The sequence below is a fragment of the Beta vulgaris genome, chromosome 5 (genome assembly GCF_026745355.1).
Source record: "Beta vulgaris subsp. vulgaris cultivar EL10 chromosome 5, EL10.2, whole genome shotgun sequence".
Classification (NCBI taxonomy): Eukaryota; Viridiplantae; Streptophyta; class Magnoliopsida; order Caryophyllales; family Amaranthaceae; genus Beta; species Beta vulgaris.
The window spans coordinates 27,171,260-27,243,348 of record NC_079206.1 but is presented as its reverse complement, the minus strand read 5'-3'; the positions used below and the strand labels follow the sequence as shown (position 1 = coordinate 27,243,348).

The 72,089-nt window shown below is 36.9% G+C and overlaps 3 protein-coding genes across 3 annotated transcripts in view; all 3 read left to right on the top strand.

The window, feature by feature from the left end:
• LOC104893413 (binding partner of ACD11 1) overlaps positions 1 to 7,229 on the top strand; it is a 7,956-nt gene extending 727 nt beyond the window's left edge. Inside the window, exons 4-8 of the mRNA XM_010679518.4 lie at positions 1,973 to 2,041; positions 2,125 to 2,190; positions 5,611 to 5,939; positions 6,450 to 6,573; positions 6,750 to 7,229. Coding sequence (XP_010677820.1) covers positions 1,973 to 2,041; positions 2,125 to 2,190; positions 5,611 to 5,939; positions 6,450 to 6,573; positions 6,750 to 6,767 — 606 coding nt within the window. The 3' untranslated portion in view covers positions 6,768 to 7,229. The remainder of the gene's footprint in view (positions 1 to 1,972; positions 2,042 to 2,124; positions 2,191 to 5,610; positions 5,940 to 6,449; positions 6,574 to 6,749) is intronic.
• A 28,903-nt stretch (positions 7,230 to 36,132) lies between these two features.
• Positions 36,133 to 37,248, top strand: LOC104893448 (uncharacterized). The gene is made up of 3 exons (XM_010679555.1): positions 36,133 to 36,451; positions 36,612 to 36,697; positions 36,799 to 37,248. Exons 1-3 carry the CDS (start codon positions 36,133 to 36,135, stop codon positions 37,246 to 37,248), a joined length of 855 nt encoding a protein of 284 aa, XP_010677857.1.
• Positions 37,249 to 38,021: 773 nt separating this feature from the next.
• On the top strand, positions 38,022 to 50,824 carry LOC104893414 (hypothetical protein). Its single transcript, XM_010679519.3, has 11 exons — positions 38,022 to 38,316; positions 39,451 to 40,119; positions 40,456 to 40,633; positions 40,705 to 40,933; positions 44,439 to 44,578; positions 44,762 to 45,051; positions 45,132 to 45,344; positions 45,452 to 45,943; positions 47,399 to 48,058; positions 48,523 to 49,038; positions 50,029 to 50,824. Exons 2-11 carry the CDS (start codon positions 39,838 to 39,840, stop codon positions 50,248 to 50,250), a joined length of 3,222 nt encoding a protein of 1,073 aa, XP_010677821.1. The 5' UTR covers positions 38,022 to 38,316; positions 39,451 to 39,837; the 3' UTR covers positions 50,251 to 50,824.
• Positions 50,825 to 72,089: the final 21,265 nt, after the last annotated feature.

The following is a 72,089-nucleotide window of genomic DNA, read 5'->3' as shown; positions in this document are numbered from 1 at the left end:
TATTGACTCAAGTGTTATAGCTGAGAGGATTTTAGCCTTTAATTATTGATGATTCTAACGCTCAACTTCTGGCCTCGTTTGGTTGGATGGAAAACTTTTTCAATGAAAATTGACATTTCGTTGAAATTCGTTACACATCCTTCCTTTGGGGTGATGACTGATGAGACTTGAGAGGGAAACGGAAGGATGGGAATGAAAGGGAGAAAGGGAGAAAGGGATGAGGAATCAGGAAGGTGAAAAATAGTGAGGAAAGTGTGGGATTCCTTCCTTTATTTTCCAACATTTGGAAAACTCCTTACCACCCTTTACCAATAAAACAAAGGAAGATGGAAAAATTGCTTTTTTGGGAATATATTTTCTGAGAAACCAAACACTGTCCTAGTTTGAATGGGCATATCGAAATTCAGCTCAATGCATTTAACTAGTAAATCTTGAAGAATAATAGGATAGTCGTTTCGTCAGGCAACCCTCGAGGAGTTTGATAGAGAGAAAATACTATGAAAGTAATAGTTCCAAACTTCCGATGGCATCTTCTGTCTATCTCTCTCAAGAGGGCTGCTAACTTTGTAGTCGCCCAAACATTTCCCTTTTCTTGTTTTTTTCCTCTTATTATTATGGGGTCAATTCTTTATTGTGTCCTTGATCTAATAAAAGTGAGTGTTATAGAAACTCATCTCTTTGTTAAGTATGGAATTCTGACTGCTAACGTTAAAGAAACTTAGAAGAAGAGTAATGATGTCCACTTATTGATTTCCATGTGCTATCTCATCACATATATAAAATCACGTATCTTTAGCCTTATGGGGTGTGTAATGTGGTGTAGATTCCTGAAATAGTATTTGGTCATGAAGTAGCAAGCTACGTTTTAAACACATGGGCATCTTGGAATTGGAAAAAGGTTAAATTCTGGGAAATATTTGGGTGAATGTGACTGGAGCTGTTAGTTAGAGAGGTTGTGGCATATTAGCTCGAACCCTGTGGATGATATAACTGCGGGGACTGGTGATGTGGAATACTTGACAATAATAGATTTTGAGGCAAAATATATTTGTTTGCTGATTGCCTAGTATGAACCATCTGGCACACCATACTCAAGTCTAACTGTTGTAGTGGGATTGGGGGAGTTTGGTATTTGTTTTATCGTTGTTGTATAAGAAAGTTTAATGCAAGCATAGGACTTGGTTAAAGGCTTCAAACTCTCACATTTGACATTTTAGATAGTAATACGTTTGCCAAAGAAGAGCTCATATGTCAGGCACTGAGTACTAGAGCCTTTTTATCTCCTGTAAACTAAAACAAGGCTCAAATGGCCCAGATTGTTGTTCACACACACCCTCTATGCTCTCACTCAGTATGGATTACTGGTTGTGGACATCAGGTGTAACAGTCATTCACTTTTTCATTAGTAATGTTGAAAATCAAAGTATGTAGATTAAATAGAAATGGAGGTAGTGATTCGATACATGAAATCAAGATTATGTATAAATCTTTTGCTATATATTGTACTTGATGTTATATATAATACTTTTCCATAAATTATACTAATTACTTTTTCGTTTCCTTAATTGATTATTTTCTTAAGAATAAGAATTTTCCCTACAAATATTCTCTAATAGTAATTTCGTACAAAATTAGTTACCTACTCATTTATATAATATAGCACGCATAGGTGGCCCTCTCTATGCTCCCAGAGAAAAGTTTCTTATATATATAGAGAGAGACATATGGAAGTAAAACTTAACCACTAAGTCCAAACAAACCATAAAGCTACTTGATCAATGCTTTTTCGAACTTTACTTTCTAATTGTCACACTTTCTAATATTTTGCATCAGAATGTAACCATAATTTAAAAGAAGCCAAATGCATGTACTTCCTTGTAGATACATTCCATGCTATTGATCTCGCCACTGTTTATGCTTGAACATTAATATTGTTCATAACTTGGCTTGTCTTATTTTTCTGCCTGTGCAGGGAGCAACTTTAGTCGACCGCATTGTGACTATATCTCTTGCTGAAAATTATGTTGTAAAATCTGAGACGGTAATTTCACTCATCTTATTCTGAACCTGTGCAACTCTCATGATTGTATCTTCGTCATTCATGATTGATTGTTAAACCTTCAGGAAGTAAGAATAGTCGAAAATGCGGTGAGCACACCTGAGGCTGAAGATTCTTCCACGAATGTTGAGGTAAGTTAAGGACCCTAAAAAAAACGGGTCTGGGAAAATTTTAATTTGATAGTCACTGTCAATGTGCACATCACCGAATCCACACTTCCCGATCCTTAGCTTTTATTTGATGTACATTGCAAAATCCCTTTAACTGACATCAAAACACCAACCTCTTAACATTTTCCTTTTGCACTTACTTTTATGTTGCTCGTGATTTCCTCAATTACATCTTAGTATGTACTACTCTCGACCAGACCAGACCAGACCAAACCAAAAAGAATAAGATCCTATCTGAACCCAATCCGACTGATGTGTTTGCCAGGTCTACAATCAGGGTGATCTATTGCCTCATTATCCTCCATGCTGATTATAACTGAAACATCATAAATGAAACGAAACACACAAATAAAAAATGAAACACAATAAAATTGAAACCTCCATGGTGAAAAAAATCCTAATTCAAATAAACATCCTAACTAATATGAAGAGAAATAGAGATAGGATTTCTATACATAAAATCGAATTTCAATATTAAAAAAATGGGTTGCCTGGGAGTCGAACTCGAAACCAATCGAATGGAGTAGATAATTTCCTTGTCAAAAAAGAAAAAACAAAAAACCCCTCCCTAAACCATGCTTGTATTTTTCATTGCACACGGCTTTCCCTATGTATACATTTCAAATTCAGTTCCCTTCTTAAGGGAGGACTCTAACAAAGTTGAATACTCAATGGATTGAAACCTTATTGCATAAGCATAAACATGCATAGTACATAAACAACAAAGCTAAAAAAAGGTATTGAATTTGAAACTAGCATATGTTCTCACTTGTTGAATAAAAAATCAGTAACCTAGCAGGAGATAAAAATTTGTGTTAGGATATATAATAGAACATTTAACAAAATTAGTGGTGTTAGTTAAAAACCCAAATGGAATCAATATTAAACCCAAATTGTTATCACAAATCAACCAACATCAAAACCCAATTTAGCCGGAGCAATCGTAAGCCAACCAACATCAAAACCCAATTCAGCAGGAGCAAGTGCGTAAAATTCCCCATAAAAACCCAAATGAAATCATCATGAGACTAACAACACCAACCTCTCTTGTTTTTACCAGCGTCTGTCTTTTGTTCTTCGTTTTGTTTCTCAACAAAGGTAATTCTTAACTTTTTCTCTCTGTTTAACTTCCGTGCTTCTTCCAGTAGGGTTCTCGTTTCTGCCCCTCCTTTTCCCCTCCTCTTCCTTCTTGATGAGCATTAGCAACGTCTCCAATTACCTCCTCTTGATGAGCATTATCAGCAACAACATCATCCATTATCTCATCATCAAGAGAGCCAATTTCCAGGATGTTCTCTTGATGAGAGTTAGCATCATCATCATCATCATCTTCTCATCAAGAGAGACAACTTTCGGATGCTCTCCTCTTAATAAGAAGTAGCACCAGCATCATTCATATTCTTCTCATCTTCGTGGATGTTAGAGTTATCACTTAATTTCTCAAGAAGATTTCAGCTACTATGAGCCTTCAAATCAATTTTTAAGAAATCAATGAATTGTTTTGGGCTAAAAGGAACTCATATACCATCCAACTTGCTTGTTCAATTGCATGTCGAAATTTGAAAATCCAAGGTGGACATGGAAATCAAAAAAAAATTTACACTAGCTAGAGCATTTACCTCCACACAAGTTAGCTATTTGAGAATATCAACAACATCTGTATCTACTCTCGACCAAGTGCCTCAAACACCTCCAAATCTTGAACATACTTGAAGTTTTTCATTTTGCATCTTTTGTCCGCAAAACGAGTAAGAAGGCTTCGACAAGAAAGTAACAAAGAAACTTTCGAATAGTTTCCGTACTTTCATCATCCTCCATTGGCATATGCACTAGAATATATAATTCTATTGATATGAATTTTTTTTTTCATCCTCTTCTTTTTCCTTCCTTTTCTTGTCCCCTTCGTTTTCTCTCTTCTTTTTCTCATTCTTAGAAGGAAGATATTGTTGAAATTTTAGAAACATTGTCTTGGCCTTTCCGGCTTTCTCAATTAATAATAGCTTCACTTCCTTAATATCGGTTCCCTCATCCATAATTCCAAACACTTTCGCCACTTCATTGACACAAAACTTAATGATGACATCTCCGACGACAAACTTGTTTTATGTTGTATTGAATCTTTTACAGAAACAACAATCTAGGACTAACGAGTCTTCCAAATATTTATTTATCTTCTGCAATAAGATTATGAACTTCAAGAAAGTGAATAATTTTGATTTCTTTATTTCTTATCCTATTGGAGGGACAAGTCACATAAAAAACCCTGCCCATAGTTAAAGAAATCTATAAACCGTTTTGACATACAATAATGATATTGTAGCGAGTATGAGGGTGACAATTGACACGTCGTTTTCCACTCGCTTTTATCCCCCCTCAAAGAAAAAAAACCCCAAACAAACAACAAATATAAACCGTTTCTTTGCCATATATCACCCTCATACTCGCTACAAAAATAACCCCCTTTTTATTCAATAATAAGTAAACACATAAATTCACTACTGCCAGTGTCAAATTCAATACCTTATCTTAGCTTTGTTGTTTCTGTACTATGCGGGTTACTATGCAAGATTCGTTAGGATGTCATTTAATTTAGGATGTAGTTTTTACCATGGAGGTTGCAATTGCTTAGGATGTTATTGTGTTTCATTTTTTGCTCTTGTGTTTCCCTTCATTTTTGATGTTTCAGTTGTAAAGTTGGATGGCAATGAGGCAAGAGATCACCCTAACTATAGACCTAGCAAACGGGTCAATCGAGTTGGGCTCGGAATGGGTCTTTTCGGTTTGAGTCTGGTGGGTTTCGGGTCAATTTGAAATGAAGATTTTGGACTTATCGATTTATTTGCTTTTGTTCTCTTGGCCATTAGGAATTAATGATTGTCACTTTCCTATTTAGACTCACTCGTGTCAGATCCTTGATACATGGGTATGGACCCGTGATTTTTTTTTTTTGACCACAAAGATGGAAATATATCATAAAATACCCGAGTTTGACAGTTGGTCATGTTCCCATGTCAGATATGAGCACCCAAGTATGAGTTACAGAGATTATCATAGGACCGTTCGTAATAATGCGTTCCACGGCTAATGTAGCAAACATCATGACCAAAGACCACACCCTTAATCTTTATTAATGATATATGCTGATTACTTTCTCTATACTGATGTATGGGGTTATGGGCTAAAAGTGTATCTGCTGTTGCAACAGAATGAGAATTCATCTATGAGTACCATAGATTTTCAAGGACCGTGTGTAATAATGTGTCTCACAGCTTAGCAAACATTTTGACCAAAGAGCATGTCCTTAATGCTTATCGTTGATATGTGCTGATTACTTTCTCTATACTGTTGTATGGGTTTAACTTGAATTTGCTATGGTAACAGGCTGGATCTGGTGGCAAAGCATATGTAAATAAAGCTCAAGAAGTTGTTTCCAATATGTTAGCTAAAGGTTCTGCCATTCGACAAGATGCTGTGAACAAGGCTAAAGCATTTGATGAGAAGCATCGTTTGACAGCTAATGCATCTGCGAAGGTCAGTTCCTTCGACAAAAGAGTTGGAATCACTGAGAAGCTCACAGTTGGGATTTCAGTTGTTAATGAGAAAGTAAAGTCTGTGGACCAAAGGCTTCAGGTCTCCGATAAAACAATGGCAGCCCTATTTGCAGCGGAGAGGAAATTAAATGATACAGGATCAGCTGTCAAGTCAAGCCGGTATCAGACCCTAATCCCTTTCATTGTGATTCCTTTATAACAGAATCTCTCACCAGTTGATTGCCTGGGGGGTTAGGGTGGTAAGGGAGAGAACCACTGGGGGATAAATGTTGCTTGTAGTCTCTCATATTATCTGGCTAATTGGCTAGAAATTTTATAGGGTAGGCATAGTATCTTGTAGTAAGATGTTTATTAGAGATTGCTGCCTCAAATTCAGATGCAACAATGACATCCAGATTTAATCTTCCTGTAAGCCTGGGTCAGGGAGGTCCAAATCTGTATAACAAAATTTCCACTGGACAACATTCTCTTCAAAGAACTAATTAATATAGGGCATAGTGAAACCTCTGTGACCTCCCCCCCCCCCCCCCTTAGAGTTAATTTCGTTAGCTGTTGGGTTCCCAATTTTCTAGTGTAAAAACAAGGTCATGTAGTATGGAGTGTAATGTGACAATATTTTAATGATATCCATGAATTGGTTTGGTGAAAGTTTGTATTGGCTCTGTACAGGTATGTTACTGCCGGAGCAGCATGGTTTAATGGTGCTTTTAGCAAAGTTGCGAAGGCTGGTCATGTTGCTGGATCGAAAACTAGACAGAAGTTCCATACCGCAGTGTCAAATCTTACTGCAAAGGTGCGTTCTTTAGACTACTTCCTTTTCTCAACTTATAATCAAGTTTGCTTCTATTTGGTACTTCTATAACTCCCAAATTATCAAATGTGGATGTTAATATGTCAGAATATCCCTTCCCTTGGCTCTATAAACTCTTAGTTAACTTGAGTTTGTATTGAAACTATTATCAATTACAGGACCCAATAGCTGCATAATCAGAAATCTTGAGCTAACTTCAAGTGAACAATCAAGTTGGTTCTCAATTCTCATAATGCATGGTTATCCTCAACCCAATAGATCTTTAAGCAAATTCAGGAGTGAGATGTCAGATCAAATATCAGATCTCTGAACTTCCTTAAGATGCTGCAAGCAATGGTACTGGTTTGAAGTGTTGTCCTGAAGATTACGTCATCATCGTCGTTTATTTCTCCAGGTAAAAGTACCAGGAGTAAGCTTGTGATTTTTGATTTCTTTTAAGTAGTTCCTAAGAGGTTTTGATTTGTTAAATATCACTGTAATTCTTTTTAAGACTCGGACCCTATATTCTTTGGGACTTTTGCATTCATCAAAAGGTGGCGCATGTTACTTATGTGTATAACCCACATTTAAATGTTAATTAGATTTTTACCACTTCCCGCGATGGCATAAATGGATGTAATTATGATTTTAGATTTGAATCTTGATTACAATTTTACTTGTAATTTGAACCATTTATTTTTTTTATTTTAAATCTATACCATTCAATAAGTTATCATTATAATTAAATTGAAATTAAGTTAATATATCAATTAATATATAATCTTAAAATTCTCTTTTAGTTATTCTACGTATGTCCTTTGAGAAATATGCTAAAGGTTTTTCAAACTAGTGTGTCTTCAAAGATAATTCTTTAGATTACAGACCAACGTTTCGGTTCTCCAAACTTTGAGTGGCACATGAGGCAATTAGGGAATTAGGGTTGAATTTGTTCAATCGACAAAATTTTGTTTCGTGACTGTTACTCTTATTCATTCAATCTCGTGTTATATTTCATTAATAACGGTAAGAAGAAAAGAAGATTAGGAGATCATACGCAAAAGGGGAGTTCAAACATTATCGTTTACCAGTAGAATGAGTACACTGGGGAGTTCAAACATTATCGTTTACCAGTAGAATGAGTACACTTTCTATATTAAATTGAAAATCAATTAATTGCCTGACATTGGTGATCCAATTTGCTGCTTTGTTTGCTTACCGATAAAAAAGAGAATAGCCCAAACTATGCCGGGTCAGACCACCCTGACTGCGTGATAGCTTGACTCATTCCCACTTCTACCACAAAGTGAAGGAACGAAGTAAAGCTTGGATATCCAATATTATGTGAGCAATTCGCCTTCAATGTGGAGGTGGCAAATATTGTTTTGGAAAGCTAGGTGAATCCCTTTTGAATAGTGGTAGGTTCGGCAATGAAGACTGAAGAAGAAGCAAGGTTGAAAATTGCAGTGTTGTGAAGGTGTTCATCGGAATCCCTGATGATAATATATGTTGCAGTAGAAGTACCATGAAGTGGTCGTCGAATTTGAGTTTGAAGAAGGGGTTGGGAGGCTGCTCTTAAGCAACAACGATGGAAGATGGATAGCACGTTGTGGACGGAGGAAGAGAGTAATGAGAACAGGAAGCCCAAGGAAATGCAGATGTCAATTGTATTCCTAAAACTCCATTCTGAAAATAAAGATTTTGCTTTATCAATAATCCTGTGAACATTAAGGACATGTTCTCGTCGGCATAAAACAACTGAACTAAACTAAACTAAACTAAACTGAACTGAACTGAATTGAATTGAACTGAACTAAACTGAATTGAACTGAACATAATTGAACTGAATTGAATTGAACTGAACTCAACTGAAATGAATAGTGATATGTGAGAGTAAAAGTATTGTCAAGAGCTAAAGTGAACTGAACTGAACTAAAGTGAACTGATCTGAACTGAACTGAATTGAACTGAACTGAATTGAACTGAACTGAACTGAACTGAACTGAAAATAAGGTGGGGAGAACAGGCCCTTAGAGCGCCATTTACTTCTTCCAAATTTTGTATTTTGGGTACTGGGTACATAAGAATAATAATTCTTCCCAAAGCTTAAAAGAAGAAAAAAAACGAAATAAGAAAATGAAGAGGAAGGTGTAGACTTGCCGAAGAGGCTATGGAATGGAAGGAAATCGTTCCATAATTGTTTACTCTTCTTTTTTTTATTTCTATCAAATGCCAATTTTTTTTTCAAAATTTTTGGTATTATTCAAGGTGAATTAAATCGACGAACAATATGAATTTACAGCAATAAAGGGCTAAGATTTAAGCAATTACAGTGGCCACAATTTTAGTGCAGCCACTTAAAAACCTTCTTTATTTGAGTACTTGAAGCTTTTATGGATACTAGTATACTAATTCAATGTCCGGTTCTGTACAAGCCATAATTTGTAAAAAAAAAAGTGATTGAAGTAGAGGATTTTTGTGAATCACCACTTGATAAAATAAATCTTGGTTTTGCAGCGGTAAGGAGTAAAAAAATTTTTCGAGAGGTTCTCTCTCTAGCAATAAATCTCACTCAAAATAATTCTCTCTCTACCAATTTATTCTACTGTTACATTAGCCTTATTCGTTCCAACGTATCATTGCATTCAAAAACAAAAAATTAAGCAATCCTATTGCTCTTCAACTCCAATCATAATCCATCTTAGCCTTCATCCCTCATGTCTTAATCCGTTAGAGTGATCACTCTAAATGGAGCAATCTCAATCTACCTCAAACTTTGTTGTCTGGCATAGGAAACAAGGCCCTATGCTAAAAACCCCTCTAGAACATTTCAGTTCGCGACCTCATGATGTTTCAATGGTCTTAGTAGGGAAATTTCTTGATCATCGAGACTTCTCAGTCAGGCAAGTGCAAGATTGGGTGGATTCATGGTTTACAAGAGATCGAATTTCAGTCAAGAAAGAAAATAATCTTTTCTTCTTCCACTGCCGTGAGCCACAAGATAGGTCAGATATTTTAGGACTCTATGATACAATGAATTTCAAAGGAGCTATGCTTATCATAAAAGCATGGAAACCTCTTGATTCTTTCAAATCCTTCAATTTCTCGGAATCGGCTTTATGGATTAAAATAGAAGGTCTCCCTCTGGTAATATGCTCCAAAGCTCTAGCAAATCTCATTTACTCTCGAATAGGGAAAGTTCTCTATTATGATGAAGCATCAGGCCAACCCGGTCTCAAAAAGCACTTTCGAGCGTTGGTCTGGATAAAAGTAAAATCCCCTTTAATACCAGGGATGTATCTTGAAATGCAAGAAGGAAGGTCAATTTGGATTGATCTCAGATATGAAGGAGTTTATATCTTCTGCAAGAGATGTGGAAGGATAGGTCATAAAAGCTTGCTATGTTCAGTTCCATGGGAGAAAGCAAAGAAGTCCATAGAGAAAGCTATCTCAAAGGCAAGTATTCCCGACTCCCCTGTAATGTTTGGGAGTCCTGACGCACTTGTACTCGAATAAAATAATAGGGTTCCCTCCCTCCCCAGAGTTCCTGACAACGATAGTCAAATTAGATGAGCCAAGGAGGACACCAATGGTCTACTCATCAAGTAGTAGTTCGGATAATGATAGTGGAGGTGACGATGATAACCACCCTATTGATGAAGAAATGCAAAATGCGTCCTCGGGTCATGTATCTCCTATAACTCATGAAGCCAGTAATGCCAGCGGGCATTCTGGCCCATCAACGAGGCCCAATGCACATGGGGCAAGGCAGCAACATTTTAGACAAGAAGCCAAGTCATGTGAGGGTCACGTCTTCGGGCCCATCTCGTTACATAGCAAAATGACGAAGCAAGCTAGGGGCAAATCTGTCATTCCAATTAAACCTCCTTCCTTCAAAAAGAAACACAAGAAAATTGCGGGAAAAAATTTAAGTGCATTTAATGCACTGAAGACATCTGACGCAACAGCAAAACAGGCGGCTGAAGTGAGAGTTCCAGCCCATAACTTCACTCTCTCTCCTCATTTTAATGCTTCTCATGTAAGGAATAATGTTCTAAACCCATTTCCTTTAGCTAAACCATTCCAAATCGGGTCATTTCTTCCTCTTAATATCAATACCATAAATACTTCTACACATTCTCTCTCTTCACCAAAATTTTTTTCCTCCCTTTCCTCACATGATAACACCCAAGTCAATATGGATTCTACTCATTCATCCCCTCACTCTTCAAACTCTATTACCCAACCTTTTGACTCCCAACTTAATACACATCACTCTCAACCTACAGAAGAAGTTAACAACTCTCACTTTAATGTTCCTGTACTCTTCGAAAACCTACCTGACTTATTCCCTCATGAAAACAACATGGAATACGTCAATAACAATGATGTAGGAAATTCGTGGGGAAACTCGCTAGCTCCTAACAGCTTGTCATCCTACTTTAATTCAGATGATGCTATATATGCTGGAAACTTTTATGCTGATCCTTACTCTTTAAGTGACTCCATAAATTGGGGAGAACTTCAAAACCTTCTGCAGGAATCAAGCTCAGCTCATTCCCCTCAAACTCCTATTCTTTTACCAGGCTCTCACTCTTCATTGCAAACCGGCTCTTCTAGCTCTTTTCACTCTGCAGTTGCAGGTCTCCCATCTGCGGAGTTTGCTGATCTTCGCATCTTCCCGTGCTGGCCGAATCCGCAACCACCATTAATGGCGTCAGCAGAGGAAGAAGTTTTATTATCGCGCAAAAGAAAGTTCGACGAACTCTCGGAGGTTCTGGATGCCACGAAGAAAAAACCTGAAACTTTGGTTGAAGTTCCCATCCAGCAACATGATGAATTCTCTGCTGCAGTCACAGTACCAAAAGATGAGGTTTTTATGTCTGGGAATAAGGAGACACGTGAAATGGTCGTGATGGAGATTAAGAAACAACCGCTTTTAGATGGGGGTTCAAAAGGTAAGGAGAAGGTAAGCCCAACTGAGCCACAATTAGAAGATTTTTCACCTTCTGCTACTGAAAATAAAATAAAGCCCATCACTGAAAAAAATTTAAATGATGCTGAAAAAATTATGATGGAACCTCCTCGGCGTGGATCGGGCTGACCTCCTAAGCCCAAACGAGTGGTAGTTCAAGCTTTGGTATGTGACAAAAAAAGGAAATTTGAAGAATTTGAACCAATCCTTGAAAGTTTCATTAATGAGGTAACGTTGGATTTGCATAAATGGATCGCTGACAAACGACAGGAAATAATGCGCAAATTTAAGAAATTTAAACACATGGTGTTTTTTGGTGAAGATGGCTTCGAGACTGGGCCTAAACAGTCTTCGGGCGCCCCATGAAGATATTGGCATGGAATTGTAGGGGTCTAAAATCAGCGGACTCCCCTACAATTCCATTTCTGAGCTGGCTTGTCCGCAAATTCTCTCCTAACATATTGTTCCTGTCAGAAACTAAGTCTACCGCTACTGATATTTATAAGCTAGCTGCGTATTTTGGGTATTCAGGAGTAGCCACTGTTGACGCTATAAATAACGTGGGTGGCCTGGCGGTCTTTTGGCATAATGATGTAGATATAAATGTTTAGGGTAGTTTTGCTAATCACTTTGACTGTATTATAAATGATGTAGTAGATAATGTAATATATAAATGGAACCTTATTTTGCTGTATGGATCGCCTTATGTAGAGTCAAGGGGAGTGGTGTGGGATAGTATTACACAATGTATAATGCAAAATAAGCTAGATAGTGTAGTTATAGGAGACTTTAATCAAGTAGAATTTCTAAATCAAAAATTGGGGGGCTCAGAGGTAATTCCAGGGAGAGAGCAATTCTCTAACTGGAGAAGCAATTTGGGGCTGTCGGAGCTAAGCTTTCATGGTCAATCTTATACCTGGTGCAATAATAGATCAGCTGAAAATAGGATATATGAGAGGCTGGATAGAGTGTATGCCTCAGAAAATTGGATCCAAAAAAATCCAGAAGTAATAACCCTAAACCTACCTATACTAATATCAGATCATAGTCCTATCCTCCTTCACACTTCCCCACCACAAGAACGTAGAAGATCCCCAATTAAAATGGAAGCTTGGTGTCTGGAGTTTAAGGAAATCTCGAATATCATTACCGAGCTATGGCATTCCCAAGTTAACGGATCTCCAATGTTTCGGGTCGCCCAAAAGTGTCGTCACATAAGATATCGTCTGTTCAAATGGTGTCAAGAGTTCAAGAGAACCAATAATATTAGCTGGGAAGAGTGTCTAGATCAATGCGGCGAAGCCCAAGCAAAACTTCCATATTTCAATGGAGAAGTTCAGGAAGAGGAGGTAGTGAAATCAGCAAGGGAGAAATTGGCATTACAGGTGAAATATTGGCAACAAAGGGTTAAGAGTAAATATAGAGCTTGGGAAGATTCAAATACTAAATGGTTCTTCCGGAAAGCAAAGAGTAGAAGAAAGCGCAATGAAATTCTTATGCTTAAGTCAGCTGCGGGAACCTGGATATCAGATAAAAAGGAAATCCAAAGGGAAATGCTGGAATACTATTCTCAGATCTATCAAGGCCGACATCACGGCAGCGAATATTGGGAGGAGCTTTCCACGATACAGAGTTTGATACCACAATTATCTGATGAGCAGCAAAATTCATTGACAAAGTCAGTCACGTTTGAGGAAGTGAAACTAGTCGTGTTTCAAATGGGAAGCCTAAAGGCACCGGGGCCAGACGGTATTCCTGCACTGTTCTATCAGCAATACTGGTCAACGGTGGGTAATGACATTTGGAAAGCGGTCTCTCATTTCTTCTCTACAGGGTACATGCTCAGGGAATGGAATTACACCAACATCTGCCTCATCCCCAAGACAGAAAGACCGGAAGAAGCAAGTCAATTTCGTCCCATAAGCCTATGTAATGTGATTTATAAAATCATATCAAAGGTCATTTCCAATCGTCTTAAACCAATATTGAAGGAGTTGGTTTCTCCACTCCAAAACGCTTTCGTTCCCGGGAGAATCATGGTGGATAACTGTTTAATTGCTCATGAATTGGTCAGTAATATCAAACAGCACACAAAAGGCAAACAGCACCTGGCGGCTTTAAAGATCGACATGTTTAAGGCCTATGACAAAGTGGATTGGGACTTCTTGGATTGGTTATTGTTGCAAATGAGAATCCCAGACAAGTGTCATCATTGGATTATGCAGTGCGTAACTACAGTGTCATACTCAATCCTTGTCAACGGGGAGCCTACTTCTAGATTCGCACCTACTTGTGGCCTAAGACAGGGAGACCCTCTATCCTCATATCTTTTTATTTTCGTTATGGATATACTGTCTAGAATGCTTACTAAAGGAATGGCTGACAAATCCTTCGAAGGACTTAAGATAGCCAGAATGGGTCCTTCAGTGTCTCACCTCTTTTTTGCAGATGACTCTCTGATTTTTTTCAAAGCCAATCCCAAATCTTGTGATGAAGTGAAGAGCATCTTGTCGAAATTCAGCCGATTATCAGGCGAAGTCATCAACTATCATAAGTCCCTTATCATGTTTAGTCCGAACACGCCTCAAAGCTGTCGTCAACAGATGCGAGATTCAGTGAACACCCCAACTGCAGACTCACTTGGGAAATATCTAGGTGCAAACATCGAGGTGAATGGCAGGAGCTCCAGATTGTTCCACCCTTTAGTTAAGAAGGTTGAAAAAAAGCTCTCAAGTTGGCACAGTCTATCCCTCTCGCTAGCTGGGCGAGTCATCCTAATTAACAGCGTCCTCTCTATGCTCAGTCTGAACATTCTCAGCACTTTCCTCATTCCAAAGATTACAGCAGATAAGTTAAACTCCATTTTCGCAAGATTTTTGTGGGCTGGTACCAGTGAAAAAAAACCGATCTATTGGAAAGGAAAGTCAACTCTGGAATTACCTAAAGGAAGCGGAGGATTAGGCATAAGAAACGTTCATCTCTTTAACAAAGCGTTACTTGCAAAGCAAGCAGTCAGAATTCATAGCTCAAGCCACACTCTGATATCCCAAGTGTACATAGCAAAATATAAGGCTTCCCCAGTCAGCTTGACCCTCAACAAGTCAAAGTTGGGGAGAGCCTCTTGGTGTTTTAGGGGCCTTTGCAGGTCTATTCAAGATTGTGTGGGAGGGTTCACCAAAATAATAGGAGATGGCTCTGACACAAAAATACTGGATGATAAGTGGTTGAGAGGAGATCCCATCAAGCTCAAGCCTGGAGTTCATTTGCAGGAAAGCGGGATACGAACTGTTAAGGACTTAATGGTAACCAATCAAAAAAAGTGGAACCCTGAGCTTATCTGGAAGTTGTTCATGCCAGAATCGTCTATTAGGATCCTTACAACCTACATTCCTAAGGAGCATCTTCAGGATTACTTTGCATGGAGTGAATCTAAACATGGAGCTTTTAGAGTAAAGGATGCTTACGCATTCCTTCTTGGTCAAAGAGGAGGCCTTGAACCCTCTTGTACTAAAAGGAAGTTTTGGAGTAAACTCTGGGCTTCTGATCTTAGATCCAAATGGAAGATTTTTATATGGAGACTTCTTCAAAAAGCCCTAGCCACCAATTGCAACTTAGCAAAGCGCAAAATTCCCATAAGTGTTAACTGCAATATCTGTCATCAATTTCCAGAGGATGAAAGGCACCTGTTCAGAGACTGTGATGTTTCTTCTCGAATATGGTCTTCTTCTGCACTTGGAATCAATACTCAGTCAAGTGAATACATTCCGATAGACGATTGGATCAGGAACTTTTTACAGCTTTTTGGGCGGGAAGACGGGGTAAAGTCCGAGAGGGTTCGAGAGTTTGTTACTACTCTCTGGTCAATCTGGCTTTACAGAAATAACGTAGTGTTTAGGAGTTTATTCGAACACCCGTCTGTTATATTACAAAGGAAAAACACCCTTCTCGAAGAATTTGACGAAAGTAATAGAATAAAGGGAATCAGCTCAAGGGAGGTTTATCTGAGTCTGACTCCCGCCAGAGGACCTCGCCCCTTCTAGATACTGATCAACAAGAAGCATGCAAAGTTTTGGTAGATGGAGCTTGGAAGAGACACAAGCTAAACTATCTGAGAGCGGGAATAGGGTGGACGGCGTATATGAATGGAGAAAAGATATTTGAGGGCAACGCCATAGTTTCAGCTTCTTCATCTCTACAAGCTGAAGCTCTTGCAGTGTATCGAGGTCTCTACGAAGCTTACTCAAAAGGATTCTGTAATATACAAGTTCTTTCAGACTCGACGGAAGTTGTCCGTGCAACAAAAAGCCCTCATCAAGCAGTAGAGATTGCCACAATTATGCATGATTTCAGGGCTCTGTGTCGAAGAGTTCCTCAATGGGGAATAAAGAAGGTTCGTAGAGAGGAAATTGTCGCTGCGCACAATTTAGCAATAGCGGCTAGATTAGGTAAATTAGTTTAAGTTGCCTGTTTGTTCTTGTCGCCAAAAAAAAAAAAAAAAAAAAAATCTTGGTTTTGCAGCTAACTGTAATCTATTGGGATTAAGACTTGACATTGTCTTTTGACAACACTTTGACATTGCTACATTTATACTTTATATATTCGTGGTCATAATTTGGTAAAAAATAGTAATTTTTTGATGTTTTGATAAATAAAAATAGATTTTTATTTTTGTAAATAAAAATAGATTTTTATTTTTGTAAATAAAAATAGGTTTATGGTCAAATAGATCACAAATTAGATTTTCTATTGGAATAACCAAATACCTTTTTTTGTTGGGTAAGGTCCACAAACCACCTAAAATGATCTGGTTAACCAAACTTTAGTTTTATTATCAAGGAAACGCTACTTTCTTCTTTTTTTGCTCGACGATCCATGATCTTTGTTGAACACAAAATTAAGAATCCATTGCTCCCCACCAGGATCAAATTTCTGAACGAAAATCAGCCTGAAAAGCCTAATGCCACAGTCGTAACAAGTAAATTCATTATTATTGGACAATTTCAAGTATGATTGCATTGACATATGAACTCGTATTTTCAAAATTGATATGTTTAACATAAGTATAATAAATTTTAAGTTTATATCATATGACTTATATTCATAAAACCAAAACCTCAAAACATATAGTAATGCCGAACGAGCCCTAAACAAGGAGAGTGGACAAACTAAAGGATCACTTTGATCCTACATGTATGGGGTATGTTTATTTATATGACTGGCACTCGAATCCATACTTAACTCGAAATTGAATTGACATGACAATTACATATCTAAACCGAACATATACCCAAACTGAACATGACCCTAACATGTAATATGACCAGATATGTATTGAAACTGAACTTACCCCACATCCGACTAATTTGACATAAACCCTAATTAAACTTGATAAAACTTGCATTTACATTATCCTCAAAAAACATTTGCATTTACGTTGTGTGGGTATTTTTTTTGTAAACAAATGAAAAATAGTTTTATGAAAAATTGGCCTGCATATCAACTAGTAAGAACAAATAGTACACATTTACAGTTGGTCTTAGCCAAAAGGCCGAGAAATGATGATCATATTCAGTAAGCTGTTATATAGGGCTTCATACATACACGTCTTTTAGTGCACCTACATACCTGCGCACCCCAATAGCTCTTGTAGGTAATCCAATGCTCTTAATTACACAGTACCATTGAGAATAATTGTGTATAGGGGCTGTCTAAATTCCATACCGGTCCTATTGAATCGTTAACGATCGTCATGGTCAGTTCATGCATATGAAGGCCATTGACCATGTCATGTTGGTTTTATAGGGATGCCTTGACGGTATTCGTAACTTGGGCCATCATCACGTGGGCTTGGGCCTGATCCAGTACTTACTCAACGCGCCTAGGGGCTAAAGATAAATATCAAAGAGGATATAAATATATCCAACCAATTGGAGCAGTGCCCTATCTTAGTCAGGATACTGCCGACACCTATAAATACCCATCACCTGTATATAATTGCTAATTTGCGTTGGACTTGGGATCCCCATTTGCGTCGGACATAGGTCCGGCGACACAGGTCTCGACGCAAATGACTAATACATGATCTGCGTCGGATTAGGAAACAACGCGGATCTTAATACATACACTAACTAGTTAGTTTGCTGCTTCTTCGACGACCCGTACAAAGTATTGCGCAAAAAGTTCTTTTATGTTGTTGATCTCAGGTATGGAGTATGGCTCAAGACATGAAGGAAAAGCCTATAAATATATTAAATTAGTTAATATACTTTAAAATTGTATAAGTTTAAATAATGAATTTACAACATACATATACCTCATACAAATTATTTGAATCATAGTAGAAGTGGATGATTATAAGCATGTATCTCATCACGAAATAGTCGCATTCATCTCCTCTCGATTTTTTAGCATACTACACCAAATTTAAGATATATATTAGAATCGGAAAAAAAAATACTAAATAGAATTTAAAAATGTGTATCAAATACAAAATCATAAGAGTATTATCCGCATAATTATCCAAGACAATTTATTTACTTCATTGGATCCTTCAAGGCGCGTGAATTTTGTATATGCACCAAGTACAAAAAAATTGTTAACAATTAATTACTATAAACATTTATAAATTATTTTAAATATCAGAAAATACTTGTAAACTTATTAACATGCATATGTAACAATTATTAACTTACGTATTCAGCAGTGTCTTGATAGCTAAGGATCTTGTTGACCCTTGGGTTTTGAAGATGACTTAACCACAAAAGACATAGTGTATTTTATTTATGTTGTTGCTAGGTAATTCATTCTCGAGCAAAATGAGTACTTGATTGAAGATTAAAACGGAGAATTAATCAAAGATTGAAGTGAAGATGTTCGAGTGATGAAGTATCAAGCATGGAGTGAAGATTAGAATACATTAGGGTGTATTCATTATCTTCATGTTAAGGTTGAGTGAAAGCTAAATTTAGTTTGTGGTGAATTCTCAAAGGAACTTGGTTTTGTTCCCATGACAGGAACAGACCCTGACACAGTTAAGAACAAGGTTAAGGAACAAGATTTATAAAATGATTTAGGAACACCTAAATAACTTAAAAGTAGTGCGCCTAACTCTTGGTGTGCGCCTAATAAGTTATTTAGAGGTTTTAGGGTAGTTTTAATTAAGATCCACTATTTTAGGGAATTTGTTATTAGTTTGTTAGGAAAAGATTCACTAGTAGAATAATTGTTTATTGCTGCGGTGGTGTTGCTGCGATTTTACCCATACGCAGCAATATATCATGTAAAAAGAAAAATAAAATATAAAATAAAGATATTGCTGCGGTTTCTACCTAAAACCGCAGCAATATGTTATCAACAAAAATTTTTTTGAAAAAAATTGACTATTTGACCAAATATATCGCTGCGGTTTTTGACAAAAATTGCAGCAATATATTAAAAATAATATTTTAATGTATTGCTACGGTTTTGGTCAGAAACCGCAGCAATATCATTAAAAAAATTATAGAACGTAACAGTTAGGGTTTTTTCCCTCATTTTCCATCTCTCACCCTCACCCTCAGTCTCTCTCAGCGCCTCACCCTCTCTTCTCTTTCATCCTCTCAACCTCTCAACCCTCTCTTCTCTCTCTCAGCCTCACACGCACTTTTCTCTCTCATCTCTCTCAACCTCTCTCAACCTCTCTAAACACGCCGCCCTGTCAATTTCCCTCTGTCAACCTTGTGCGACCCGACGAGAAGCCGACAAGAGAGATTTTCGGGGACTCACATATGTCTCTGAATATTACCCTTAGTGTCCTTACACATATTTGGTATGCTTGTAGTTTTTATATTATGGACCGAAAATTTTATCATATGCAAGAGTAAATATTTTTTCAAAATTTCCTTGTTTCTTTTTCTTTTCACACCTTCCGTCCAAAAATTAAACACATCACTCTGAATTATGCCCAAAATTAAGCGTTCAATTAATCTAGAGTTAAGAGGAGTAACTTCATTAATTGACTTCCGAAAACCCATAAACCGCTTCATTAAACCAATCCTTCCACTTCTTTTCACACGGCATCATGATTACTTTATAAACCTAACACATCGAATCACTGACCCTTCACTATTTCTCACGCATCAACTCAAGTCTCTCTCTCTCTCTCTCCTAATTCTCATCTTCAACCTCACAAAATCTCTGTCAACATGTCTTCCAAAACTCAAACCTCTGATGCACATGCAAAATTACCGAAAGAGAAATCACCATCTCCTGTAGAAGAAAGTGCTCAAGAATCCTCCAAGAATGACGCAGATTCTTCTGGATCAAAAACGGCATCTTCTTCACCAATTGCTCTCTCCCCGAAAAAGGAAGATGATGATCATGAAATTGAAAGCGAACAAGAACAAGAACTTGTTGTGCCTACGATATGGACGAACACTTAAGCAACTACAAGAGGGGGGGGTGAATTGTAGTTGGAGAGATTTTCAAACTTTTTGCGGAAATAAAAGAATGAATAAGTAAGAAGGAACTAATTGCACGAATAAAGAAAGAACTAGGAACACGAGATTTTTACAAGGAAAACTTCCTAGGCCCAATAGGAAGAAAAACCTTGACCACTAGGGATTTTGACTCAATTCTCTTTAATCACTTTTAGGCCAAAAGACTCGCTTTTGTACAACCTAAACTTGGACCAACTCTGTTCCTCTAGGAACTTGTTCCCAGTCAGCTTGTTCCCCCTGACACAGTTGACTTCACCCTTGACTTCACTCGAAGTCTTTTCTCTTTCTCTTTTTCTCTTTCTCTCAAGAATTATTACAGATTTTGATTCTCTCAACCCAATCTATAATACATCAATGTCTATGAAGAAGAAAAACCGAGCAAACTTTCACTAAGAATATTACATAAAAATTTTGAAAGTTATTCTAAAAGATCATTACAAACATTTATTTGTAGAGACCTATTTACTTGATTTCTTCTCCACGAACTTCTCCATGTTCTTCTCCATGAACACACGTCCTCTTAGCCACTTCTCCATTTTGTCCGTTGTAATCTATCCGTTGGCAGTTGAGTTTGTTGGGCTTCCACGATCTTCTCCATGATCTCAGCCACTTCTCCATTATCACACGCCTTACATATAGCTAGGTTGTTGTGGTTCCTAAATTCTAGGAACTATCTCAACGTTCACTTTGTTGGCGCTGCTGCTTAGGTTAATGTTTTGCGGCTCCATATTTCTAGAAAAACATCAATGCTGCGCATACATTTCACTAAACAAGATATTATGGAATCTTCATATATTTCATTAGTTATCACCATAATATAAATCGGATAACACAAGTAAATAATAAAAAATTTTAAACTTGATTAAATACTTAATCAAACCTTCATAAAATATTTACCATTTTATTTGTGAACCTTAAGAACATTTATTCGTATTAAAACTAGACAAATAAAATAAATAAAACAAAAACAAACTAGAGAACTAGAACTAAGACATAAACAAGTTATTTCTAACAAGGAACCTAAAAACCGAATTAAACTAATAAAATGTAAACATTAATTATATGTCATTATCAAAATAGTGAAATAACAATATTCCCCCTTTTTTATTATGACAATTAATTAAAAAAATTTTAAGGTTTTTTTTTGTTTTTGAAAAGCAACTCCAAGAAAGAAGAAAATAAACTACACAAACTAACCTAGTGTAAACAACTTTACAGACTGGGAACAGAAGCAACATCGGTAGGAACAGAGACAAGCAGAATATACAAGGAACTATGATAAAAATTTTGTTTTTGTGTACACACTTTATCTCTTCCCCCTTTGTCATTATCAAAACCAAATGTTGTACCTGCAGCACTAGAGAGTCAACAGTCTAGGCATCAGCAAGTTGCTCAAACAGATATCTCATAATATTAGCCATCCAACACACAAGCATAATAGGCAAGCAGAAGAAGTATTAGGACAACAAAAATCAATCAATATGCAGAGTGATGAGAAAGAAAATGAAGAAAGCAAAGAAAATATTAAAGGTACTTCATATGTCTCAGAAGGACATAAAAAGTAGAATCCAAAAGAGTGTTTATAATTACAGCCCAAAAAAAAATTGTTCAAAGTAGCCAAAGATAAGAGAAGTTAGGATTTGGTTCGTTTAAATAGAGAGGAGACCACCGAATCTATCTTGGAAAGCACACCATCCACCTTGTTCCTGATCCCAGTATCAGCATTCTTGAGTGCAAGTAGTTGATCCTGCTGCTGAGAGTCGAGAACATGAACAGTAGCTTCAATTGCATTGATCTTGGTGTGTAGGAGGGTCAAAGAATCCTGAATCTCCCGGAGCATCTTGTTAAGTCCAGTTGTAGAAAGTAAAGGGAAATCCACGACAGTAGAAGGAACATGATCAGAATCTAGGTGAATAAAGACAGTTTCACCTTGATCCTGTTCCTTCTGGAACTTGGACCCACCAACCTTTGGCTTTTTCTGACAGACCCACTGGCAACCCCTTCTTCATCAACTTTCTTTTACTCCCTACCTCAACCTTAACCGGAGTTTCTTCTCTCTCACACTCTAGCTTCCCATTACCAACCTCAAACTAGTCTGATAAAGTTTCTTTTGTAAGATAATTTTCTGGCTCAAGAGAAAAGGAGGGGCTAGAAGGGAGTTTAACCTTGCATTGTTTGAATACATAGGACAGAAGATTACCATAACCCACTTTGGTGTTGTGGGTAATGCAGTGAGAGAGATGGGCTATGATCAGTGAGGGAAGGTTGATTTTTATGTTTTCAGCAAGGCAATACATAATGGAAAGATCCATTAGGCTTGCCTGGGTTCTTTTGGAAGAGCGAGGTAAAATAAAACGCCAAACCAACTGAAACAGCAGCTTATGAAATGGAGACAACTCCTTTTGATCTAAAGATAAAGCATTAGAATGTCCGTTAAAGAAGGCAAGAATTTTGGCATTATTGACTCCATTTATGTTTAACTTAGCCCTTCCCTTAATGTAATCCTTATAACCCTCAATTGAATATCAAACCAGTCCCCAAGTTTCTTCTCAGTGATTGTAACAACTGACCCATTAACAAGCGACACACACACCCTCTGTTATTGCAAACCCAGAACAAAATTCTTTCATCTCCTTTTCATAAAGACCCTCATCTATGCTAACAATTTTCAACCACTTCTGAAATTTTAAAATTTTCAACAACTCATTCCATTTAGACTTTTTGCACCATGCAATGTCTACACAAAAACCCACAAGAAATTGTGAAGATTTTGTTTTCTTACCTCTTTTGTAGGCACAGCAAGTTCTTGTTCTTGTTCGCTTTCAATTTCATGATCATCATTTCCTTTTTCGGGGAGAAGAAATTGGTGAAGAAGATGCCGTTTTTGACCCAGAAGAATCTGCGTCATTCTTGGAGGATTCTTGAGCACTTTCTTCTTCAGGAGATGGTGTTTCTCTTTCGGTAATTTTGCATGTGCATCAGAGGTTTGAGTTTTGGAAGACATGTTGACAGAGTTTTGTGAGGTTGAAGATGAGAATTAGGAGAGAAGAGAGGAGACTTGAGTTGATGTGTGAGAAATAGTGAAGGGTCAGTGATTTGATGTGTTAGGTTTATAAAGTAATCATGATGCCGTGTGAAAAGAAGTGGAAGGATTGGTTTAATGAAGCGGTTTATGGGTTTTCGGAAGGCAATTAATGAAGTTACTCCTCTTAACTCTAGATTAATTGAACGCTTAATTTTGGGCATAATTCAGAGTGATGTGTTTAATTTTTGGACGGAAGGTGTGAAAAGAAAAAGAAACAAGGAAATTTTTGAAAAAATATTTACTCTTGCATATAAGATAAATTTTCGTCCATAATATACAAACTACAAGCATACCAAATATGTGTAAGGACACTAAGGGTAATATTCAGAGACATATGTGAGTCCTTATACTTGACCCTAGGTGTATGAAAATTAATTCATGAAGATTGCAGTACATACTTAGTAAGAAACAATTTGGGGGAAACCATATCATGTGCACATTTAAACAATCTTTATCATTCCTAGTTCCAAGCGTATCTTTTCAAACCTGTCCCTAGATAGAGGTTTAGTCAATATGTCAGCTATTTGATTTTCAGTAGGACAGAAATCAACTTTGACTAACCCTTTCTCTACATTGTCTTTTAGGAAATGATGTCTAATGTGATATGCTTGACTCTAGAGTGATGAACTGGATCCTTCGAAATCAAATAGCACTAGTTTGTCACAAAATATAGGAACACACTTGAATTTTATGCCAAAGTCACGTACCTGTTGCTTGATCCACAATACCTGAGAACAACATGCAGCAGCAGCCACGTATTCAGCTTCTGCTGTGGAAAGAGCAACGGATTTTGTTTCTTTGAGCTCCAAGAAACCAAGCTTGATCCTAGGAACTGGACAATACCAGATGTGCTTTTGCGATTCACCAAGTCTCCAGCATAGTCAGCATCGGAATAGCTTACAAGATCAAAGATGTCACTTCGAGGATAGAACAAGCAAAGATCATCACTTCCTTTCAAATATCTAAGAATCCTTTTAACAGCTGTCATATGGGATTCCTTAGGATTTGATTGGAATCTTGCACATAAACCAACACTAAAGGTATATCAGGCCTACTTGCAGTTAGATAGAGTAAGGAACCAATCATACCTCTATAGAGTTTCTGATCTACGGACTTACCACTTTGATCCTCATCTAACCTTGTACCTGTTCCTATAGGAGTATGGTTTGTTTTTGCTTGATCCATTCCATATTTTTTCAATAACTCTTTTACGTATTTTTGTTGATGGATCATTGTTCCTCTTTCAGTTTGCTTGATTTGCAAACCAAGAAAGAAGTTTAATTCTCCCATCATACTCATTTCAAATTCACTACGCATTAACTCAGCAAATTCTTTACAAAGAGATTCGTTAGTTGCACCAAAAATTATATCATCCACATAAATCTGAACCACTAGGATGTTGTTCCTTTGGATCGAAGGAACAGGGTCCTATCAACTTTGCCTCTTATAAAATCATTAGAAAGTAAGAATTTTGAAAGTCTTTCATACCATGATCTAGGAGCTTGCTTAAGCCCATAAAGAGCTTTATCTAGCTTATAGACATGTTTGGAAGATCCGGGTTTTCAAAACCAGGAGGTTGTTCCACATAGACGTCTTCAATCAAATATCCATTTAAAAAGGCACATTTGACGTCCATTGTACAACCTAAAACCCATGAATGATGCAAAGGCAATCAAAATTCTTATTGCTTTATTCTAGCTACAGGGCAAAGGTTTCATCAAATCAATACCTTCTTGTTGATTGTACCTTTGGCTACGAGTCTGGCTTTGTTTCTTATGACTGTTCCATGCTCGTCTAGCTTGTTCCTGAAGACCCATTTTAGCCAATTACCTTTTGGTTTTAGGCTTGGTCTCAGGTGCCAGACCTTGTTCCTCTGGAACTCATTCAGTTCCTCTTGCATGGCGTTTATCCAGTCAGACTCCAGTAGGGCATCATTGTGATCTCGTGGTTCTGTCATAGACAAAAAGGCATGGAAAGCACAGAAATTTTTCAGTTGGGATCTCGTTTGAGTTCCCTTTTCAATATCACTTACTATTAAATCCAATGGATGGGATTTTAAGTGTTTCCAGGTCTTGGTTCAATTCTTCTTGTCTCTGCTCCTCCAGTTTGAGGAGCTTCATTCGTCTCGTCTTCTGGATGAATTTCTGGTGCCTGTTCCTCCTGTATAACAGGATCAGGAACAACTATCTCTTCTTCAGAAATATGCTTTTTGTCGTTACCTGCAGGTGTTAGTTCCTCATCAATGTTTACTGACTCCTCAATACGAGTCAGTCCTATTTCAAAGTCATTTTCATGACTTGGTTCCTGCAGAGATTAGTTTCATCGAAAATACATGGAACTTTCCTCAACACACATTGTTCGTTTGTTGTAAACTCTATATGCCTTACTACTTAAGCATATCCAATAAAAACAGCCTCATCGCTTCTAGCATCAAACTTTCCTAAATTGTCTTTACCATTATTATGTACAAAGCATTTACAACCAAAGACTCTAAAGTATGAGATATTGGGTTTTCTTCCTTTAAGTAGCTCATAAGGGGTCTTAAGATAATAGGTCTTAGCATGACTCTATTGATAATAGCATGCCGTATTCACTGCTTCGCCCAGAAATTCTTCGGAAGATTGCTTGCTATTATCATGTTCTTGCCATGTCCTCCAAAGTGCGATTCTTCCGTTCTACCACGCCATTTTGTTGTGGGTTCTAGGAGCTGAGAAGTTGTGATCAGACCTTCATGCCTGCAAAACTCATCAAATTTTGAGTTTTCAAATCTCTACCATGATCAGAACGCAAGTGCTTAATCTTAAAACCACTTATTCTTTGAGTTCTTTTAGCAAAGTTAACAAATTCTCAAATGTTTCATCTTTGCTATGAAGAAAAATAACCCAAGTGTATCTTGAAAAATCATCAACTATTACAAGTACATATTCTTACCAGATCGACTTTGGATTCGAACAGGGCCACACAAGTCCATATGAATCAATTCAAGGGGACTTTGTGGCTTACCATTTTCTTTGATTGAACGAGGATCTAACTTGTTTACCTTTTGCACAGGGTCCACAAACTTCATGGTTTGAGACTTTGATAGTTGGTAATCCAATCACCAAGTCCTTACCACTTAGCTTCTGGAGTAATGTCATCTTGCATGACCACATCTTTTATGCCAAAGAAGTGGTTCATTATCAACGGCACTTAAACATGTTAGATTGTTCCTAGGAACAAGGTTGAGATCAACAACATAGGTGTTCCCTTTCCTTGTTCCTTCTAGAATTTTGGTACCTGTTCCTGTATTCTTACTATACAATGTTCATCAGTAAAATTTACACTGTTCCCTTTGTCGCAAAATTGAGAAATACTAAGCAGATTATGTTTTAAACCCTCGACCAAAAATACATTGTCTATGGAATGTGACTTAGACTTTCCTACCTTCCCATTGCAACTATGTTACCGGTAAGATTGTCTCCAAGGTCACAGTTCCTCCATCATAGGCTGAAAGCGAGAGAAATTTCTCTTTATCTCCTGTCATGTGTTTAGAACAACCGCTTCGAGGTACCACAGGTTGTTCCCCCTCACTTTAGCCTGCATCAAAGCAATCAGTCAGTGGTAGGAACCCAGTTTGACTTGGGTTCCTCTGTTGGGCTATATTTCTCTTAGCTTTCCAGACTTGCTTTATTAAGTGGGTATTCATTTCAATATGTTCTTCTCTGGAGGAACAGTCAGACACTAAGTGTCCACTGTTCCCACAGTAAGAGCATATTCGGCTGCTTGGAAGATCAACATATTTTTTCATTTTGTTTTTTCTTCTTGTGATTGAAACCTAGCCCACTTCTTCCTACATTTTTATATTTTTGTATCCAACTTCTGGATCAGGAAGAGTTGTTCTTGAAGTTCCATTTTCTCTTTAAGTACAAGATATTTACTCAAAACTTTTTCATGTTCGAATTTTAATTTTCGAACTCGGATCTTGTATTTATAGAGGAACTGGTTCCTTCAGGAACAAATAGTTTCAATTCAGCCATTTCCATATTCAAGAATAGTTTTCATTTTTAGCATTTTCAAAAGCTTCTCGAATACGTCGGTTTTCATCAAAAACTTCAAAGAATCTTTCTTCAATGTTTGCATTCACTGTTTAAACCAATTTGAATGTCCTTTGGTGACTTCAAGGCTTTTTCTAAATTTTCTTCTCTAACACAAATGCCTTGTAGTCATCTAAGGTTTCCAAAAGTAGTTTTATTATTGATTCTTTGAAAGTTCTTTTAACTCTTCTTCATAACATTTATGCGTACCTTTGTTTTGGCAAGTCTTCTTCTTCGTCTGTTTTTGCCATGAGACATAAGTGTGTGTCTCCTCTTCTGGTTGTTCCTGTCCTCGTCTGATCGGATTCTCCCCAGGCAGCTACCATGGCCCTTCTCATATCAACTTTTGAGAAAGGTTTTTGTTGTTCCTTTCCCTTCTCCTTGTACTTTCCTTTGCTTTTTCATTTTCCCAGAGAGGGCATTCTTTTATGAAGTGATCCGGACTTCCACACTTGTGACAGCTTAACTTTCAGGCTTTTTCAAGTTCTTCCCTTTGTAGTTCTTGTTGAAGAACTTTTTGAATCTTTTCACGATCAGTGCTGCTTCTTCATCATCAGTATCTGAATCCTCCAGATCATCGGACTTGAGAGCCAAGGCCTTAGGTCTATTGAGTCAACTTCATGAGTTCCTAGATGGATTTCATGAGTTAACAAGGAACCGGAAAGTTGCTCGATATTGAATGTGGTGAAATCTTTAGTTTCGAGCAAGGCAGTGACCTTTGCCATCCATTTTTCATCCTGAGGAAGACTTCGTAGAACTTTACGTACTTGTTCCTCGGGGTGATGATCTTTCCTAGAGATTCAAGCTCATTTATGATGTTGGAGAATCTTGTGAGCATCTCTTGAACAGACTCCTTAGGTTTCATTTGAAATAGCTCATATTTGTGCATGAGCATGTCAATCTTTCGATCGCTTGACTTCGTTGTTCCTTCATGAGTAACTTGAAGAAGTTCCCACATTTGCTTGGCTGACTTGCATCCCATGATTCGATTGTGTTCATGGGGACCAAGACCACAGTGAAGAATTTTCTTTGCCAAGTTGTTCATCTCCATTTTGTCGAAGTCATCTTTATCAAATTTGGAGAGAGGTTTAGGGATGTCTTCACCTTTTTCATTTTTCTCTGTGACTTCGAAGTCACCAATCTCTATTACTCTCCAAACTTGATAGTTTTCGGCCTTGATGAAAGATTTTCATACGGTTCTTCCAGTATGGGTAATACTTGCCATTAAACATGGGTGGACGCTGAGTTGAGTAACCTTCTTCCAATCTTTCTCCTGATGTGTTCATCGTTTCCAGGAACTAGCTCCTCAGTGTTAACTGATTTTGGAGGAACTAGGCTCTGATACCAATTGTTAGTCTTGGACGAACACTTAAGCAACTACAAGAGGGGGGTGAATTGTAGTTGGAGAGATTTTCAAACTTTTTGCGGAAATAAAAGATGATTAAGTAAGAAGAACTAATTGCATGAATAAAGAAAGAATAGGAACACGAGATTTTTAACAAGGAAAACTTCCTAGGCCCAATAGGAAGAAAAACCTTGACCACTAGGGATTTTGACTCAATTCTCTTTAATCACTTTTAGGCCAAAAGACTCTCTTTTGTACAACCTAAACTTGGACCAACTCTGTTCCTCTAGGAACTTGTTCCCAGTCAGCCTAGTCGACTTCTCCCTTGACTTCACTCAAAGTCTTTTCTCTTTCTCTCTTCTCTTTCTCTTTTTCTCTTTCTCTCAAGAATGATTACAGATTTTGATTCTCTCAACCCAATCTATAATACATCAATGTCTAAGAAGAAGAAAAACCGAGCAAACTTTCACTAAGATATTACATAAAAATTCTGAAAGTTATTCTAAAAGATCATTACAAACATCTATTTGTAGAGACCTATTTACTTGATTTCTTCTCCACGAACTTCTCCATGTTCTTCTCCATGAACACACGTCCTTTTAGCCACTTCTCCATTTTGTCCGTTGTAATCTATCCGTTGGCAGTTGAGTTTGTTGGGCTTCCACGATCTTCTCCATGATCTCAGCCACTTCTCCATTATCACACGCCTTACATATAGCTAGGTTGTCGTGGTTCCTAAATTCTAGGAACTACCTCAACGTTCACTTTGTTGGCGCTGCTGCTTAGGTTAATGTTTGCGGCTCCATATTTCTAGGAAAACATCAATCTGCGCATACATTTCACTAAACAAGATATTATGGAATCTTCATATATTTCATTAGTTATCACCATAATATAAATCGGATAACACAAGTAAATAATAATAATTTTAAACTTGATTAAATACTTAATCAAACCTTCATAAAATATTTACCATTTTATTTGTGAACCTTAAGAACATTTATTCGTATTAAAACTAGACAAATAAAATAAATAAAACAAAAACAAACTAGAGAACTAGAACTAAGACATAAACAAGTTATTTCTAACAAGGAACCTAAAAACCGAATTAAACTAATAAAATGTAAACATTAATTATATGTCATTATCAAAATAGTGAAATAACAAACTTTCTTTAAGGGGGAGTAGATGTAATATCCCAAATTTTTACTATTTTATGAAATTTCTTTTGTTATAATAAGATTTTATAAATATAAAATTTTGAAAAATAAAATATAATAGTAATAATCAGATTTTTATGGAAATTCGTTTTTTACAATACCAATTTTGTTTTTATCATTTAAAAATAAATAAATAAAATGTAAAAATTTTGAAAATTGTTTAAGGAAAATCATATTTTAGTTTATCACCTTTTTCGTTCAAAAAAAATCTGAAAATATAACTTGAGTTGGTTTTGGGAAAGGATTAGATTTTTAGTGAAAAGCCTAAATTTGACAACATACATACATATATATATATATATATATATATAATATTAATATATATATATATATATAATATATATATATTAATATATATATATATATATATATATATATATATATATAATATAATAATAATATATTATATACATATATATATATATATATATATATATATATATATATACCTCCAATCATCCAAAAATTCCCACGTAATACACTTTCTTCATCTCTTTGGTAAGTTCCAAATTTCAGATCTAAAATCCGTCATTGTTGTGTTTCGAAAGTTTTAAAAGAAAATATAATTAATTCCAACCATTACTACGCCGTCGCCGGTGAATTTGTCGAAATACTGATGTTAGCCGGTCGACCTTCTTCTTTCTTATACTTCTCTTTTCTTCTTTCTTCTTCTTTCTCTTTTCTCTGGGTCTGCGTGCCCAGGAACATATTGTTTTGATTTAATTACTTCAGCCTTTTGGTTTTAAAAAGAAAAGGAAAAAAATTTAATGAAAGTGGTCTTGTTTTGTGGCATCAGGTGCAAACAACCAAACATGGACTTAAAGTTCCTAACTTTAATTTCAACCCTTTATTGTTTTTTTTTTAAAAAAAAAAAAAAAGAAAATGAGTTGTCTTACTTTTGCTAAGTGCGACTTAACGGTTATTTACAAAGTAAATTTTACTCTTGATTTTTAACTTTTCAACTTTTAAATAATATTATTATTTAAAATTAAATGTGACTTTTTGTTTGACTTTGATTAATAATTATTACAAAGTTTTACACCTTGATTTATTTGTGAGATATTATATCAAGTGACTAACTTTGGGTAATATTATTTGTTGTAGACGGAAACTTCGTAAAAGGCGACTTTTAGGTGAAATTGCTATACTTGGACGCGTTCGAGGTAATTTACAATGTCTATCAACAACTAGAATTCTGTTAGAAATTGTATGTGCTATGTGTAATACATGTAGTTATGTGATTCTATGTCTATGTTGGATGTATATTATGTGACAAGAATAATATTAGTACTTGTTATGACTAAAATTATTACTATTAATTATTTTAGTACTACTATCCCTGCGTATAATACATATGTATCTACTAGTATTTTGTTATTACCTTCGAATTTATAATGTACATATGTAACATCATATTAAAAATTATACTAATGTTGATAATGTAATTTAATGGGTACAACTAGTGAGTTAATGATGTTACGAACAATATTATAAGTTGATATGGTGACTCTATGAGGCTCTAATGATGGACGTATTGGTTACTATAAATTAGGGACGTTGATTATTATAATTCTATAAAGTGGTTAAGTTGTGAAAAATATATATTGAATTAAAGACGTTCCTGTTAATGTTAATGTGATGTTTGATGTGTCATAACTTTTAAAATCTATTAATCACGTGAAGTAGAAACATTATTGAGGGAATTATCCTGTGGACTTGGATCCTCCATAGGTGATGAACAGTACTTGATTTTATTTTGTTACAACTCTTTATTTTCTTCCTCCTAATACTATTGGTGCGTGTTGCGGATACCCATTAGATTAGTGAGGGTTGTGCACACTAGGGACGTTCTGCAAAACGATATTGGACATTACTCTTAATTTATTTGGGTGACGATCCATGTTGAAGTAGGTGGTTAATGGGATTAGTCCCGGCCTACTGACGTTCAACTCCCCTCTAATAATTAAATTTCTTGTTGTATGACTCAAATAAACTTGAAATAATTGAAATGGTTAAGCATATTATATACTTGTCTGTATTATGTTATACTTGTCTGTATAATGCTATATAAAATTATTTTCAAAATATAATTATTGTTCTTATTATTTTACGGGATGAAGTTGTAATTACTTAGCTTTCGCTAATTTTTGTGTATTTGTTTTCCTTTGTTTTTTTCCTATTTATATTGTGTAGGTTGGTGAAAAGGACTACGTTGCAGGAATGAGCGAATCTATAGTTTTTAAGTTACCCTAGTTTAATAAATATTACAGTACTATTATTTGGGATTGTTTAGTTTTGGATTGGTTTAAATTAGAAAATTTGGTTTGGTCTATTTTGAGTTTGTAAGTTAAATTTTTTATTTTTAATAACCAGCCTTGCATTTATTTTTAACAACAGATGCGGCGGTAACACCCTAAAGGTTTGGTCAGATATTTTAAGGAAAAGTGAATGTTTTATAAAGTTTTGAAACCAAAGTTTTGGGGCATTACACCCCGCCACCACCATCTTTCATTTCACGAAAATTCACAAAAAATCACCACGATCTTCATCTTCTCCATCTTCATCTTCTATGTGAGCAAATTCAAATAAAAAAAAAAACAAATCTGATCTAACCAAATTATAGACAGAAAAACCAAATTACATATCTATCTTATAAAAAACTTAAAATTACAGATCTTAATTACTTGGAAAATTTGAGAAAGATGATGAAGATAGAAAGATTTTCCCAGATCTAACGAAGGAGATCGACTACGAGTTCGTAGTCAAATGCTTCATCTTCATTGTCTTCGCTCGACTTCATCTTCATCTTCGAAGTCTTCATCTTTGATCTTCTTTATCTTCGTCTTCATTGTTCGTTCTTTCGTCGTCGTTCAACCTCGTGTTCGTTCGTCATTCGTTTGTTCATTTGTCATCGGTGTTCGTTTGTCGGAATTTCCTTCGTTGTTCGTTCGTTCGCAAGGGTGGTGGATTCAGCAGAGAGAGAGGGCGTGAGGGAGAAGAGAGAGGGCGCTCAAAATTCCGACAATGGTGGCTTTAGTGGTGGCTCAAAATTCCGACAATGGTCGCTCAAAATTTCGAGGGCATGAGGGAGGAGAGAAAGGGCGTGAAGGAGGAGAGAGGGTGGAGGTGGTGGGGAATGGGTTGGGTTTTTTTGGTAGGGTGGGGATGGGGGTGGTGAGGTGAGAGAGTGAAGATAATAAAGTAATTAAGAGCATAGACAATGGTTGATCCAAAAATTTGGATCGTCACTTATTTTAATATTTCCTCTATCTTCCACCTCACTTATAATCTATCATTAATTTTTATGATTTTTTATCCACAATGGATGATCTACATTTTGGGCTTTTTAACCATTCGATTGCTTTTCTAACGCCATTAGATTCTTGCTAACTCACCATGCATGGGGCCTACCAATTATTCTCTTTCATGAGCTTTAACTATGATCCAACAATGATCAGATCATTGTAATGATCTGAACATCCGTCTCTCTCTCCTCTTTTTTTCTCTCTCCTAATTCTTTATTATATTTTTCTCCCTCTCTCCTCATGATCTAGCTTGTAGATCATCCAATGGGCTCACTCTTAGAGAGACCCCAGCGGTTGCCCATCAGTGGCTTTTGGAGGAGAGAGGTATAAAAAGTAGTAATATAATAATAGGAGAGGGAAAACTATGAGCTGAATTTACAATGCCTAGCTCTTCCCCATGAGCCAAAAGAGAAAGAGGAGCAAAGATAAAATTATGGGCACGTGGAAAGTGATGTTCATTTTTGCCAACAAATCCAAGCATCCAAGGGTCCTTATTTTCTCAATCTAACGGTTGAGAGTTATGATGCTTTTTTTTTTTTTTTACTGTTACACACCTTTTAGCATTGTAACGTTAATAATGATGTTTTATAATTTTTTTTTAAAAAAAGTCTACAACAACTAATTTTTTTTCTTCTATAAATGAAGACCAATATTGATATATTTTCATACACTCCTTCTTCTTCTATTCTTACTTTCATACACTCCTTTTTCTTCCATTCTAATAATCTACTTAGATTTTGTTTCAAATACAGTTATTATCTCATGAAAAATGGATCCAGAAAGTGGAAGGAAAAAAACCTCCTCAAAATTCAGAAAGGCCACACAATCTCAGACTAATCCAAACTATTCTCAATTGGATCTAAATTTTGAAATGCAATCCAACTCAATAAATTTTTCAGAGTATCAAAATTATGACATGCATATCTTAGGTTCCCCTAATCAAAACAATCAATCACATTATCCCCAACACAATTTAAATTTCTCAAATCCAAATTAGTTCACCCAATTTCCTCCAAATTCAACCGAGAAATTCCAATATTCTCAATCTGACTCAGTATTTCCTATGTCCCAACACTTTCAGTCGTCGGTAGGTGGAGAGCCACTTTCAGAATTTGATACTTCATTGTGATCTCGTGCTGCATCAGTAGAAGGTGATGATGATGATGAAGAAGACAAGATTAAGGAAAATGATGGTGAAGATGGAGACACGCAAGCTGAAAAAATGTCTAGACAATTTTGGTGGCACGCTGAAGAAGAAGTCCTAGTAAAATCATGGCTGCAGGTTAGTATAGATAAATATGTTGGTACGAACCAAAAGGGAAAAACGTTTTGGGGTAGAGTTACTGATACATTTGACCAAGTTAGACATTATAGAAACAGATGTTGGGAAGAAAGGGTTCAAGGGATTAGGGAGTCTGATTTATTAAAGGAGAGAGAAATGGAGCCCCTTAGAAGTCGTTGGAAGAGGATTAATGCAAGTGTTTCAAAGTTTGTTGGAGCATATGCTCATGCTGAGGCAAGGAGAACAAGCGGTCAATCTGATGATGATGTTATGAAGACTGCATTTTTCATATACAAGAGTGACTCAAAGAGACATGCAGAGTTTCAAGACAAGCATTGTTGGGAAATTCTAAGGGGGGGCAAACCAATGGAAGCCCATAGGGAGTACTGTTAAGAAATGCAAGAAGAAGACGGCAACTCAAGAAGGTGGCTCTAAGAGGATTCGAATTAATGAAGATGGTAACTTTTCCACTTCAACTGACCTAAATACACCAACCAGTGGTGATATAGGTTGTTCCTTCCAGCCTCCTAGTGATGGGTCTGTAAAAAATAAAGGTAAGGGTAAGGGAAAAGTTATGAACATGCCTTCAGAGGCATTTCAACAATGGGTGGATTCAGTATCTGGGATGAATTTGTCAAGGACAAGTGAAACTGAAATGGAATTTGCTAGGCTAAAACATGATAGAGATATCAAAAGTTAAAGGGTGCAGCTAGAGAGAGAGAAGATATAAGTAAAACAAAGAAAGATTAATTTGGAGTTATTCAAAGTCCTTTCATCAAAGGCATACCTAACAGAAGAAGAAGAGAAATTGAAAAATAATCTTGTTAAGGTATTATTTCCAGGATAAGTAATTTGGAAATTCTATTTGTACTTAAATTGTTTTAATTAGACGCTATCTATTTGTTTAAGCTTTATTTGTACTTAAGTTAATTAGACGCTATCTATTTGTGTAAGTGTTACTTGTACTTAAGTTGTTTTAATTAGACGATATTTATTTGTGTAAGCTCTTGTATGAATGCATTATTATTAGTTAATGTTTATGTGCTGAAGAAAAAAGTGATTCCGAAATTTTTGGTTTTTTACTTCATTAATAAATTTAAGTTGTACATGAAGTGACTACCCATATGCAGTCGAATTTATCGCTTTATTACAGCAATATGAAGTGACTACTCAACCTTTAAAAAAGAGTACTCAATGTTGGTGATCAGATGCAATAGTATTCAAACTTGCAAGAAAACAAACAAATGCAGGAATGACTACTCACTGCAATTTTCAGATGCATTATTATGTTACTTTAATAACAAAATCTGACAAAATGACCTTTCGATTTTTGAAGCATTATTGTTTTGGTGGATTTTTAAAAAAAATGTCATTATTTGATTGCAATAATGATAGACATCATGTCTATATATAAATTTAATTTGATGCTAAGCTTTACTACACTCATCCTTTCACACAAGAACGTTCATACATACATACCAAAAAATGTCATTTGAATCAAGTTACAACAGCCATATTTCAACTTCCGACTCCTCCAATTCTGATGATGTTGCCAATCTTAATCAAGCAAATTATAGAAGACGTTATCAAAGGCGTAGACAAGCAAATCGTCTGATGGTTCAGATGATGGATGGCTTCATAATGGCCAATCCAACTGAAATATACGCCGCGGTTAATCAAGTTCATAAGGCACAAAGGACTCTAGTTCCAAGAGATCGTGAAAGTCGACACGACCGCTTATGGAGGGACTACTTTGCAGATAATCCTGTCTTCCCTCCAAATTATTTCCATTGAAGATTTCGCATGCGAAAACATGTCTTCCTCCGTATAGTGGAAGTTTTAACAACTCGTAATGAATGTTTCAAACAAAGGCCAGATGCCACTGGTAGACTTGGTGCTTCTGGATTACAAAAGTGCACAACAGCTATACGATTGTTAGCATATGACACATCAGCTGATTCAGTGGACGATTATCTACGAATTAGTGCGTCTCTTGCAAGAGATTCATTGCAACATTTTGTTGAAGGGGTTGTCTCCCACTTTAGTGATGAATATCTGAGACGACCTACTGAAACAGATTTAAATAGATTATTATTTGCAGTTGAACAACGTGGATTTCCAGGCATGATGGGTTGTATTGATTGCATGCACTAGCGGTGGAAAAATTGCCCGACTCATTTTAAAGGAATGTAATTCTGGAAGACCTGGTAAGCCGACATTGATTCTAGAAGCCATTGCCTCATATGATTTGTGGATCTGACATGCTTTCTTCGGAACACCAGGTAGGTGTAATGATATTAATGTTCTTGATAGATCTCCATTGTTTAACGATGTTTTTGAAGGTCGTGTACCTCCAGTTAACTATGTTGTAAATGATCACCAATACGATATGGGATACTACCTCACCGGCGGTATATATCCTCGGTGGGCAGCTTTTATACCCACAATAAACCTTCCACTAATGAGAAGGAAAGTCTTTTTGCCCAACATCAAGAGGGTGTACGAAAAGATGTGGAACGTGCATTTGGAGTACTACAAGCTCGATTTGCTATAGTTCGTCAACCTGCTTTAGCTCGTGATAGAGAGATGTTGGGGAAAATAATAATCGCTTGCATTATTATTCATAACATGATAGTTGAAGATGAACGAGATTCATATTCCCTTCATTGTGATCCCAATGATTATGAGGAACCTCCACCTCCTAGTTCAAGTCAACAAAATGCGCAAAATTTCAATGAACCATTTAGATATGAAACTAGTGAGAATCGCATTGCAAACTTGCAAACATATATGACTAATAGAGTTCGAATTCATGACAAACCCATGCATGACCGCCTCAAGGCAGACCTAGTGGAAAATATTTGGATGAAATTCGGAGAAACCAGGCTTTATTTAAGGCGTAGTGTTGTTTTACTTTAATGGCTTCGATGTTTATCTATTTAATAATATGTTTTGTCTTTGTTGCTCTTGTTTAATGCATTATTAATTAAACGTACATTTTCTACAATGCCATACATTTTCTTACAATGCCATACGATTCAAGTGTTAATCATTCGACTTAATTAATTAAATCAAATAAAAATTTGTCTAAAAATAATTAATAAAAAAATTATTTTATTACCATCAAAATTCAGTGTTCTAAGTTCTAACATTAAATTATGCATAAATAATAATATAGTGGAATTGGAGGAGAGAGAAAATATGGTGGGGTATGTTAAAAAGTAGGAGAGAGAAATGTGATGACCACAAATTGGAGGGCAACCATTTGGAGTAAGAAATATATGGGATTGAAATGAATAGGGTATGAATGAGGTGGAAGAGTGAGGAAATAATAAAATAATTAATGACCACAAACCATAGGGCAACCATTTGGTATGCTTCAGAGGAAAGATTAGGTAGGTTAATAGTTTTACATTAGAGTATGTAATCATTTTATAAAGTAAGGGTATTTAAGTAATTTTACCCATCTAAACTTACTATAAAGGGAAAGAAAATAAGTATTGCAAATATTTTGAAACATTCCTAAATAGAAAATGTTGCGAATATTATGATACGGAGGAAGTATTATTTATCCGTTGTAAAAAAAAAACCTTTCAAGAATTAATTCCCAAAATTCAGACGCACATTGTCAATTTAAAAAACTCTTTGATGGCATTTGTGTCCATCAATAATTCCAATCTACGTTGGACCTCAAAACCTCGAAATTTAACCCATTTCCCAAAATACCTTGGGCCCTTGGACCCGATCCCCATTTTCTCTCTCCTCACCTCTGTTTTCTCCGTTTATACTCTTTTGGGTTTGAAGGCATATTCCGATTCTCTACTCTTTTTGTTTGTGAACCCAATTCAGATTTATAAACACCATTATTATAATAGCACTGCCTTATTTTCAAACAAAGAGAAATAAGTTTTAGTACTTTGCTAATTTTTCCGCTGATTTGTTCATTTCTATTTCTTCAACCGCCTTCAATTCTCCGGATTAATTCAGGTTTTTACCTCTCTCACCTTAAATCTCAAAATGGGTAATTCTTGTTTTTGTAGATTTATGTTTCTTCGAATTGTTCCAATTTATTTTTCTGTTGTATTTGTTGGGTGTAACGGGATTTATATGTTGTTTGATGGGATTGCTTTGAATGCATATTATGAGATTTATCAGTTAACATTTTGTTTTGCCTTCTGTTGGGTGTTAATTTCTCGATTTTCTGAATTGGGTTGTGTTTGATTTTAGCTTGGTAGATCCTATGTAGTAGTACATGTTAAATTCATTGTAATTTGATGATAACTGTTGTTGATTAAACTGTAAATATTACGTTTTTTCTGGGATCATTGATGTTGCTTGCTACATTGTCCTTTGTCTATTCTGTTTGTTAATTTTGCTGGATTTCCCGAGTATTTTTTTTTTTTTTTTGATGTGAAGTTTAAATTTTTAGAGTTTGACTGGCTCTTTCTGAATTAATAGGATTCCTGGAAATCTCAATTAGTTAAATTAACTTTTCTGACATATTAACACAAATAATTGGAAATTTGAAATGGTTTTAAAGGGACAGGGAATTCATTTCCAGGTGTGATCTAAACCTTGATGGTTGAGTTCATGATATGTTACATTCGTAGATATTGTCCTTCGTATGCAAATGACTTGTAGAGATGTTGATGGGGTTTTACTCTTTTGTTGGGTGAAATGAATTGCAATCTGTGAAAAGAGTTGTGGTGCTATTAGGATTTTGATGCATATGTTTGCAGTTCTGTACTTCTGTATACTTGTGCTAAATTGGGCTATGGGTTTATCTAGTACACCTAGAAACTGCGAGACAGGAGCTGCTTAAGGACTTCATGTTTAAGAAATTTGAGTGAACCCTCACCGTTGCAGGCCAGATGTCTAAAATTGAGTTTGTGAGCTTGTCTAGTCTCAGGCTAAAAATATCATGCCAATGTGGTATCTGTAGATGAACCGCAATTTTTCATTCCGTCTTAGCTGTTCTGTTACCTAATTTTTTTTTTTTCTGATGAGTCTTTTTGATGATCTCCTGTATTAGGTGTCAATGTTTTTGTAGATAACCTTGAAGCTTTTTTTTTTGTAAATTTCTTATTATGTGCTGAGCTAACAAACGACTTTTTTTTGCAGCACATATTAGTTGGTCTGGAGATGTTGATGCCTCAATAGTTCTGATGAGAACTAGCAACTGGATCGTGTACTGATCTTTTCATAATTTTGTTGGAGAATATGGCAATGATAACAGTGTCTTAAAGGTTTCCTTTGATGATGATATTCCTTTTGTGATTCTATTTCTTTCACTTAAATTATGGCGTAGTTTTGATTAAGCCTCAACAGGCTGTTCCTTTCAGCAATCATGGAGATGGACTAGCAGCATCAATCTTCTTAGAGGGACAGTGCATCTTTGTGTATTTTCCCAACTTATTTTCTATATAGGTTTGCAGTAGGGGGTTGTTTTTGTTTTACTTGGTGAAGTTCATTGCCGGATAAAACATTTTGGATTTTTAGCTCAAAGCAATGTCGGTTGAAGGTGCTTTATCACCCCAAGGACACAAGCACAGTCCTCAAAGTTATGGACGCAAATCTATTTTAGGTGGGCCTCAGAAAGATATATGGCTTGTTGTGAGCAAAGGCTGCTTGGCTGATGTTGAATTAGCTTTAGCCCAACTGAAGAAGAATGGTGGTAATATCAACTCAAGGAATGCATATGGCGCTACTCTTCTTCATATTGCTACTTGGAGAAATCACATTCCTGTTGTTAGAAGGCTACTTGCAGCTGGTGCTGACCCTGATGCTAGGGTGTGTTTCCCTCTCTTTAATATCTAGTTTAGTTTAACTCCAATTGTAGTTGTGGTGGGAGACCTTTTCTAAGTTTGGACGCTACTATTTGTATTGTAGAACATATTTTAACTTGGAACCTTAGTCATTTTGACTTGTATTTGTGGGTCGTCAGATGCAGATGAATTTTGGGTTGTATTACAGCTTGGGCATATTTATTTTCATCTAGCCATCCTCTGAGCATGTCCTTATTTCTTAATAGCACTCGGTCAAGGATTTTAGGTGACAAATAAAAGGGATGTCCATTAAATCCCCCTTTTCTGCCTCTCGTTCATCTTCCTCGTGCTTGTTTTTCAGGATGGAGAATCGGGATGGAGCAGTCTCCACAGGGCTCTGCATTTTGGTCACCTTGCTGTGGCAAGTGTTCTCCTGCAGTCTGGGGCTTCCACTATTATAGAGGACTCCAAATTACGAACCCCAATCGATCTCCTTTCTGGACCTTTGTCACAGATCCTGGGCAATCAGCGTACTTCAGGTTGGTTTACCTGTCTCTCAGTGATTATTGTATGTCATGATTGGATGACTGAATTATATTTTTTTTTACAGTTACTACTGAGATATTTAGCTGGGGCAGTGGTACTAATTACCAACTTGGAACTGGAAATGCTCACATACAAAAGTTACCATGCAAAGTGGACGCGCTTCATGGTTCATTTATTAAGTTAATCTCTGCTTCAAAATTCCATAGTGTAGCAGTTACTGGTCGTGGAGAACTCTATACGTGGGGATTTGGAAGGGGTGGCCGCCTTGGGCATCCAGAGTTTGACATTCACAGGTAGACACACTTATGTATACTCTTCTGCCTCTCCCCTTTATGTATCATGTTGAACGATTCTTAAAATATATATTTCTCTTTAATATTTTGGTAAATTTATCTTGCATATTTATAAATTGTTGATATTATGATCTCTAAATTCAGTTTGAATGATAAACCGTTCACAGATCACAATTATTCCTGTCATTCTATCAATCTCAACAGAATTGTTTTTTGTGGTTTGGTCTTCTTGTAGTTTTTTTTTATGAATTAGAGTTTAATTTATTAAATATTGATTTATTAAGTGGTTGCTGGGGAAATATTCAATAAAAAAAAAGAAGGGTGCTTGATGGGTCTTTTGATCTTAGGTTGACAAAATATGGAAAAGTTTATGTGGTAGGAGGTGCTTGTGAGGGAGTTATTGACAAGGTCTAAGGGTTCTGTTAGAGATATTCTTGAAGAGTTGAAGGGAATACTTAAAAACAAAATCTTTGTCACTAAGCTTACAACACAATATCTATCAATGTAATCTATGTAGCATATTAAAGTGAACACATTTTCTTGGCTTACAATTTTCATTTTACCCTTACAATGTTGAAATTTTACACTTTAAAGAAAATATATATTACAAAGAAAAAAAATGTACATCGGTTTCACAATCTTTTTAGGAAAATTTGATTCGTATAATCCTTACTATTGGTGTTCTGCTAAAAATAATCCCAACTATAGGGGAGGTCTTCCAAAATGCTAGTCACCTGTAAAACAGGTAATTTTTTTTTCCTCTTCTTTCTCTCACCTTCGCCCTCACCCCTTACACTACCCATCCACCCACCCACCAGCCCTTCGCCCTCACCCCTTCCACGACCCCCCCAGCCCCCAGCCACGAGCCCCCTTCCCTTCCTCTTCCTCCCTACGCCACTGCCACCGTACCTCCTCTCTACCCACACCCTCTCTCCCCTTCCTCTTCCTCTCCCTCTCCCACCCCAAAATCAGGCCTCCCGCCTCCCCTCTCACACCCCCGAAAAAAATCAGCCACCACTACTACTTTTGTGCTTCCTTTTCCGGTGACTACTAATTACAGCAATGGATTAGTTGATCTCGACAGCAATGCCAATGCCACATTTAATTCTGATAACAGTGAGGATAATCAAAGGCACTACAACAGCCAATGCCCAGGATTAAAAATAGCGGTGCAAAGAACTTGAATCAGAAATTATGATCGGGTAAATGTCAGCTCATCCTGATCCAAAAACGAAACGCAGAGGTGGTAATGGGAGCCTTTTCTTCGAATTGGACAAGGAAAACTCTCCCTTTTCTAGCATGGATTCTGATTCCAGGAGCTCTAATTCTGTCTTTTTTCGCCGTTCTTCTGATCAATTACCCACTCCAAACACCTTAAGTTTTGACGAAGAAGATGCTTGCCATCAACTGTCTCCATCACCACCGTGTGAACAGTGGGTGGGAAGGGGGTGGCAGTGCGTGGTAGATTTTTTCAGGGGGTGGTTGATGGGGTGGTGGAGGTCTGTGATAGGGTCGCAGTGCGTGGTGTTTTTTCTGGAGGGTGGTGGAGGTCAGGGAGAGGTGGCAGTGGGGTGGGGGAAGTCTAGGGAGAGGTGGTAGTGCGTGGGGTTTTTTTGGGGGGAAGGGGGTTGGGTTGGTCAGGAGGGGTTGACAAGTGGGGTGGGGAAGGAAGAGGGTAAGGCGGGTGATGAAAAAAATTCAAAATAAAAAAATTTAGTAGATGATCCATAAGAGTACGCGTGTATGACACGTGGCTTTTTTCACCTGCTAAATCGATTTGTTGAGGTCACGGTGCATTCTTGGAAGAGCTCTCATGTAGTTGAGATTATTTTGAAATAACTCATTGTTGGGATTATTTTTAGCGGAATGCTAATAGTTGAGATTATTCTAGTCCATTTTTCCATTTATTTAAAGAAAAAGGAGGAGAAAATCTACTCAAAAGTACTTCTTGTTCTCTCTCTTCCTCGTCCATAGATAAAGAAAATCGAAAGAAATCTAGAGGATCTAGTTAGTTCTCCAATACTAAACACGTGCTCGACTTAAATCCGGATGGCGAAGATCGAATGTCCGATCCCTTTTATTTAATATATAGTTGTTGAGGAATCAGAGAGGTGAGAGGATCATATTTCCTAGATCTAGGCATAACTCGTTAATTTGACTAAGTTATGATCTCTACTGTTCATTCTTTTTGGACTATTTTTTCCCATTGGCATGATAAGGATGGGGATTTTTCGTCTGCCATTGAGTTATAAGCTGCAAAAGAGCTCGACTGGTTCCTGAAGTAATGATATGTTTCCAACTTCCAAGTCGGTGAGATTTTGTGTGTAAGGATTCCCTCTTGTTTATAGTAAGCCAAAGGGCTTGAAGGGATTTATTTGAGTTAGGTAGCTTTTTTTTCTTTCATGAAACATCTATGGAGGTTGGTCCTTGGACCGTCTGAAATTGTAGACTTGTTCTGATTTCCTGTAATCCTTCTATTGTGAACAAGGGGAAGAGTGAATGGGTGGACTTTATGCATGGTAGTATCTTTGTCTATTGTGCAAATTGTGGAAGAGTTTGACACAAATCATTTTTGAGTTAGTTAAATTTGTCTACCTACTTTTTATATAGCTATCTTTTGGCTTTTGCTTATTGTAGATGAGAGGGATACCTTCCATGCGAATCTAAATAGCATTAAAGCTTAAAGATCTTAACAAGTGAGAGACACAACTTTTCTTTTGAGTCATGGGAACTCCTGTAGCTTATAATTCCATGGTAGAGAAGATGACCTCTATCCTCATCGTGATGGCAGAGAAAGAAAACTTATCTACCTTAGTACCTTTTTGAACAATCGACCACAAGGAGACCTACATTTGGACTTATGGAAAAATCCCTATCATTCGTAAAAAGATGTTACATTCATTTATACAAATGATTGGTGTGTTTTAGACCCAATTTTCAGGTTACGTACCCGTACCCGATACGTTTCCTGTATGAATACGCATATCTATGTCCTAAAATGTCGAAATCTTGCCGTTCTCCGTCTATATGCAACTTAGGGACCTCTACACTTCGAGAGACGGATGATCTTTCAAGAGAGAGAAAGTGTTCAAAAAAGAAATTGGTTTGAAAAAGGGGGGGGGGGGGTTGTGCAGGTATATTGGGTTATGCTCAATTTTAGAAAATAGGATTTTTTTTTTAAAAGACCTGTCAAATGGATTAGAGTTTGGTTATATTTGGGCTGGTAACTTTCAGTTACGTCTCAAACAAGCTTTCAAGACCCAAGCATTTGATGCCAGGTTCACCTAACAGAGTAAGAATTTATGAGACGCCCTCTTCACAGTGTTTTGACATAGAGTTTTAGTGACTATCTTAAAGGATTTTATATCATAGTTTTATTAAGATAACACGAGTATCCTGTGTTATTGCACTTTGCATTTTGAGTTGTGCTCTGTGTTTTCATTTAATGAACTGGTGGATTTACAATGTACATTGCTGATATTCTGGATGTGTTGTCTACTTGTAGTGGACAAGCTGCAGTAATTACACCCAGACAAGTGATTTCAGGCCTTGGTTCTCGACGGGTCAAGGCAGTTGCTGCTGCCAAACATCACACTGTCGTTGCTACTGAAAGTGGAGAAGTCTTCACTTGGGGATCCAATAGAGGTATAGCTGTATAGTTAAAGTGTAAAGTTGGTGCTTAGTGGGGGTAAAACGCTTCACATTTAGTGCGTTTGCTTGTTCAATTAATATTCTTTTACATCAAATTGCATGACCAGAAGTCAAACTTATTACTTATATCGTCACTTATGTATATTTTGTATTATCTTCGGTGATCTATATTTTCAGAGGGCCAACTTGGCTATGCTTCTGTAGACACCCAACCAACTCCCCGAAGGATTAGTTCTCTCAAGGCAAAAATAGTGGCTGTTGCTGCGGCAAATAAGCACACTGCTGCTGTTTCTGAGGCTGGTGAAGTCTTCACATGGGGCTGTAACAAGGAAGGTCAACTTGGTTATGGTACCTCAAACTCTGGCTCCAATAATATTCCAAGATTGGTTGAATATTTGAAAGGCAAGTTCTTTACAGCAGTAAGCGCTGCAAAATATCATACAGTGGTCTTGGGAGCAGATGGAGAGGTATGCATGTTTGACAAAAAATTGCAATTGTTTTTGTTTTGCTAGACATTTTAATGGTGTTCTGTTGCCCTTGGCTGTAGGTATTCACTTGGGGTCATCGACTTGTAACTCCAAGACGTGTGATCATTGCCAGGAATTTGAAGAAACATGGGAATGCTTTAATGAAGTTTCACAGGATGAAACGACTTCATGTGATTTCTGTTGCTGCAGGTATGGTGCATAGCATGGCTTTAACTGATGATGGAACGCTATTTTATTGGGATTCATCTGATCCTGACCTCAAATGCCAGCAGGTTTGTATTTTAAATACGCAGTCTGTCTTCTTGATGTCATTGTTATAGAAGAATATTTACCAACATTAATATTCTATTTTCTTCTTTTTTACTTTCTGTCTTCGCAGTTATATTATCTGAACGGAAGGAAAATTGTCAGTATCTCTGCTGGGAAGTACTGGCATGCGGCAGTTACGTCTACTGGTGAGATTTACATGTGGGACGGGAAGAAAGGTAAGGAGAAGCCACCAGCAGTAACTAGGCTTCATGGTGTAAAAAGGGCAACCACGGTTTCAGTGGGTGAAACACATTTACTGATTGTTGGTTCAACTTATCATCCTGCTTATCCTGTCAATGCTGTCAAGGACTGTGAAAATCCAAGCCTTGCTGTCGACAATGTATTGGGAGACTTAGATGAGGGATTTATGTACAATGACATGGAGTCTGACAGTGCTAAATCTGGTTTGGAAAAGGAGGATGTTGGTGATAGGTTAGTGCCGAGTTTAAAGGGCCTTTGTGAGAAAGTGGCTGCACAGTGCTTGGTAGAACCACGTAATGCTCTGCAAATGTTGGAAATTGCAGATACATTGGGGGCAGATGACCTCCGGAACTACTGTGAGGTATTACTTTAAGTCTGTATTATGCTCCAAGCCTCCAATATCTGCAATGATGATTGGATGATTTTCATTGTCTATGGCACTGTGGCCGTTAACTTATGTGAGATTAGAGTGAGGTGATAAGTTTTGGTATGATTTCTAATGTTTATTGGATTTTAATAGAATTATATAGTTTGCTAAGGGCGTTAGAATCTAACATTGGGGACAGAGTGATATATGCTGCAAATGTGTAAGCTTCCATTTTGTGTCTCCTAGAAAATGCATGTTGAATTGTCATTAGAGAGGAACTGCAGAAGTTTCACGAATAGGATTAACGTTTATGGGGTTTGTAGGGTGCAGTTTACCTTGATTTTTCTCATTGTACTCTACGGGGGATTTTACTTTGGTTGATGGAGTGTGGCTGGCACTTTTTATCATCTTCTTCCAAGAACTCGTGTGGCCGACCAATTTACGGGTATTAAGGCTCTAAGGTGGTTGTTGTTGTTGCTTTTCGATAATATGTGTCCTGCTGTAAGGCCTCATGTAGCAGCTAAAGATTTCATAGCACAGTTTTTTTTTTTTATCCTACCAACCTCAGAGATTTTTTATTGGAAGCAGTTTTCAATTAGATGGGATCATACTTCTGTGAGAGGGTAGTGTCTACTGTCTAGACTGGTTACAGTGGTCAGATTTAACCAACCTTATCATACAAGTTAAAGATGCATTCTAGCCTTATTAATGCAATTGTAAAGAGGTCCTTTTAAACAAGCAATTAAATAGGGAACTTGGTGCCACATTTGATGTTTGGTGCTTTAATCTGTCATGACCGTTTGTGGTCCTGGTATGTTAATGATACTGATATTACTGAACTGTCAATACAATGACGTTATACACCCTATATTGCCTTTGCTCCATGCCAACTTCTTATTTCTTTAGGTTCCTGTTCCACCACAGGTGCAAATGAATTCTAGGACCCTTCATTTTTCCCATGAAAATGCGGGTTGCTGCTTAGGTGAATTCAAAACTGAATGTTTGTGTTGCCTGGGACTGATTTAATGATTCAACCATACTTTATATACGTGGTGTCATTTTCCTTCTCTTTGCGTCCTTTTTGGCGATTTTCAGAATTTAGTTAATGCATACAAAATTTTAAATTTGAAAAGGTTACATGAAGGTTGCTTGTTGTTCTCAGCCAAAAGGCAAACTGCTCTTGCACGCTAGCTCACTTTAATAAGTAGCATCGGATGTTTTCTGTGAGGACAAAGAAAGCTTACTTTGGGCCATATGCATTATCTTCACGTATTAGCAGAAAAATCAAGAAAGGTTTTCAGCCAATAAAATTGAAACATGATGCACCTGGTGTACTGGTCTTAGCAAAAATTTTGAACAGAAAGTTGTATGTCATGTAGAATGTTGAACTTCCCTTATATGGGCGTTTGGCAATATCATTCCTCTATCTGACATGGAATGTACTTGCAGGAGATTGTCATCCGCAACCTTGACTATATATTTATGGTCTCTTTAAGTGCTTTTGTGACTGCTTCACCGGATATCTTAGTTCATATTGAGAAGCTGCTGGATAGGAGATCGTCTGAGCCATGGAGTTACCGCCGACTTCCTACTCCAACAGCTACTTTTCCTGCTGTCATAAACAGTGATGAGGAAAATAGTGATAGTGAGTCTCCAAGGACCAGGGATAACGTCACTATGGCAGACACGGCAAAGAAAGTTGGCTATCATAGATTTGGTAACTTTCTGCATCCCTTAAATGATGGTGATGAGGAATCATGCAAGCAAATTAGAGTTTTGCGGAAAAAGTTACAACAGATTGAGGTTCTTGAGGCGAAACAATCGAAGGGGCATGTTCTTGATGACCAGCAGATTGCGAAGCTGCAATCGAGACCTGCGTTGGAGAGTTCACTTATAGTGCTGGGTGTTCCTATTGAGACAGTAACAGAAAAATCATCAGCTTTAGCTGTAGCAGATGGTAAGGCCTGTAAGGTCGGGATTTCAAAAAAACAGAGGAAAAAGAGCAAACGAAAGGAACGTCAGACGGATGCTCACTCCGGTACCCAATTGGAGTCAGGCCCTTTGAAGGGTGCTGTGGACCTCGATGTCTCGAAGTTGAATGAGGCAAAGGTGATAGTTCCTATGCATTCTTCTTTGTATATGTTTGTTCTTTGCTGGCCATGCATAGCTTTAGCTTCAACCTGTGAAAACTGATGAGAGGTGTGTTTGAATGTTTAAACTGTGATGTTAGGTCCAATCAGGTGGTGGAAAGTGGAATTTGATCATTTCTTTCTGCAGACCCATAGATTAGGATAAAAGGCAGGAAATAGGTAGATGTTCCACACTTTGGCAGCTGCTGTCCTGCGAGAACAATTAAGATCTTTTGTGACTGTCTTTTGCTTAGTATCTTTAATCCCATATATATGGTTTTGTAAGTTTATTATGATTAATCAACTAGCTTCAGGTTGGCTGGTCATGCAATTCGCTCAAATATCTTTATTGTGGAGCTTGTATGTATTCACAGGGGTATCGAGGCAAGTTTAATATTATTATTAATTTACTGAATTTTGATCTAATCTGGCATCATAATACAGGTTGCAGCTGAACCTGAAGATACAATTGCCATAGGTTCCCCAAATCTCTCTCCAAAGGAAGACTCTCCGAGTGTGGTGAAGAGTAAAGGTTCATTGGCAGTGGCAACCAAGAAGAAGAGCAGGAAGGGAGGACTCTCTATGTTTTTGACTGGTGCTCTTGATGAACCTAGCAAAGAAGTTGTTAGTCCGCCGCCGCCTTCACCCAAATGTGAAGGTCCAGTCTGGGGTGGATCTAAGGTTTCAAAGATGTCTGCCTCTCTCCGTGAGATCCAAAATGAGCAAAGCAAATCGATCAATAATTTGTCCGTTAGAATCAAAGATAAGCCGGAAGAGCTCCCTGATACAAGTAATGGAAAACTCTTGCTAGGTTCTTTTTTGGCTTCTAACCCAATACCCGTGGTGCCAGCTCGCACATCACAGCTACCGGATGGAGATAAAAGCACTCCTCCTTGGGCTGCTTCTGGAACCCCACCTCACCTTTCTCGGCCTTCTCTTAGGGACATACAGATGCAGCAGGTATTATTGATGAATAATGCTATGGTGCCTTTTAATTGATCTTTCTTGTTTTATTACACTTCCCTGCTTTCCTTCTCCAAGAGTGAGTACAGAAATGGAAAGCCAAACTGAATGTGCATGCCTAAAGTAGAATAGATGCATCATGTCCGTGTACTTCTTGTTTCAGTACCCTCCTATCTTGAAAAAGATGTTTCTTTATGAAATTGGAAAGTTTTGCAGATATATGGGACATAGGTTGGGTAAGTTGCAATTTGAGATAGTTGGACAACTCAGAAATATCTTCTGGGTGGTTTAAGTCTTTAAGATTGTCTCTGGTATACCGTTAAGTCTAATTTGGAAATTGTAACCTTTTCTTTAGGAGTAGTTGAAAGTTGTCCAGAATCTTTTTGTACTGAGCATTTGACATCTTTTGCTTCTCTGTTTCTGCTGAGTAGTCCTGCAATATTAAGAACGTCCTCCGCTTCATGTTACTGTTTGGAGTCTTGAATTCCTGTTGTTAGTATGAAATTGTTTAGTGGGTCTAATTGAAGTTACCCGTTTAAATGTTTGATTTAAGTTTAAGAAATTGTCAGGTAGTGATGACAGTTGCTAATGCCTCTGTGCTGCTCAAGTAAGAATTTATGACGTTAGGACGAGGGTAGTTATCAGGGATGAAGCCTGAAGTTACTATTACTGGATGGGGGTGGCAAAGACATTATCATATTGATATATTAAAATACAGAATTTTGGTATATTTTGTTGTAGTATAACCAAGTCTAATTGATGTTATTACTAATTTGTTAATTAAATAATGTCCTTTGACTTGAAAAAATAAAATTGATTTCTCATAATGTTTAGTGTTGTCATCTTATTTGACAATTTTTATTGAGATCTCGTAATAACCTTTAACTATAAAACTCGAGGAAGGTCATGGTAGCTGACTCAATAATAGTATTGAAGTTCGAACTCTACACCATGTTTAATTTGCTCCTTATATTTTCCTGATTTCAGGGTAAAAATCAGTATCTTGCACATAGCCCAAAAACAAGAACAACTGGATTTGCAGTTTCTACTGGGCAGGGATCACCCTCTGACTCTGGCACACCCAACCGTTGGTTTAAACCCGAGGTGGATTCACCCTCTTCTATCCGTTCCATCCAGATAGAAGAGAAGGCGATGAAGGATCTCAAGCGCTTTTACAGCACTGTTAGGATTATTAAGAACCAGAGTTAGTCCTTTGTATATTCATTACTCATTAGCAGGTCAGGATTCTATTGTGCACCTTTTCTTTCTGTTCTTTCTCAGATTTGTACAGTTCCTTTGTATATTCACTTAGCTAGGTTTCCCACCTGGGTGCAAAAAAGAACTGAGGTTCTCTCAACTTGATAGGGTAGCTTTACAAGTGGTCTTTTTCTTAGTTAATTAGACTGTTGAAGATTTTTAAAGCCTCTCAAATATCTTATTTGAGGGTGGAAAATTAGTTTAGAACCAAATAATCAGCAGCTTAATAAAAGAACTGGCACATAGGAGCTGCTGTCGTCTCACAAGTTGCAAGTGCTTAGGGTAGGTTGTGAATTTAACATGTATGCTATTTTGATGCCTTCATCTTTGTACCGCTAATTGTATAACCATCATGATTGTGAACCAGTAGTGGTGTATATTTCCACCCAAATGTTGTTTTGTCTCTCATGTAGTTATATGTAGTGCTAGACCTAGTTATTAGACGCGGCAAGTTGGGAATGGCTAGGCCAAAGTCCAAATGTACAATTTATAGAATTATGAATTATCATCATTTGTTTTTTTTGTCCTCTCATAATATCAATTATATCTTATGAATAGAAAAGAACCAATGCAATAATCTAAAACTATTGAACATTAAAACTTTGCCTTACAATTATAGTCTTAAATACACCATCTTACATATAGAGGTGTTCATTGGTCAAGAACTAGAAAAGGTTGGATCAAAGTGGACTGAGGATTAGGAAAGCAAAAATAATCATATAAATAATAACTAGTTATTAGGTTCGGGCTATGCTCGGGTAAGAAAAATCTCATTTATTAATATAATACTTTATGATAATAACACTAAATACAACTTACCTAGTGGTTAAAACTTTAGTATATGTACTTGAGGTCTCGGGATCAAATCCTACATACTATGCAATTTCTTAATTTTTTTTATTGTACATGAATTACATGGACTAAAACTCCTTAGGGAGAGGGTCACGTGGCACATTTTCTTGTTTTTGCACGACTTTTAATATATTTGTATAGATGTCCCAATCATGCAAAGCATCAGAATACTTGAGGATGAGCGGAAACCCTAACGAGGCCTTCCCTCTTGCCGTTTCTTTGGGAAAAAAAAGGAGAAAAAGAAGCACTTTATGATTTTCCGTTATTTTAGAAAACCTTGCTTCTGGGTTTTGAAATTTACATAACCTATCTTTTTGAAGATTCAATTGTGAGAGGGTCACTCTTTCGTTAGAAATTGGTGATAGGCAATTTGACAGAGGAGATGCTTAGTTTGATTGTGAGATTCATCCACATATTTGAATATAGAAGATTGGATTGATATTATCAAAGATCTTAAAAAGAACAACACAAAGAATAAACATTGATTTTATGGTAGAGAAGAGGGAGAAAGAGAGAAATATAGATATCTATTTTTCCCCGTAGTTTTAATTATGATTGTCATTCTTTCAGAGGTCAATAGTTTTTTTCTTCTAAGAATTTCCATAGATAAGTATGATAATTTACTATAAAAAATGTCATATTTAATTAATCGAAATTAAAATGTTGATTACTTGTATTGGAAAATATACCAACCACCATCTTATGCGTTTCTCCTAAACACTAGACAAGGTAGGGTCTTTGAATTTTTGAGGATCAGGAGGGGTTTCCAAGTTATGTCATTTCATTCTGGTAAAGGTAAATGAAGGAGTTGCAATAATGATTTTTTCATGTTTCTTTTTTGCTAGTATAATTTTATCAATACAATTATGATAAGCTAACAGCCCTATATATGAAAGTGATTTAGAAAGGTGAAATGAACACTGAACAAACCAAACATAAACATGGAGGCGCTTCTATTTGCGAACATCTGTGGTTGCCCCATTATTGATAAACAGTTAGATCTCAAGCAAAAAAAAATTAAGTCGACTTTCATGGTGATGTGTGGAAGATCCGCTTGAATCATGAATCTTTTTTGTCTCTTCTTGTGTTTGCAGCTGCGCAAACAAAATGAAATACCAGGTGCTCTATGTATAATTTATTGTTTCATCTTCTCCTACTTTTTAAATAATACTTCCTCCATTTCATAATAAGTGATTTATGAAACGCTTTCACATAAAAGAGAGAAGTGTTTCACTTATTATGAAACGCAAGAAGTATATTTTATCTTGTTTTCGTCACTGTTTGCACAAGGATCAAGTCATCGATTTATGAGGGTAGTTCGAGGCTTGAACCTTGGCTTGAATCAATTTCACATCACATTCACATGACAAATGCATGTACCATATCATGGTGGAAGTCGTGCAAGGAAATTATATGCAGCTGTAATGACAAAGGCTTATGGAACAGATGCAGAATTGATTCTGAGATGTTATCTACGAATTTGGTTTGATGAGTTTAACAACTCTATATTTTAGCTAGAAAGGTTAAGGCAAGATGAACAATTAGAACAGTAACAATCAAGCAATGCCTTTTGTGGTATTTCTATATTGATTCTCTCATGGAAAATGACACGGCAATCCCTAGCTATTATATGTAGTATCCCTTAGGTCAAAATCCCTAGGATACCTGTGACAAGGTAGTACAAGACAAAACATAACAACTGGTTGCTTTTACACTAAGCTACAACTAGGAGTAGAAATAAAATATGGGTCAGCTTAAGCTTACAATAACAAGACTAGGGCCTAGGACACTAATTGAACTAGGAGTTGGGCTAAGCTACTTATGATTGCTTTAAAGATTAACAAAATGCGTCTTTCTTTAAGAGAGCCGAAATTTACAGTTATTTCACAGTTAAGAGCGTGTTGGCTGGGAGTAGTCTAGGGATGGGTGACCTCCTGGGAAGTTTCTCAGGGTGCGCATGATTAAGAACAAAAGGTGCCGGAAGAACTTGTGTTGGTTATTAAGGACAATTATTGGCTCTAGGAGAGCATTGGTGACAATAGACTCGACTCCGTATGGGTCGGGTGTTACAGGTTAAGGGCGTATAACTCTAAAACTTCTCTTTTTTTTCTTTGCCCTTGGCGATACTGGTATAGACAACTTCTTTCTTAGCCTCCTTCTTGCCTTGACCTCCTCGTTTCTCCTCTTTGGCGATTTCATAATCACCTCTCCTTATATTTGAGGTTCGGTCAAACTCTTCACTTTTGATGAACCGTTGGGTTTTCCCAATACTATCGCCAGGGTATTTAAGCTCTTCCTTCCCATATAGCTTCTGAAGTCGCCATCTTTCACTCCCGACATCAGAGCTAGCACGACAACTTCTTGTTGCAACTTTGGTATTGTAATTGTTTCTTCGTTGCATCTTCCCAAGAAATCTCTAAGGCTTTCACTTTCACTTTGCTTCGGAGCCATGAGTTCTCTAGTATTTCTCTCCCGTCTTCTATTGCTGACAAATTGTGTTTGGAACTCAGCCGACAATTGATAAAGTCTGTGATAGATCAGTGGCAAATTTCTAAACCAGGTATGGGCTATACCCCATGGCGTCCGACTGGGTGTATAAGTGCATATGCCCCTCATATGTCGACAAGTGGTCCACTGGGTTTGTTGCGCTGTCATACTTACACAACAACATCTTAATTCGTTGCATGGGTTCTTCCAATATTTCTTTGATGAAGGGTGAGGCTCGTGGTGTGATGAGAGCACGTTGGTGTCCTGAGTAGGTACTGAATGTCCTACCATGTTGACTACTGTGCCCTCGTGACTCCCTCGTGGTTCTCTCCCTATCATCATACACAAGCTCAATGTATTTATTGGTATCGCCATCCTCATCTGATAGGAGAGTTTCTTCATCATAGCCTTCTTCCGCCAACTCCCTCTCAAGCTAGCGCCCGTCTTACGAGAAAGGTTTAATTCTCCTCAGTGGGTTGTCGTCCCGATTGCGACCAATGACTCTATTGCGACGCTTTGTCGGAGAACTGTTGATCTCTTTGTCAGAGGCTACAACATCAAGTACTGCTTTGGCAGCTTTGATTTGCTCTGGAGTGAACTGTGCAATGCCGGAGGGTGGTGTTCTTGGGTTCGGTTTGTTGCGGTTATGGGGTCGGGCTCAAATGACCCGAGATCTTCATCTTCCGATCCACATAAAGAAGATCAGGATCATTGATATCCCCGCCTTACTTGGTTGAGACGAGGTTGTCGTCAAAATCGACATTGCCAGTAGGTTTGGCGTCCATCCCCTCCTTCTAGCGTAAACTATTTCGGGTGTGAAACACTGGACGTCAAGTCTTGACGGCCTATGAAGGAATGAAAAGGTAAGGCGATGTCAGTATGTCGGTATAGTGTTATCGGTGTACCTGCATAATGAACAAGGGTGACTGACCTTGGGGGTTGCCGAGGAAATTCACTCCGATGCTGAAGTAAGATAAAATTCAACATGGTATTGTGCAAATAAGGTAGGTAGGGTCAAAAATTAATGTAACTTGGGAATAGTGTAAGTGGCTTTAAGTAAATGAATAGTAGGTCGGTTCCTCTATAAGGAATCTCAGATATACACGTGTACTTTGTGATCAGGCCCGTACACGTATGCGTCATAGCCCAGACAGATTGTCGGGCTGGAAATCCTGTTAGGCCGCTAAGTATGGCTATGTCGGTCATTATTGTCGTGTTTATCTGGTCATGGCTTACATGATGTCGATAAGTCTGTTGTTGACAAGTTTGGCAAACCATTGTCTTGCTACCTGCATCAGTCCATACAAGAACACTGTCAATTTGCACACTTTTTGAGGTTGCTGAGCTTTGTAGTTTGACCCCCCTTTTCTCACAGTCCTTCATACCCTGGTGAACGTTGCATATACACATATTCTAGTAATTCTCCATGAAGAAATGTGTTCTTGACATCCATCTGATGCAAGAACCATCCCTTAAATGAGCTACAGCCAAAAGAGATCTCACATTGATCATTTTAGCCACTTGAGCAAATGTCTCCTCATAATCAATGCCCTTTCTTTGTTTATTTCCCAGCACTACCAACCTTGCCTTCTTTATTTCGATAGGGCCATCAGAGTTGTATTTGGTTTTGTAGAGCCACTTACAACCAATTGCCTTCTTTACATGGGACAAATTAGTCAATTTCCTTGTATAATTATCTTCAAGGGCCTGCAACTTTTCATTCATGGCTCTCACCCACTTCTCATCTTGAATAACAATTTTGAAGTGTTGAGGATCAGCAATCATGATCACCTGGTTCACAAAAGTGGTGAAAGCATATGAAACAGGTGTGTGAGCAGGTTGCTAGCAGCAGCTGCTTAATCTGAGGTGGTGTTTCTTCTTTACCGAGCTACAAAATCTTTCAACCACCGAGGTGGCTTATGTTGCCTACTTGACCTTCTCAAAACTGGTTCCACATTTGTGACTCTAGTCTCATCTTGTTTTGTATCAACAACTTCCTCATTAATAACTTTTGTTTCACTATTTGCTTCCTCAGTTTCTTCCCTCATATTCATATCATCATTGTCATCATCCACAATTCTCATTTCATATCCAATGTAACCTGGAGTTTTCTCTGCTTTCGAGCTTTCAACATCAGGCATCTCCTGAGGCTGAGGTTGCATATACTTGGCTTTGCACTCTTTGTTGTAGGGAAATGCATTTTAACAAAATGTCACATCTCTTGACACAAAGCACTGTTGATTAGTGATATCCAAGAGTTTATATCCCTTTTTGTTGTAAGGATACCCAATGAAGATGCATGGTACTCCTCTCATGCTGAAATATCTTTTAGACCATCACCAATGCCTCGGTTCGTTCTATACATGTGACCCGCTATCAAGAAAAAAGGATTGCAATAGCTAAATGATGGTGTGCATTATCAGTCAGCCATAGACCCCCATTTACATGATCTAATCCTCCACGAAAGTAAGAAATTTCCCATATTTTGACCAATTCAAAGTAAAAAATATTGGCTTCAGACTCGAAACTGACGATCGGGAAAAGCGGGAATCTGACAAGTTCGTTTCTATCTAATAGTTCGTGAAAAATTCCAGAAGAATAAGTAGAGCGGAACTTGGATAATTACTATATGTGAAGGATCTTCTTTCTTTCGGCAAGGGTTATGCAAAAGCTAAACATCCAAAAGCCTTCAAATGGTTGTATGAAGGTTTCTTGTTGAATAGATTTTCATAAGGTGTATGATTTTTCAAGGTCTCAATTGACAAGCTATTAATTATATGAACAGCAGTCAATATACATTTTCGCCAATATTTTAGAGGTAGGCCTGCTTGAAACCTTAGAGCCCTAGACGTTTCTAGAATATTCATGCGTTTCCTTTCCACTCTCCCATTATGTTGTGGTCTATCCACACAGGAGGTTTGATGAACTATTCCTTGTTTGCCAAAGAATTCTTTGCAACTAGAGTCATCAAACTCTAATGCATTATCTGAACTCACAAATTTTCACATGTTTCTCAAATTAATTTTGAGCAAAATTGCAAAATAACTTTACAACTTCTAATGATTCAGATTTCAACTTGAGTAAATGCACCCAAGTTGGTCTAGAGAAATCATCAATAATAGTAAAAAAAAAATACATGTATTTTCCACCTGTGCACACAGAATAGGGACCCCATTTATTTATATGGATCAATTCAAAAGTGGCACAAGCATGAGAAGAACTCACAATATATTGAAGTTTAGTGAATTTTGCCATTAGACATGTCAAACAAACATCCTGAATTTGAGTTAATTCAGGCACTAGATGTTTAATTCTATTCAAAGGTGTATGTCCTAATCTATTGTGCCATAATACAAAATTGTTTTTCTTAACTAAATGATTTGAAATACTATTCTTTCTTCTAACTTCAATTTATTCTCATCTCCCTGTCTCTTCTAAGAGCTAAGACTTCTTTCCTACTCTTCACGATCTCCTTCACATGCATATTCACCAAATATAGCCCATTTTGTGCTTTCCCAACTCCTTTAATTGCTTGAGTGACAGAGTCCTGCACTAGTAGAAAAAGGTCAATTTGCGTCGGACCCTGGACCCCTATTTGCGTCGGACTTTGGTCCGACGACACAGGTCTCGATGCAGATGACCTAAAAATGATCTGCGTCGTATGCGGAAATGACGCAGATACTTTAGCTATTTGCGTCGCACGTTGTATACGGTGCGACGCAAATTTCTCTGCCCCTGCCATCAAAGGAGAAACATTGTGCGTCGCACAAAAGGCAACGTGCGATGCACAATACCCTCCCCAGCCCCCAGGAAAATGTGCATCGCACATCAGATGTGCGACGCACATCAGCAATGTGCGTCGCACATTGGCAACATGCGACGCACATTGCCCCTGCCATCCAGCCTGGGCTGGCAAGGGGAATGTGCGTCACACCTTGCCTAAGTGCGACGCACATTCCTCGCACCTTACCTAAGTGCGACGCACATTAGGAATGTGCGTCGCACTTAGCCAAGGTGTGACGCACATTGCCCTTGCCAGCCCAGTCTGGATGGCAGGGGCAATGTGCGTCGCATGTTGCCAATGTACGACGCACATTGCTGATATGCATCGCACGTTGTGCTATGTGCGACGCACAATGCTTAACATCTGCGTCGCACCTTTTGCCATGTGCGACGCAGATATTTGGTTTCTTTTTTTTCGTTTTTTTCAGCTTTTTTTGTTGGTTTGTTTACATATTACTAAAATCTGATGATTCAAAAACTAAATAAGCATTTATATTAACAATTGTGAGGAGAAAATTCGGCAGAATCTCCTTTGTAATTTGGATAACCCAAGAAATCGTTGGGAAAAAGTTATATATATATATATATATATATATAACAAAACCTGTTTCAATACATCTCAAATCATCTCAAGCAAGCAACCAATGTTGCATTACTCTAACAATAATGTACAACTACTACACTAACAAGTTACTTGGCCCTTTCTTCTATCGCAAGATATGCAAAGTATAGCGCAAAATTGTCTTTGAGTTCGTTGATATCATCTATGGTGTATGGCTCAGTGCTTGAAGGAAAATCCTATAAATATGTTAACTTAGTTAATAAACTTTAAAATTATATAAGTAAAGTAACGAATTTACAACATATATATACCTCATTCAAATCATTTGACTCAAAGAGAAAGCGGACGATTAGAAACATGCATCTCATTACGAAATAGCCGCATTCATCTTCTCCCGTTTGTTGAGCACACTACACCACATTTAATGCACATATTAGAATCGAAAAAGAAATATTAAATAGAATTATAAAATGCGTATCAAATACAAAACCATAAGAGCTTTACCCCCATAGATATCCAAGATAATTTTTTTGCTTTTTTAGACCTTCAAGGCGCGTGAATTGAGTATATGCACTAAGTACAAAAAAATTTTAGCAATAAAAGAATTACTACAAATTTTATAAATTTTTTAAAATATAAAATACATGTAAGAATTATAAGAATTATTAACTTACGTATGCATCGGGTTCTTGATAGCTAAGGATCTATCTCTCCTAAGCGAATCAAATACATATACGGTTTTTTTGGATAGAGAAAGGACGAGAAGAATCCAATGTTCCCTAAAGCATGCAACAAAATGTGATGTTCAACATATACTTTAACTACAAGTTCATATATAAAGATAAAACAAAGTAAAAATTAGTTAACTAACATACTTTTCAATGTACGGAACATGATGTATGTCATATCTGATTAGCTTTCATTGACCTTTGCATGTAGTTGGTCACGGCATCTGGTTCATGCGTAGCATGGTCTCCGAAATCAAACTAGGACACATGAAACCAATATTTGCATCTCCATTCACCTCATTCTCATCTGACAAGTACCTACACTCCAAATATTTATAGTTAGATGAACAATAGTAATAATAAATATCAATTTTCATTAGTTTAGAGTTTGAGAAATCTCACATCATAAATACTTGCAAAATGGATACATTAAGCCATTCTCCCGTCAGAAGTTGGAAAACATCTTGTCGGGAGAGAATGATCATCTGATCAGTAGTATAGCTGAAGTAGGAACTCCGACTAACTTCGATACTAAAAGGCTCATCTGCGGGTTTTTTGCAAAACATTTGATGCATATCCTTGACCATCAGACATATCCTCAAGTGACAAGCAATCAATGGACTACTAGTGTCTATGTGCAGACTCATCGGTGCAAGGATCATTAGCAACTGTTTTCTTTTTCTTCTTCTTCGTCCACCTTCTTTAGGTATATGTTCCTAATTCAAATCGACTTTTTTTATATTCATATTATATATAAAATAAAGATTATTTGGTATATATAAATCAAGATTTCTAAGTATATACATTTAGATTTCTTATTATACTAAATCATAATACTAAACATAAGTTACCTGATTATATGAGACTAAAAATACCAACTCTTTCGGCCATTCTATGACAGAACCCCCCAGCTTGACTGAGTTTCGTGATGAATGGAGTAGGGAGTGGAACTGGAGCATCTGCGTAATCCGCATAAAAATCATCAACACTCACTTTCACGACGGTCGTAGAGTGTGACGATGACTCCTGTCGTGGATGAACGGTACCCTCAGCTACAATGATCGGTCCCGAGACATCTCTATTGCCAAGCGACATGGAACTTGATCTTAACATCCAATGAGAAGAATGACATCAATTAAGTGTTTTAGAAGCATAATATAATAATTAGAACATATATAAAATGAAATATACCTGCAAGTCACAAATGGATCATTGCCCCCGATTGACAGTACTAGGAACGACTGGAGTGGAAGGAGTTGGTACTTGAATACCTAACTGCGCGCAAAAGCCATAACCTTCTTGAACTAATGCATCTATCTTCGAGTTCATCTCTTCCATTGTCTGTTCTCTAACTCTTTGGCTCACTCTAGCCTCTAACGCCTCCATCTCCTCATCATCCATGCCCCTACCCTTGCGACCGTACTGCTCTGATTAGGATCTCCCCAAACAGATGTAATCCCAATGCTACGCCCGCTTTAACACACGCCCAGGTCGGTCTTTCCTCTGCAGAGCACGTGATAGAGCATCATCCATCCGACTTGGAACAAACTCTCCTTCACTTTCTTTTTTTTCCAATCATCCTGGTTCAAGTTAAAAAAATCATATGATTAGTAGAAGACGAGTAAGTAGACAAGAAAAACGTTATAAACTTTGAACAATGCTTACAATGGACTCTTTTATCTTTTGTGTTTCTTCATTAGGAAAGAAGAAATTTCCATCCTTATCTTTTTTCGATCTCGCAAGAAGCCAAGGCAATGTCCGATCCGGCAAGGAGGAAATCACTGATGATGTAGATGAGTCAACAGAATGATGCTGTAGAGGATAGAAGGATATACCCTTTGCGTTTCCAAATGGGAATCATCTCCGCATATGATTTTTTACCCAAAAAATGAGGATGCTTATTAGCAGTCTGAGAATTCTCTGCTTTTCACTTTTAGCCTAATATAGGATTTAGTAACTAGTCAATATTAAAGAACTAATGATAATATAATTTCATATATTATATATATTACATACTTTGAACTCCTTAGAGCTACATTTTTCTACAAACTTGTCCCAGATCTCTCGCGTGATGAAAGGATACATACTCGTACGGTTCCTATCATTGTTAGGCCCCTTCCTCGTTTTCGTGATCCATCTAGTCACCAATCTTGACTTGAAATCTCTCCACCGTTATCACATGTAGTCAGACATCTCGTTTCTTCTCTCATCCTCTTCTATTCCAAACTCTCTCTTCAATATATAAAAATAAACCAATTAATAATAACGATTAGAATAATAAACATAATCTCAATTAGTGTATTAAAAGAATAAGGTTACTTACTTTAACATCTTCCCACAAAGTTTTTTATGCCTTCTGGAACATCATCCAACTGTCGTACAAGATAGACACATGCTTCTACTGATTCCCCGCAATATGTCTTGTACTCACACAGCAAATTGCCCAATCGACGTATCCACTCATCCCACAAAGAACTCTTTGAAGCGGGTTTGGAACGTATCCCTTTTGTAGGACCTCTTGGCCTACTCACTTTCTTCTTCTAGCAGCTCCATCAGTAATTGGGGCTCATCAGATGCATCATGCATTATCTCATCTTCCATCACTACACCTGAAACCATGTACATGTTAGATTAATCAATACAGTAATACACAATTATTTGAACATGCAAACCATAAAATAAATAAATAAAGATCATAAACATTAGTAGTTGTTTTAATATAACATAATTTACTTATTAATTAGCTATTTCTTTGCCAACGTAAAATCCCTCATTGTGGTCTCGACGAATATAATTTGTGTCTAGATCTTCCCCTAATGTACTTGGAATGACTACTGACGAAGCAATGATTTCATTGAATTGTGCATCGTAATCTTCTTCATCGTGTACATCATCAATTCCAAGTATTCTCCTTCTTCCTTCGATGACAACAAACCATTTTGAATCGACAAGGTCAACCATGTAGAATACTTGTTTTGCTTGATGCCAATATAGTTATATTCATGATGTCCTAACCGGCTGAAATTGGCTAATGTAAAAAAGTCATGTTCATCCTTCTTCACACCACGACGAATATCAACCCACTTGCATTGGAACAACGGAATTTTGAAGCCAACATAGTCAAGTTCTAATATATCTTCAATGAACCCATAGTATGACTTCATTGTCTCAACAATCGTTCTATCTCTTTTACTTTTATACTCTGATGACAAAGCCCCCATCGTAACACCACTGTTTTGCATCGTGGATTTGTCATCTTACCGCTTAGTGTAAAATGTATAACCATTGATGCAACATTTATTACATATTGCAATACGAGGAATTTTGCCTTCCCAAGTAAGATATACAATCACAAAGTTGTATTTCTTCTTCAGAACTATCTCTAGCAAGGTGATTGACCCTAACACTCTAGATAACTTGCAAGCCGATGTAACAGAGACGATGTGCCGATTTGAAATGTACTTTCCACCATCGTTCTTTGACATGATGCCTCATTTAATAATCCATTTTATCAGACAAATTAAACTTTGTGGGCCCGTTTGTATGAGGTAAATGTGGCCTTTGAAAGACATATGGGTACTCTGAAGGGTAAAGTGATGAATCCAGCTAGACTAGAAGCAAGTATTGTCCAAAGAACAATTGCTGAGGAAGTATCTGAATATGTAAGTCAGTATTTAGCACGTGCACAAGCAATTAGTTTGCCAAAATTGGTTTCGGAAATTTGACGAGTATCCAGCAGGAACAATTAGTATGTTATATTTCAAACCAACAAGTTTCAAGTCCTTTAGTGAGACAAGGTTTCGGAAATTTGACGAGTATCCAGCAAGAACCTTTAACCTATGCAGGGACTCACAAAAACTGGTTTTCTCCTTCTTAGACAAAGTGTAACAAGCTGGTGGAAGATAATAGCGTTGTCCCCGCTCCTGAGGTGCTAGTTCTGGTCTGCCCATTTCAGCCATGCATTTCCTAGCTTTAACTCCATCCTTTTTCTTCCCAGGCATATTCAACAATGTTCCGACAATGGCATCACAAACATTTTTCTCAATGTGCATTAAATCAAGACAATGTCTGACTTCCAAACATTCCCAATACGGAAGGTCCCAAAACTTAGATCTTTTCTTGTATAAGTTCTTTGAGACACTTTTGAAGGGCTTGCCAAAAATTGGTTCAATATCCTTTACCCTATTAGAAACCTCTTTTCATGTAAGGGTACAAGGGCTTCTCTCATCTCCACTTTTCTGTTGAACAACTTTTTCTTCTTACGGAATGGATGATCTAAAGGAAGCCATGTACGATAATGCATGTACACATTCTTCCCACAATGATGTAACCGCTTGTCAATCATATCCTCATCACAAATAGGGCATGCCTTTGCTCCTTTAACCGTATACCCTGACAAATTCCCATAAGCCAGGGAATCATTGATTGTGCAAAATATCATGGCACGCAATGTGAAGTTAGTTTTCGCATACGCATCGAACATGGAAACACCTTCATTCTACAACAATTTCAGATGTTGAAAGAGTGGGTCAAGATACACATCTATGTCGTTTTCGGGTTGCTTAGGACCCGAAATAAGAAGCAATAGCATAATAAATTTACGCTTCATACATAACTAGGGAGGGAGATTATAAATTGTCAGTAGAACCGGCCAAGTACTACGTTGGGTACCTAGTGTGCCAAACGGGTTCATCACATCTGTACAAAGTCCAAGCCTAAGATTTCGAGGTTCTTTACCAAAATTGGGAAATTTTCGGTCGATATTTCTCCATTGCAGAGAATCGGCCGGATGTCTAAGCATCCCAACTTTCTTCCTCTCGTCCACATGCCATCTTAATAATTTAGCATTATTTTCATCCGAAAATAAACGCCTAAATCTCGAAATGATTGGAAGATACCAAAGAACCTTCGCCGGAGTTTCTTTCTTTCTCATCCCCTCATCATTATTCTCTTTACCTTGTATCGAGACTTTCCACACCTAGGACACTCACGCAAATCCTGGTACTCGTTTCGATACAACACACAATCATTTTGACATGCATGTATCTTCTCATATTCCATACCTAATGGACACAAGAGTTTCTTTGCCTCGTAGGTAGAGTTGGGCATTTCATTCCCTTCAGGTAGCAATTCTTGTAAAAAAGTGAACAACTCACTTAGACTTTTATCAGTCCAACTATGCTTCGATTTCATATTGAACAATGTGAGGATGCCAGAAAGTTTAGTGAAATTCTTACATCCCGTACACATAGGTTTTTTCCGCTGCACTTAAAATACTATTATACATATGCGGACGATCGGTTCCTTCATCCTCCAAATTGTGCAACATCTCATATACTCTATCATTTTCAGCATCTACCATATCATTTTCATCATCTACCCTATCATTCTCATTATCAGCATCTCCTTCAATCTCAACCTCAACCTCAATGTCATCAACATGCAAATCATCACACAAGCTAGAGGAGCTCATACCCAGATCATAAAACTCTCTATGTCATGTCCACCTAGTATAGTTACTCTTAAACCCACGACGAATCAAATGATATTTAATTTAATCCATATCATGATACCCCCTTGAGTTATTGCAATCACAACAAGGAAATAAGACTAACTTTGACCCATTCTGCGATTGATGTTCTAACGCAACTCTGATAAATTCATTAACCCATTGTAGAAATGTCGCTGAAATTCGATTACCATACATCCAGTTTCGATCCATAATCATACACTAGAGACACTAAACAAGAACACAATCGATCACATCATTCAAAGTGGTTTATCAAATGCAGTCATGACCATTTGGGTCCTTATTACTCCAACCTAACCCATCCTTGAGTTTCTCATCTCACTAGTGAATGAACAATTGGTTTTCAATTCTAAGAAAAATCCGGCAGCACTTCCCTACAACTCTCCAAGTACACGATGAAGATAGTAGTTAAATTATCAACATATGTACCCAGAGAACGCTTAGGGAAATGAGCGAGATCTTTCTTAGAATCGAAAACCAAACATTCATTCACAGCCTAAGTGAGATAAGAAACTCAAAGACAGTCCCAAACAGGGACTATTCAAGACTTACTCCTAATGAGTAAGCCTCGAACGGGTATCTAGGCAAATGATGCACATTGCAATAAAACAACACATACCAATCCATTCCTTAGATTTCCCTCCCCACCCCATTAAGGTGTGTCGATATAGGTTTGGTTATGATTCAAATTATACTTTCCCAATCACATAATAACCAACAATTCACATATATACATTCCTAATCATATAACCAAACAATAATTCATTAAATTAACGTAAATCAGAAAATAACAAAAGATGTAAAACATACCTCTGCTCTCAAGGAGTAGCGAAGACAAACACTCCGACGTGAGATTGGAGAATCGTCAAACCGCAACTGAAATACAATGTAAACGAGTGGCAAAGTGAGATAATGCATGATTATTAATGTTAATGAATACATAAAAATTTCAATAAAAACACAAAAAAACATACATTGCCGACGAGAATGAGAGAAAGGACTGGCGACGTGAAGTGAGCGGCGAGAAGAAACTTAGACCGAGATATAATAAGGAAGCACCGGGCGGCGAGAATGAGAGAAAGAGAACCGGTGTAGCGAGTCGGCACCGGGCGGCGAGAATGTCGAAGATGGCACCGCCGAAGAGGGCACCGGCGAGAGTGAGGACCGAGAATGAGAGAGAGGGGGAGAGAAAGAGAGAGTGTGAGAGTGCAAACGAAATCGAGGGTCGCACCAGAAGCGGAAGTCGCCGGCGAGAGTGAGGGTGCGCCGACGAGTGTGAGCAAGGGTGACTTGGGGTGTGTCGCAGGAGAGAGAGAGCAGCAGTAGTTTGTATTGAGTTAGGGCTCGAAAAAAAATGTCGTTGGGAAAACTAATAGGTGGGCCTAGGTAATTTGCTTCGGATGGGTCAACGGGTCCGACGCACATAGTTCTTTTGCGTCGCATACGACCGTTAGTGCGACGCAGATTATCCTCAATTTCTTCTCACCAGAAAACAACAATATGCGTCGTACCACAGCAGCATACGACGCACAAAGGTAATATGCGTCGCACATACTTAGGGTGCGACGCATATTGCTCGTACCTGGTACTAGGTTGTTGATGTTTTGCGTCGAACACAATGTGGCATGCGACGCAAATAGTGTTTTTGCGTCATTTTCGTTGCGGTGCGACGCACTTTAAGGGACGCAAATCGTCGTTTTTCTACTAGTGCTGAATCACATAGAGTTTAGGATAAAAGGTCACTTTACAATTGTCATTTCGCACCAATTTATTCACAAACAAAAGATTGTGCTTAAATTCAGGCACACGTAACATATATTTCAGCATTAAATTGTTTTCCAAGGTTTTGTCTCCCTCATGACTTATCAAGCCAGTTTTACCATTAGGCAGTTTCAACTTACGGTTGTTCTTAATTTCAGTCGGGTTCATTAGACCATCACCATCACATGTCATGTGATCTAATGCTCCAGAATTCACAATCCAATCAAGCAATCACAAAGATCAACTGAAGCTGAACAATCAGTTATCATACGTGCAAAGCTTCCATCCAATTCGTCTTCAGTCTCTGAACCTGATTTGGTTGTTCTTGATGTGGTTTGCAAGAGCTTCAAGAACTGCTCTATCTGGTGAGCTGTGAGAAGTTAGGTTGTGTCATCTTCGTGACTTTGAGCATTTGTTGCCAACCGTTGAACTTGCCTTTATTAGCACCCCACTTCTTCACTCCTCCATATCCTTTTCCTGTCTTCCCATATGTTCTCTATTGTCCCTTATACTTATGGTGTCTCTTAGGAAAGCCAATCATATGCCAACACTTCTCCTTAGTGTTTGTCTTCCCACCACACACAATTCATCCCTCACTGCTGCCACCTTTGCTATACATGGCTGCAAGCTCCATATTCAGCTTAGAGATATTAAGTAAATGTCTCTGATTCTCTTCTTGCTGTAAAGATGCACACACAATCTCTACAGTGGGAAGAGGGCTTTGCATCAAGAGTTGACTTGTTTGAGTATTGTATTCCTCATCCAGTCCATTTAGAAACTGAAAGATTCTCAGTTCTTCCTGTTGAAGATTCAAGGCTTCCACAAATGCATTTATCTCAATAGTCATTGTAATACCTCGTAAATTTATGGATTTTATAAATATATTTTAGTATATATATATATAATTTAGTTTAAAATAATTTATTTATATAAAAGGTTGACTATTTTGAAAGTTAAAGGAATTATTTCAAGGATTTAAGAAAGTTAAAATATTTTGTTAACGCATGCTTTGAAAAATATTTCAAATACTATTTGGATTTGGAAAAGGATTTTAAATGGGCTTGAGAAATCCAAATGGTAATTGGATCGGGAAAAGGAACTTCTAGTAATGTTGGGAGTTTATTCATCAATCCTATTCATTATTCAATCCTACTTAAAATCCAATTGCCTTTTCCTAAGCCCAAAAGGAAAATTTACCAATAAATACCTTGAACCCAAATATTTTACCCACACAAAACTTTTTCTCTCTCCTCCCACTTAAGAAAATCGGTCCACTATTCCTTCCTCTTATTCCACGTTTTTGAATTCTTCTTTCTTTCTTCTCTTTCAAGAAACACCACAACTCCACCATCGCCACTATTCACCGTCGCTAAGCCGCCGGTGCCACTGCCGCTGCTGTTGGTCCTTGGTCGGCGTCCTCTTCCTTGTTCGCTTTGTTGTGTTGGTTTGATTACTTTTCTTCTTCCTCAAGTTTTGATTAAAGATTGTGTTTTTATGATTTGTTTTATTACTAATTATGTTTAGAAGCTTTAATTTACTGTTTTAATGATGAATCTATGATTATATAAATTATGTATTGAAAGAATAAAAATTCATATTTGATTATTATGTTTAAATTGGGATTTTAATTATCAAAGCATGGATTTTTAGGGTGTTAAAGATTGAAAAATCATAGTAGCATGTTATAAATTATGAAATTGATTTAATTAACTTATGAATTTATGCATGTTTAAAGGGAGTTCTAATAATTTATAAGTTGCTGGAAGTTTAGAAAGGTTGTTCTTAATGGAGTTTTATGGGTTTTCATGACTAGTATAATAGTACTATGCTAGGGAATATGTGTAATTGAAGCTTTAATGATAAAAAAAACTTTTAAATATTTTTAAAGGAATTTTTTAAAGTATTCTAAAATTGCTGGAATTTAGTTTGAGTATTGATTATAAATTCTATTGGTTGTTTTAGGCGGAGATTTGTCTGTAGGCGACTTCTAAAGTTGTTAATAGTGGCCTATCGATTTGTCTACACAAGGTACGTACATACCTATGTGTTGTTAATGTAGTATCATGATTTTAGGAAGGAAAATTATGTAGTATGTATATAGGAACTTTGTGAGTTCATATATGATTGCTATTATAACTTGTTTTTTTACCCCGGCGATGCCTCTGGTCAATCACAATAAACAATATGCTATTATTTATAAATTTCATAATTTAATTTGCTATTTTTCTTATTTTTTGTCCATTAATAAATTGAAAGATTCACGTCACGACGTGATAAGTAAAAAAAATGAAAGGTTTGAGTTTGAAAACAATACCTTAAAAGGAATTGTGGTAAGAGAATAAGACATCAATATTCTCTTGTAAGTTATGTAATAAGAGTGTTAGAGATGTATATACTTGTTTAGGTCTTTTTAGTTCATTATAATTATTACAAGACTTCATCATATTTCATTTGAAACATTAGACAACAAACTCATAGTGTATTGATGGTTAAGCTCTTACTATTCATTTCAAAGGTCACGTGTTCGATAACTTGCACTTACACATTTTTTTAAAAGTGAGGAGTACACATAGACATAAAACATCCGCATTAGAAATTTGAGAGGAGTGTCACGTGGCACAGCATAGGCTTTCTTTCGCACGCCTTTTAGTATATTTGTATAGATAGATTGGATTTTACATGTTTTATGTCTGCGTGCGAACATGTTAAGTATGAGATTTAATTATGAGATTAATATCATGTTTATATGGAATGTTGATGCAAGCATGTTGGTTGGGAACTTTATTTATTAATTCACATGGGGGAATTAATATATTTATTAGTTGGATCATGATTGAATCATGGGTTCCCTTATATTATTATTTTCACTACTATATGAGAAATGTGGGCCTTATTTGGTAAGTTGATAATTTCTACCTTTGAAAGGTAAGTTGGTTGTTGGCTAAGTTCAACACATAAGAAGGATTGAAATAAAAAAGGAAATAATCTTGGGTTGTAAGTTGTACGATGACTTATTTAATCCTAAGATAAAAGGAATAAAGTTATGAATATCTGATTATATATTATATGTATTGCTTGTGTGTCATAACAAATAATAATTGGTAAATTATGCAAAGTGAAACTTGGATAGTAATAAACTTTAGACCGGTGCACGTCTGAAGTTGGACAATTAGGAGTTGGAGTACATGATGGTCGTGCCATGGCTTTCTCTAGGAATTGGATTGATCACCGTTCCTATTTTTATTAAAAAGGTTCCTCGATATCATAGGTGAAATATGGAGTCGCGTCTATATTTCGTCTTCCTAGGTGAAGACTGGTTTTTTAATAAGACAACTCGGTCCAATGACTATTCCATTAAAGTAATAAAAAGATTGTTAAAGTGTAGTTCAGTAAAAGTTATCTAGAGGTTGTTAGATTATTATGTTGTTATTTATCCCTACTTATTATGTATTAGTATCATGTTAGGAATGTTTAATTATTATTTTGTAGTACTCAACTTTGTTAACTATGTGCTTTATTTGTATGTGTTGATCATGGCTTTGCCTTATTGATCTTGTGATGACCTATTCATGGTGAGTAGATTCTTTAGTGCATTGACATCTACATGTGTGCAAATGATGCATCATGAGATTTTGGGAATGGAGAGCTTGTGTAACAGATTGATTTATTTATTGTTTTAGTAGATACATTTGCATTTAAGTTTGGTTTGAAGTTAAAGTTAACAATGTTATTTGACTTTAAAGTTATTTCGTTATTTATTATATTTCAATTCTAGAGTTCAGTTATATGTTTTCCATTGCAAAATTCTGAACAATAAGTCGATACGTTATCACACGGGCGATAATACTTTGATGATTCTATAAGTTTTATATTGAAAAGGTATTTTGGAAAATAGAGAATTATCAGGGTGCTACAAAGTGGTATCTGGGATCTTTAGGTTATTTTTAAAATTTTAGGCGCCTAACTAGCTAGTTATTTAAATGAATTTCTTACAATTGAGCTCCTACTTATTCGTTGTGTTTAAATTAATTTCTGAAACATGTTATTATTTTAAGTTAGCATTAGAAATATTTTATTCGGAAAAAAAATAAGGTTCGAACATTTTTTTATGGGCCAAAAAAAAATTGTGTCGAAATTTTATTTCGAAAAAAAAATACATAAGGTCCGAAATTTTTTTAGTTCGAAATTTTGTTAATTGTCGAATTTTTTTTCTAGTTGTCGAAACTATTTCCCTTTTTGGAAGTTCTCTTGTTGAGTTCGACGTTTTTTTATTATTTTATTATTATTTAGTCGAAAAGTTTTAATTATCATTATTCATTATTTTAATACTTCTAGTTATTTTATTTGTTGTATTGTGTGAATGGGTAGTATAGGAAGGGCATATAGGATAGAAATATTATATGCCTACATTAAATAGTAAGTTTAGCATGTTTATATTTTTCTTCCCTGCTAACTGATTATATTTTTCTTGCATGCTAATTGTTTATATTTTTCTTCCCTGTTAACTGTTTATATTTCTCTTTCCTGCTAAATGTTTGTATTCTTGTGCATGTGTTATTGGTGGTAGCTTCTTATTGTTGATTTATTGGGAATTGCGTTTAGAGAGAGTACTAAATATATCTATTGGAATATGTTTATTTGTTGTCGATCCCTAACCATGTCTTCCAGGCAAGTTAATAGAGTAGGAAGCTATCATAATCCTATTATAATAACTAATGATGAAGGTGTTGGAAATAACTACACCAGACCTAAAAGATATGTCTATCATAACATTGAGGACATAGATGAGTTTGAAGATGAGATCTTCACGCCTGAACGATACAAGGAATCTAAGGACAAGAATGATAATGTTGTACCTTATAGATCACTATTTATGTATTTATGTTAAAGAAAAAAGAACGTAGTATAATATAATAATGTTGGATAGTTGACCAATACCGATTAGATTTATTTTATAGTAATTTTGTTTTTTTTAGGAAAATAGAATTTTATAGTTACAACAATTATTTAATAATACCCTTTTGGAGAATAAAAGTTAAATATTTATTTATTCGAGTAAGCAAGAATTTATTCTGGACACGTCTTGGAAATCTTTTTATGTGATCAAATTCTTGCTTGTTTTTCACGTGTGTGTTTTGATGTGAATATTTTCTCATGGATGATTATGTGGTTGCTAAAGAACATTTGTGTTGTACTCGAAACTGTTTGAGAAATTGTTTGTTGATGCGATTTTGTTTGATCAAATCAAATGTTGCCTTCTTGGATTTTCATATGAGATATATTGAAACCTAAAGTAGATTTACATTAATTTCAGGTCATGTAGTAGGATGGCTAACAACAACAACGACCTACATGTTGTTATTCGCCTCTTGGTGGAAAAACTGAGTCAGGAGAGAGCTGAGCATCCCGATACTGTTGGGGACATGTTTGAGAGGTTAGCTAAGGTTAAGCCACCATACTATAAGGGGCAAGCTGATCCTACTTTCCTAGAAAATTGGATTAAGGATTTTGAGAAAATCTTTGGGCTGTGAACTATCCTGAAGGCATGTGAGTTTGTCAGGTTGTGCTATACCTTAACGATGAGGCTGACTTATGGTGTAGAGCAAATGAAGCTAGAGTGAGTGTTGTTGAAGGATTCACTTGGGATGCTTTTGTGATTTCCTTAAGGGGGATGTCTTACCCTGCGTTTATGAGGAAACAAAAGGCCCGAGAGTTCATTAACCTTAGGATGGGTAGTATGACCATCTGTGAGTATTAGAGTAAGCTCATAGCATTGTCGAGGTTTGCACCTGAGGTTGTAGCTACCGAGGAGTCAAAGGCTAGGAGGTTTGAGCAAGGGTTGACTGATGAGATACACCTGGAGTTAGGAGGTGAGACCTTTACATTCCTAGACATTATGTATGGGAGAGCCGCCCACATTTATAGACTCCAATCGAGGCAAGATTAAAAGAATGCAGTGGTAGGTGAGAAAAGGAAGGATTATAATGTTGGGGGAAACCGGGGGAATTTCAAGAGAAAAAAGAATGGAAATGAGAATTTTCAAGGGAGAAACAACGAGGATAACCACAATGAGGGTCGAGCTGAGAGA

What these genes read in the sequence shown, in the direction of transcription:
- LOC104893414 (XM_010679519.3), top strand. Translation starts at nt 39,838, where the DNA reads ATGTCGGTTGAAGGTGCTTTATCACCCCAAGGACACAAGCACAGTCCT. An exon ending in ACCTCCGGAACTACTGTGAG is followed by an intron (nt 45,944 to 47,398) that starts GTATTACTTTAA and finishes ATGTACTTGCAG; the next exon opens with GAGATTGTCATCCGCAACCT. An exon ending in GGGACATACAGATGCAGCAG is followed by an intron (nt 49,039 to 50,028) that starts GTATTATTGATG and finishes TCCTGATTTCAG; the next exon opens with GGTAAAAATCAGTATCTTGC.
- LOC104893448 (XM_010679555.1), top strand. Translation starts at nt 36,133, where the DNA reads ATGCGAAAACATGTCTTCCTCCGTATAGTGGAAGTTTTAACAACTCGT. An exon ending in TGAACAACGTGGATTTCCAG is followed by an intron (nt 36,452 to 36,611) that starts GCATGATGGGTT and finishes TCGGAACACCAG; the next exon opens with GTAGGTGTAATGATATTAAT. An exon ending in TACCTCCAGTTAACTATGTT is followed by an intron (nt 36,698 to 36,798) that starts GTAAATGATCAC and finishes ACTAATGAGAAG; the next exon opens with GAAAGTCTTTTTGCCCAACA.